The following is a 72,089-nucleotide window of genomic DNA, read 5'->3' on the forward strand; positions in this document are numbered from 1 at the left end:
AGTCAGTGAAAACTGGAGGAACAGACATAAGGCGAAAGCGTAAGAGATCACCGTGTGATGCCAGATTGCAGAATGCTACAGATGCCCAGCAAAGGCTTTTAAATTCCAAAATCTTATGAGTTGCATTTAATCAATCTTTCTTACTCATTATGGTCTATTTTATGACTGGACATGTTAATGAAGTTCTTCATAAACTCAGAATTCCTCTTATTTTTAGATATAGTAGCCATTTCTTCATTATTATCAAAGGACACTGAAGGAAATATATCTCTGTAATCATTTTTGTATTCCTTCCCTACTTCTACAGAGCTGCAATTTTCCCAATAGCCTTCCTTCCTTTCTGAATATTCCCTGGTTATTTCCCTTGCTGGCTCCTGTGCTGTTTCTTTAACTGTGGATATACTGTTTATCTGGGAGTCATTAGATTTTAAAGCCTGAGGTTGCTCTAGTGGTGCTCTACTCCAGGATGAATGCTGTCAAAAGTTACACCATTTAAGTATTCACAGAACACTTGGGCAGTGCTACAAGAGTCCTTGGAAACTACGATTTAACAGACTTTTCCAAAAGTTTTCAGAAGTCTGATTCTCTCTCACTTCTCTTCATCTACATTTAAGCCTTTCCTACCTTTGTCATCACAGTGTAAATCTTCATTCATATGCATAAATGCAAACACCTGGCAAATGTTACGCTTTTCACCTTTATTCTCTTTGTATAAAGAATAAAGTATGTTGAATCAGTAAATGTCTTAATTTCATTGGAACCTAAAATATACATCTCATTGTGGTGACAATTTTGTTTTCACATAAGGTAGATTCAACTCCTTACAAAGACACGCTGACATGCAGTGATCCTCTTCTATTGGGTTTGAGAGGAAGAGCAACAGAGAGCTTGGTTCTGCTCAACACATTTACTGAGCATCCACTGAGTTATAGGAACTGAGCTACGGCTTTGGTACAAAGACAATATCTGTCCTTGAGGAGCTCACAGTCTATTAGAAAAGGAAGAACCATAAATGGAGATTGTAAAGATAAAGTAGAGTTCACGATTGAATTTATGAGAAAGTGCTACATGCTGAGCATTTTATCCTGGGAAATGGGGATACCATGGTGAAAAACATATGTTCTTTATGTCACAGAGCTTCAGATTAGCATAAAAGACAGACATTGAACAAGTAATTACAAGTATGAAAGGTTATGAAAGAACAGATAGGTTCTATATGTACTATTGCCAGAATTAGTAAATAAAAATACTCAGAAAGTAGAGCTGTGTTCCAGTAGCCATGTTTCTTGAGGATGATTGAATAATGATACAGCTGTAACAATGTGACTGTGTGATTGTGAAAACCTTGTGTCTGATGCTCCTTCTATCTACCTTGTCAACAGACGAGTAGAATATATGGAATAAAAATAAATAATAGGGGGAACAAATGTTAAAATAAATTTAGTTTGAAATGCTAGTGATCAATGAAGGCAAGGGGTAAAGGGTATGATAGGTATAATCCTTTTGTTTGTTTGTTTGTTTTTTTCTTTCCTGTGTTTGTTTTATTTCTTTTTCTATTGTCTTTCTGTTTCTTTTTCTGAATTAAGGCAAATGTTCTAAGAAATGATGAATATGCAACTAGGTGATGATATTGTGAATTACTGATTATGTATGTTGTTTTATTTTGTTTCTTATTTTTTAATTAATAAATAAATTTTAAAAAATACTCAGAAAACTAGGAGTAGACTGGAATGTTGTCAACATAATAAAGGGCATAAAAAATATATAAGGTATCCAGTTAAATTTGAATTGGGGGCAAAGTGTGTGTGTATATATTTTAAAATGTTTGTCCCATGCAGTACTATACGATTGATGACATAAGCATAGGTGTGGCTAATTATGTGATCTGTTGCTTTTTTCATTCATAAATGAAGGTAATCCTAAATTTTAGTTAGAATGGACAGTGACAATAAAACTTTAATCTTTTTTCATACACGATCATACTCGATCATGACATTCTGAATTCTATTTACGGACTGTTTGGACATTCATGGTTCAAGTCGGATCCCTGCTTTTGTTGTTTCCATTATGCCAAAGTAGAGTCTCTAACTTTCTATCATGTCAAGTGAGGGCTACGTTTTTACTTGGTGTGGCGATACACTTCATTTAGAACCTATAATTTGAAATCCATGACTTTAAAATGACCATTAAAGATCAGATGACAGAAATTTTTTGTTTGCGTGTGCATTTTTTTTGTGATATTTGACTTTTAAACATGTCTGCTACTTCTTGTAATTCAGAGACAGAAAGTTAGGTTATTTCCCTCTTAACTACAATGCTATTGACAAACCACTGCATTTGTAGCATTGAGTAAAAAACTTCTGATCCTTTGAGGCTAAAGGTGTATGCCTAGTCAATTCTATCATCTGGCTCATTCCTGGACACATACTTTCAATTACTGGGCTCTTTGATATTTGGCCCACAGTGATCTCTTCCACCCCAAGCACTGTCATCATATTCAAAGACCTCAAAATTCCCATGGATCAACTCCTTGACTTCACATCCAGTGGACTTCACCTCCACTCACCATCTTCCTGCTACTCCTCAAGACTATATCTTGTCTTCATTAAGAAATTCTCTGCCTATGAAATTTTGAATATAAAGCATTTCATCCTCTGGTCATCAACCCATCCCTCAATGTCTCTTCCTCTATTACTCTTCTTTTTCCAGTTATCAAATTTATTAGGTCTATTTACTCCTGTTCTCATTATTTGCCCACTTTTTTCTCTATTTCCTCTCTAACCATCTTAGATTCTACCGATCTCATGCAAATAGCATCAACTTTCTTTTCTCATGTTCTTCTATCTCATTCATTAGGCAATGTCAGCTATCTGCCTTTTCCAAAAATAACATCATGGTTACTAAGTGCTTCTGGGGGAAAAACATAACTGTGAGAATTGGTGTCTCCTACCTGCGCTCATTCAACTTGGAGTGGTGTTTGGCTATTCTGCTCTGCTTTCCTCATCAGATTTCTTTTCTGCTCTCCAGAGGGTTCACTTAATATCCTATTCATTGTGAACTCTCTGTCTCCAATCCTCCTGTGACTTTCAACAGATGACCTTGCTTTTATGGAGAAGATGGAAGCAATTAAGTAATTTCCTCACACTGAACTGAAGTCTAATCTTCCCTGCCTTTGTTACCATTCATTTTACTTCCCCCATGTTACAAGGAAAGAGGTGGCCCCTTCATAAGGATGAATTCCTTCATGTATGATCAAGATCAATCTCCTCCAACATTCTTAGGGATCCTACTTTGATGATTCTCCCTTTCTATCATGGGCCTTCAACAACAAAAAAAGGGTAATTTTATTTGTGTCTTCAGATTACAAAGAAATCTCACCTTTACTGCTACCATAATCGTTTGCATTTACCACCCCCTTCTCCTTCACCACAATAACAGACTTTGTGAATGAGTAAAGTCATCTTTTCTACCTCATCCCCTCCCACTCACTTTTATTTTATTTTAAAAACAATCTTGAACTATCAAAACATTGGAAGAAAAACTAATTTTCCACATAAGCTATATTGTTGCTCTGCTATTGATTTTAAGCCTGTTTCTGATGCTCAGACTAATGTACATGAGTCAATTTATTTCCCAAGATAGGTAGAACAACTCTTTTATAGCCTTGATCCCATTTATGAAGAGACAATGCAATTTACTAAATGGTGGCCCAGTGACCTGAGAGGTTAATTTAGTTCAAACTTGAAAATATTTTTAATCTTTCTTGAGAAGTTGATTCACTATCTAATACAGCTCTCGGGTGATCTGAATCAGACCCATGTCTACCTGCTCATGTAGGAAGAGTGGATTTATTCACATTCCCATTCAGCTAGCTTCTCAAGCTATATTTGAGTCCAGATTCAGGGTTAAACCTTTGGCATCCAAGAGTAACTTCACTGACAACCTTATGCAAGAAGGGGCTGGAGCCAAGGTATAAAACCCCTGCAGAGAATAGAAAGTGATCACAAAATTGCTACTGAAGAAAATGAAGAGTGGGCCTGTAAGAAGGTTAGGTTCTGCAATATACATTGCTTTCATTTCTGTTCTATTGTTAAGTTTATATCAGCTTATCATGTCAACAGGTATTTAACTGGATTAAACTGAACTTTTAGGGGAGTTAATATGTTCATGTCAGGAAGCAGGATATAGATGCAGGAATATAATGAGCTAGTAGAAGAATGCAAAAAGAGACCTCAGAGGATCACAGCAATTATATGTAGAGCCAATGTTAATATTGGGGATTAAATATAATTCTTAAGGCAAAGCCATGGGAAAAATTTCCCCTTAAGGCTATTTATTAATACCTGTCCTAATCTTTCATTGATTTTTTTTGTCCTGAGAATAATGGGAATGGACAAATTACTAAGCTTAAAGCATATTTTGAAGAACATACCAAATTTTATTTTTTCTATTGACTACTTGATGAACTCTTACCTCTCCCAGATCCTGTTACCTCATCCCCATTTTAGGAATATCACTTTCTGTAGGATTATCAGTTGTGAGTATTAAAACTATCAATGAAGCTTTGAATGATAGAGATGGTGGCACTACCCAAAATCTACCCCACCACACTTCTGATTCAGCACATTGTGGGCAGTGCAAGGTGATTCTAAGATATGTTTAGCATTGGAAATTACGTCTTCTTTAAGATAAAAGTTTTCCAGATCATACTAATATAGGGTTATGATGTGATCATCCTAATTTCAGTTTTCATGAATGACATACAAAATCATTACATCAGCATTTTAAATGATTCCCTTTCCCCATATCCACTAGTCTCCTCCTGACTCACATTCCACGCGCTCTTAGGGTAAAGAAAGAACAATCAAAAGCCACCTATCACTGGAAATAAACTTTGAAATCTGACAAAAAAATTAATTGATGAAATGGGCATTTTGAACCTTCTTCTAGCTCTTACTCTCAGAGATTCCAGTTGAATGAGCACAAAAGTTACCACAAAATAGAGACTGCTGTCTATCTAAAGATTGCTGGCTGCTGGATTCACGGTGAAAGTGTAAAATTTTCACTTATTTTTACAACCAAGGTGTGCTGGTTTGAAATGTTGTATGTACCCTAGAAAAGCCATGTTTTAATCCTAATCCCATTTTGTAAAGGCAGCCATTTCTTCTAATCCCTATTCAATGCTGTATGTTTGAGACTGTAAGTAGACCATCTCCCTGGAGATGTGATTTAATCAAGAGTGGTTGTTAAACTGGATTGGGTGATGACATGTCTCTACCCATTTAGGTGGGTCTTGATTGGTTTCTGAAGTCCTATAAAGAGGAAACATTTTGGAGAATGAAGGAGATTCAGAGAGAGCAGAGAAGACTGACTCATGGCTTCTCACAGCCGTGAGAAGCAGAATCCACCAGACAGTGACCTTTGGAGATGAGGAAGGAAAATGTCTCCCGGGGAGTTTCATGAAACAGGAAGCCAGGAGAAGCTAGCAGATGACACCATGTTTGCCACATGCTCTTCCAGATGAGAGAGAAACTCTGACTGTGTTTATCATGTGACTTCTCACTTGAGAGAGAAACCCTAAACTTCATCAGCCTTCTTGAACCAAGGTATCTTTCCCTGGATGCCTTTGATTAGACATTTCTATAGACTTACTTTAATTGGGACATTTTCACAGCCTTAAAACTGTAAACTAGCAAGTTATTAAATTCATTTTCTGGTATATTGCACTCTAGCAGCTAGCAAACTAGAACAGATTTTGGTACCAGGAGTGTGGTGCTACTGCAGTTTGCAATACCAAATATGTTGAAACAGCTTTTTAAATGGATAAGGAGAAGATTTTTGAGGAGTTGTGAGAAGCTTGATAGAGAAGGCCTAGAATGCTTTGAAGAGACTGTTGGTAGAAATGTGGACTCTAAAGACACTTCTGATAAAGGCTTAGACAGAAATGATGCTTGTGTTATTATAGACTTGAAGGAAGATGAGCCTTGTTTAAAATGGCAGAAAATCTGGCAAAGTTGACTAGTGGCTTTGGCTGGAAGGCAGATTTTAAAAGCCATGGACTTGGATATTTAGCAGAAGCGATGTCCAAATTAAATGTGGAAAGTGCAGCCTGGTTTCTCCTCACAGCTTATAGTGAAATGTGACAGGAAAGAGATTCAGAGAGAGCAGAGCAGAACAACATAGCCATGAGAAACAGAGTCCACCAGCCAGCAATCTTTGGAGATGAAGAAGGAAAATGCCTCCTGGGGAACTTCATGGAACAGGAAGCCAAGAGAAGAAGCTAGCAGATGACACTGTGTTTGCCATGTGCCCTTCCAGATGAGAGAGAAACCCTGACCATGTTCACCATGTGCTTTTCCAGGTGACAGAGAAAGCCTGACTGTGTTCATCATGTGCCTTCTCACTTGAGAGAGAGAGACCCTGAACCATTGGCCTTCTTGAATCCAGGTAATTTTCCTTGGATGCCTTTGATTGGATATTTCTATAGACTTGTTTTAACTGGGACATTTTCTTGGCCTTAGAACTGTGAACTAGCAACTCATTAAATTTCCCTTTTTAAAAGCCATTCTGTTTTTGGTATATTGCATTCTGGCAGCTAGAAAACTAGAACACAAGGTATAAATAAACCCCCAAATATGGAAAGGGTTAAAAAATGGACACTGTATTTTTTGTTACAATATTTTATTAAATTTGATATTTAGCCCCTTAGTTAGAAGAGATTCAACAATTTAATTGATCTTTTACACTTAGTTTTCCTGGGACACTATTTGTGCCTCAAATAATCTCATTGCTTTCCTGCTAAGAGCTATTAAATATCAGCATGGAGTTCTTGATCACCCCCAGTTCTTGATAATTTGTGTTATGCACAAATTATTTCTTGCCAGTTTCTTATTCTTTATAAGAACGGGAAAACTTTTTCCCATTAATGATGGCTTTATCTATTTAAGCATATGGGATAGAACAACGGTTTTCTGAGAAGAGATAAAATAATTTGTATTCATTATTTTTTTAGAAGAAAATGGCCTCTATCCATTAGAATTGATAAGATTCTGTTTTGGAAAATATGAAGTTCCACTACAGAAAAAATGTTTAACATGAAAGTAGTTAGAATTTTTTAAATAAAAATGCTATTGTTTGAAATATATACTTCATGCCTGAATAAAATACTGGGAAGATCAATAAATTAAAAAATGTCATGTAGTGATAGAAAAAGGCTCTAGATGAAATTAAGAGTGTGCCTCTATCTAGCTACATACCTGTACATCTATCTGTTTATGAGCATAGCCATCTTTGGTTATTAAGACTAATTCTTCTGTCTTAAATGTGTGCTTAAACAATCTCTTTAATAAAAAACATCACCTTTAATTTAATTTTTATTTAAAATTTTAAGACTAACATCATACAGAACCATATGAATATTGTCATGATTTAAACACATCAGCTCAGTGGATGTCAACTCTCTGTAGTTAAGCCTTTTCTAACCAGCACAAATGAAATGGATGAAAAATTACATTTTTAATAAAACAATGATAATATTCAAAGGATGGCTCAAAAAGACCTAATAAGAAATAAATGCTATGACACAGAGTCAGCTATGGTCATTTCTCCCAAAGTAAAATAATGAAAGCTTCAGAGAAGCAATATTTTAAATATTTCTTTTGTTACCTGTAATATGGTGAATCTATTAATAATATACTAAACCAGAGACTGTACCTGAGTTCAGAGAATTATAGGTAAGTCTTATAAAGAGGATGTTAACCACCGAATTGGCATTTTCCTGAATCCAAATGCAAAAGGTCGTTCCACCTCCTGACATATCACTATTACTAAAACAAAATCCTATTAGAATTAGTAGCTCCACAATGAATATCAAATGAACATCCCATTATGGATATAATCATACAGCATTTTAGAAGTAGCTATTCAGTACAATTTCCCAGGATTTAGCTACATGATTCTCATTACCATTAATAAAATATGAAGCTAAATCTCCTTGATGCATTTGACCCTAAGAATATCATGTTTCCTACTTTAAGGGGAAAAAACGATTGTACAAGTTTTTCCTTAGCAGATATTAAAAATAAATCCTTATCACTGTAACACAGTGTGATCTAGTTTTTAAGGTTTCCTTTATGGAGCAAAAAAGTGATAAACATGTCATTCATTTAGGTCTTGATTGCCCTGATTAAAAAAGTAGTTTAGGTAATAAAGCAAGCCACCTTCACCTGCTTTCACTGCAGGTCAGGTTAAATTAGAAAAAAGGAAAAAAAAAATCTGTTGGCAACCCAATTCATTGTATTTGTATTAATTTGAACGAAGATAATTTAACTTAAATATATAAAATTATGCAAAAACATGTAACTGCTCATAAACAGTTACATTTTGTCATTTATACTCATGCACAGAGAGTCAAGCCACATTATTCCTTTGGTTCTGCTCATCTTTTATGTCTTCTGGCTTCCAGTTTCTTTCCAGAACATAGGTTTGGTGGGAGTATTTCTCAGAGCTGGGAATTTAATTCAGAAGAATACAAATATCTGACAGTGTGGCATTTGGTGACAAGAATATTTCTCATCATGTATATTGCCATTTTATGGTGATTTTTCTGCATTTAGTCCGTAATCTTCTGTTTATTATTCCTATCAAACCTGTTGCCAGTAAAGTCTAGAAAACAAAATGCATGGGGGAGGGGGATTAAGAAAAGAAGAAAAATGATACCACAGCTTTTCTTTTACAGGCATACTTTGCTTTTTTTGTACTTTGCTTAATTATGCTTTGCCAAAATTGCATCTTTTATAAATTGAAGGTTTGTGGCCACGCTGTGTCCAGCACCATTTTTCCAAAATGTGCTATCTTTGGGTCTCTGTGTCACATTTGATAATTCTTGCAATACTTCAAACTTTTTATTATTATTATAACTGCTATGGTGAGTTATTATCAGTGACCTTTGATGTTACTAATTGTTTTGAGGCTCATGAATCACACCATTACACAACAGTGAACTTAAAAGGTAAAAGTAACTGTGTTCTGACTGCTTCATCCACCAGCAGTTCCCCATTGTTCTTCCACTCCTCAGACTTTTCATTCCCTGAGACACAATAATGTAAAAATTAGGCCAATTAACAACTCTACAATAGCCTCTAAGTGTTTCAAGTGTAGAAGAAGCTAGTAGAGGTTGGTACATGAGGTTTAAGAAAAGAAGCCATCCCCGAAACATAAAAGTTTAAGGTGAAGCACGTGCTGATGTAGAAGCTTCAATAAGTTACCAAGAACTAGCTAAGATGACTGATGATGGTGGCAACGTTAAACAACAGATCTTCATTGTAGACAAAATAGCTTTTTATTGGCAGAAGATACCATGTAGGAGTTTTTCATAGCTAGAGAAAAGTCAATACCTGGTTTCAAAACTTAAAGGACAGGCTGACTTTCATGTTAGAGACAAATGCTGCTGGCATCTTGAAATTGAAGTTAATGTCAATGAACATTCTGAAAGTCCTAAGGCCCTTAGGAATTATGCTAAATCTCCTCTGCCTATGCTCTATAAATGGAACACAAAGCCTAAAAGACAGTGCGTCTGTTTACAACATGCTTTACTGAATACTTTAGGCCCACTGTTGAGACTTACTGCTCAGATAAAAAAAGATTCCTTTAAAATTCTAACTACTTATTGACAGTGTACCTGGTCACCCAAGACCTCTCATGGAGATGTACAATGCAATGAATGCTATTTTCATGCCTGCGAACACAATATCTATGCCAGATATTGTATATATATATATATATCTGTATATATATATATCTGTATATATATATACAATATATATGTGGTGGACCCCAGAAATGCCACGTCCTTCGATCCTCATTCAATGTCGTTGGCTGGGAGCATTTTGATTGTTCCCATGGGAGATGTGACCCACCCAATTATGGGTGGTGACATTTGATTGGATGGCTTCAATGGAGTTGTGACTCCATCCATTAATTCTTTAAAAGAGGAAGCATTTTGGAGAGAGTCCCTTTTTAGAGCCACAAGAAAGTCACAGCAGAATGCTGTGGAACCACAAAGCAGAGAGTCCACCAGCTAGCAACTTTTGGAGGTGAAAAATACCTCCTGGGGAACTTTATAAAGCAAGAAGCCTGGAGAGAAAGCCAGTGGACACCACCATGTTCGCCATGTGCCCTTCCAGCTGAGAGAGAAATGCTGAACATCATCGACCTTCTTGAACCAAGATATCTTTCCCTGGATGCCTTAGATGGGATGTTTCTATAGATTTGTGTTAATTGCAACATTTTCTTGGCCTTAGAACTGTAAACTAGCAACTCATTATATTCCCCTTTTTAAAAGCCATTCAGTTTCTGGTATATTGCATTCTGGCAGCTAGCAAACTAGAACAACATCTATTCTGCATTCCAATGACTGAGAGTCATTTTGACTTTCAAGTATTATTTAAGAAATACATTTTGTAGGGCTTTAGATTCCATAGATAGTGAGTCTTCTGATGGGTCAGGGAAAAGTAAATTGAAAACCTTGTGGAAAGGTTTCACCACTCTAGATGTCATTAAGAATATTTCTGATTCAAGGGAGGAGATCAAAATGTCAAATTCACAGGAGTTTGGAAGAAATTGACTTCAACCCTAATGGATAACTTTGAGGGGCTCAAGACTTCAGTGGAGGAAGTAATTGTACATGTGATAGAACTAGAAGAGAACTAGAATTAATAGTGCAGTCCAAGGATAGACTGAATTCTGCAATTTCATGATAAAACTTGAACAGATCAGTACTTATGCATGAACAAAGAAAATGTTTTCTTGAGTTGGAATCTACTCCTGGTGAAGATGCTGTGATCATTGTTGAGATAACAACATGAAATTAAATGATAAAGCAGTGGCAGGGTTTGGGAGGGTTGACTAAAAGTTTAAAGCAGTTATACCATGGGTAAAATGCTATCAAACAGCATCAAATTATATAGAGAAATCTTTTGTGAAAGGGCCAATTGATGCAGCAAGCTTCATTGTTGTCTTATTTTTAGAAATTACCACAGTGTATTAGTCAGGGTTTTCTAGAGAAATAGAACCAATGGGAGATATCTGTAAATATGAGATTTGTAAGTGTCTCATGCAACCATGAGAATGCAAGAGTCCAAAATCCATAGGTTAGGCTGTGGAGCTGGCAATTTTGATGAAGGGTCTCAAAGAACTCCAGAGAAGAGGTTCCCTGGCTGAAGATGCAGTGAAAATTCTCTCTTCTCCCTTAAATGTCTTCAACTGATTGAATCAACACAAATGATTGGATTATCTCATCTGCAGGAGACAGCAGATGTAATCAGCCACAGCTGATCAGTACACTAAAATGCTGATATAGAGGAAAGATGCTGGGTTGTCAGGCCTGCTTTTTTTCCTTCTGAGTTCAAAATTTCCGTGTGTGTCTGTTTGAAGCTATTATGTACCCCAGGAAAGCCATGTCCTTTAATCCTCATTCAATATTTCTGGGTGGAATTTTTTTTTAATTGTTTCTATGGAGATGTGACTCACCCAGTTGTGGGTGGTAACTTTTGATTAGATGGTTTCCATGGAGATATGTCTCCACCCATTCAAGGTGGGGTAGCTTACCGGACTCCTTTAAGTGGAAACTGTTTTGGAAAAAGCTTTAGCACCACGAGAGCCACCAGACTCATCAGAGCCAACAGAGCCCGTGCAGCCAGAGACCTTTGGAGCAGAAGGAAAACATCCTAGGGGAAGTCTTATGAAATGAGGAGAGAAAGGTAGCAGACATAGCCATTTGTCCTCCCAACTGAGACAGAAACTACGAACTTCATCAGTCATTTCTTTGGAGTTAGGGTATCATTCCCTTGAAGCCTTAATTTGGACATTTTCATGACCTTAGAACTGTAAACTTGCAATTTAATAAATTCACCTTTTTAAAAGCTGTTCCATTTCTGGTATATCTCATTCCAGCAGCTTACAGACTAAAAACACTATGCTTCTCTGACTAGGGCAGACACCTGAAATATTGGTGCAAGCGAGCATTTCAGAATTGTCTTCCAGAAAAAACCCCACTAATCTGGCTTCTTAACTCCCTAAACTTTTAAAAATAGTATTTAATTACAAAGTATATATTGTAAGATACATAAAAGACACAGTGTTTTATTTTTAATGCCTTCTAATATAAATATTCATTTCCCACAGAAAAACATGGAATATAGATTCAACGTCTAAATAAAAGCACAGAAACATACAGTCCTTTCAAAGATTCTTAAAACTAAAAGCTACAATTTCCCTTTTAAAAAGATCAAGGAGCTGAAGTTATTGTGGAAATATAACTCAAAAGACATAAAACTAATATCTATCTGAGAAGAAAAATTTGCTAATTAATTTACACATTTTCCTGATACATACATTCATGGCTGAGATTTTTATTTTTAAAAGATAATAACAAAATAATATAATAATTATATACACATATATATTTTTTACCACAGTGCACGTCCCCATTTAGTTTTATAGAGAGCAAGTGTTTTCAGAATAGAAAAAATTTAACATACTGCCTTATTGTGATCGAAAAATATGCCATTTATTATCTCTTTTAAAGGGAAATTTCACAGATCAGTTCCTGCATGCTGTTTGTGCGTGAGTTTCCTACCCTTTGCATTGCTAAATAATTGAGACCATTAGCTCCCGAACCATGAAAAATTCATTTTAACATGATGTATTATTAATCAATTTAATTTAAAATGATCTAGAAATTTCCAATTTCAGTTTTGATGCTTGAAGATAAAGTCAGGCAATGGTTGGTACTTATTAAAATTCTGTAATTCTTTACTGTCAGATTTTCATTTGTTCAAAAATGAATCAAACTCTAACGAAAGTGGGATAAAATGGTAGGTTAACCATCTTACTCTACATATATTTATAAGGGGAAAAAACATTAGCAAATTTACTCAGTCAATTTTTCATCAACTAGCAATGTCGTGCTGCCATATTCATAGTCTACATCGCTATGCACACATGTAAGGAGAGTGCGTCATTTGAAAACCTTGGGCAATCCTTCCTCCTTCTTTCCTCAAATCTGATCTGGTTTTGATCACGTTCACATTCTGACTCCCTGATTTGATGAAGATTACACAGTAACAGTTAAAAGTATTGAGTACTTATGAGACAAGATTATAAGAACAATGTTTTTGCTGTTCCTATGTCACCTGGCAATACCTGCCTGAGATTAAAAGTAGAGTCCCATTAACACATACATTCCCCAAATCATTGTGATCTCTAGCTTTGTCAAAGCCCCCACACTTATTTCCAAGGGCTGCACATGTCTCAAAAAATTCCTCTCAGCTTTCATTCACTCTCAAGTCTCTGGAAGCATTGGAAGTATTGGAAGCCAGGGGAGGCTTCTCTGGCCAAGGTTCCATCAGTTCAGCCCTTGAAGTAACATGGAGCCTTAATGTGTTGCAGAGGCCATGCTGAATTCCACATAAGAGGAAGGTGGGATCTGGTAAGGTTCTTTCTTGTGTACACCAAAGCCATACCACCTCATTCTCTAATGAATTACAGAGTTTAGAGAAGAAAAAAAGAGTCTTTTCAGGTTTCACTATCAGGGACCACCCCACTTCAGCATGCCCTCAAACCCACAATACCTTGAAGCCTTGGGTCAGAAAGAAATTCAAGTGACAGGAAGAATTTTCAACCTTCTCTCACATGTGAAATGGTGATACTGTGCTAAACTTATATGTTTTAACTTCTTCTCTGACGGTGAGTTTTCCCTGTTATAGTCCATTCTTGGTATGTTGCATTCTAGCAGCTTTAGCAAAGCAAAACACTGATAATTTAGCAGATATTTCATTGTTGGAGGAAGGTTTGGGGTTGTAAGGAACAATGTGGTAGAAGAAAAGTGTTTCCCCTATAGAAAAGAACTTTACCTGAGATTTTATGGTAGAAAAATGCAGGAGTTGGAATTCAAAGAGATTTATTTGTGATGAATTTTGGGAAGATTAAAAAGTCAGTTAAGGAGGCAATAAAAGGATACTATGAACAACTTTACACTAATAAATACAACAATTTAGAGGAAATGGACGGGTTCCTGGAAAGACATGAACAACCAACTTTGACTCAAGAAGACATAGATGACCTCAACAAACCAATCACAAGTAAAGAAACTGAATTAGTCAATCAAAAGCTTCCTAAAAAGAAAAGTCCAGGACCAGACGGCTTCACATCTGAATTCTATCAAACATTCCAGAAAGAATTAGTACCAACTCTCCTCAAACTCTTCAAAAAAATTGACGCGGAGGGAAAACTACCTAATTCATTCTATGAAGCCAACATCACCCTCATACCAAAACCAGGCAAAGATATTACAAAAAAAGAAAACTACAGATCAATCTCTCTAATGAATATAGATGCAAAAATCCTCAATAAAATTCTAGCAAATCGTATCCAACAACACATTAAAAGAATTATACATCATGACCAAGTAGGATTCATCCCAGGTATGCAAGGATGGTTCAACATAAGAAAATCAATTAATGTAATACACCATATCAACAAATCAAAGCAGAAAAATCACATGATCATCTCAATTGATGCAGAGAAGGCATTTGACAAGATTCAACATCCTTTCCTGTTGAAAACACTTCAAAGGATAGGAATATAAGGGAACTTCCTTAAAATGATAGAGGGAATATATGAAAAACCCACAGCTAATATCATCCTCAATGGGGAAAAATTGAAAACTTTCTCCCTAAGATCAGGAATAAGACAAGGATGTCCACTATCACCACTATTATTCAACATTGTGTTGGAGGTTCTAGCCAGAGCAATTAGACAAGAAAAAGAAATACAAGGCATCAAAATTGGAAAGGAAGAAGTAAAACTATCACTGTTTGCAGACGATATGATACTATATGTCGAAAACCCGGAAAAATCCACAACAAAACTACTAGAGCTAATAAATGAGTACAGCAAAGTAGCAGGTTACAAGATCAACATTAAAAAATCTGTAGCATTTCTATACACTAGCAATGAACAAGCGGAGGGGGAAATCAAGAAACGAATCCCATTTACAATTGCAACTAAAAGAATAAAATACCTAGGAATAAATTTAACTAAAGAGACAAAAAACCTATGTAAAGAAAACTACAAAAAAACTGCTAAAAAAAAAACTACTAAAAGAAATCACAGAAGACCTAAATAGATGGAAGGGCATACCGTGTTCATGGATTGGAAGACTAAATATAGTTAAGATGTCAATCCTACGTAAATTGATTTACAGATTCAATGCAATACAAATCAAAATCCCAACAACTTATTTTTCAGAAATAGAAAAACCAATAAGCAAATTTATCTGGAAGGGCAGGGTGCCCCGAATTGCTAAAAACATCTTGAGGAAAAAAAACGAAGCTGGAGGTCTTGCACTGCCTGACTTTAAGGCATATTATGAAGCCACAGTGGTCAAAACAGCATGGTATTGGCATAAAGATAGATATATCGACCAATGGAATCGAATAGAGTGCTCAGATATAGACCCTCTCATCTATGGACATTTGATCTTTGATAAGGCAGTCAAGCCAACTCACCTGGGACAGAACAGTCTCTTCAATAAATGGCGCCTGGAGAACTGGATATCCATATGCAAAAGAATGAAAGAAGACCCATATCTCACACCCTACACAAAAGTTAACTCAAAATGGATCAAAGATCTAAACATTAGGTCTAAGACCATAAAACAGTTAGAGGAAAATGTAGGGAGATATCTTATGAATCTTACAATTGGAGGCAGTTTTATGGACCTTAAACCTAAAGCAAAAGCACTGAAGAAGGAAATAAATAAATGGGAACTCCTCAAAATTAAACACTTTTGTGCATCAAAGAACTTCATCAAGAAAGTAGAAAGACAGCCTACACAATGGGAAACAATATTTGGAAACGACATATCAGATAAAGGTCTAGTATCCAGAATTTATAAAGAGATTGTTCAACTCAACAACAAAAAGACAGCCAACCCAATTACAAAATGGGAAAAAGACTTGAATAGACACCTCTCAGAGGAGGAAATACAAATGGCCAAAAGGCACATGAAGAGATGCTCAATGTCCCTGGCCATTAGAGAAATGCAAATCAAAACCACAATGAGATATCATCTCACACCCACCAGAATGGCCATTATCAACAAAACAGAAAATGACAAGTGGTGGAGAGGATGCGGTGAAAGAGGCACACTTATCCACTGTTGGTGGGAATGTCAAATGGTGCAACCACTGTGGAAGGCAGTTTGGTGGTTCCTCAAAAAGCTGAATATAGAATTGCCATACGACCCAGCAATACCATTGCTGGGAATCTACTCAAAGGAATTAAGGGCAAAAACTCAAACGGACATTTGCACACAATGTTTATAGCAGCGTTATTTAGAATTGCAAAGAGATGGAAACAGCCAAAATGTCCATCAACAGACGAGTGGCTAAACAAACTGTGGTATATACATACGATGGAATATTATGCAGCTTTAAGACAGGATAAAATTATGAAGCATGTAATAACATGGATGGACCTAGAGAACATTATGCTGAGTGAGTCTAGCCAAAAACTAAAAGACAAATACTATATGGTCCCAATGATGTGACTCGACATTCGAGAATAAACTTGGAATATGTCATTGGTAACAGAGTTCAGCAGGAGTAAGAAACAGGGTAAGATAATGGGTAATTGGAGCTGATGGGATACAGACTGTGCAACAGGACTAGATACAAAAACTCAAAAATGGATAGCGCAATAATACCTAATTGTAAAGTAATCATGTTAAAACACTGAATGAAGCTGTATCCGAGCTATAGGTCTTTGTTTTGTTTTGTTTTGTTTTGTTCTTACTATTATTACTTTTATTTTTTTTCTCTATATTAACATTCTATATCTTTTTCGGTTGTGTTGCTAGTTCTTCTAAACCGATGCAAATGTACTAAGAAACGATGATCATGCATCTATGTGATGATGTTAAGAATTACTGATTGCATATGTAGAATGGTATGATTTCTAAATGTTGGGTTAATTTCTTTTTTCCGTTAATTAATAAAAAAAAAGTAACAAAGAAAAAAGGACAGGACAAGGTATTGTGATATGCTAGAAACCAAAGTACAATAAAAACAGACTCAGAGGTTCCCAGATAAAGTAGCCATCACAGGAAGTTTAAGTGTGTCTCTATGTTTTAGAAATTAGAAGTCAAGATTATGAAATTCATTGAAGAACTAATAGCTATAATATTGAAAAATAAAGTAACAATTTAGAAATGCCAAAAAAAATTATTTTAAATAATAGGGGGAAGAAACGTTGAAATAAATTGAACAGATGGAAATACTAGTGAACAATGAAAGGGAATGGTAAGGGGTATAGAAAAAAATAGGGGGAACAAAGGTTAAAATCTATTGAGTAGCTGGATATATTACTGGTCAATAAGAGGGAGGGGTAAGGGGTATGGTATGTGTGAGGTTTTTTTTTTTCTTTTTATTTCTTTTCTGGAGTGATGCAAATGTTCTAAAAAATTATCATGGTGATGAATATACTACATTGTGACAATATCAAGAGCCATTGATTGTACACCATGCACAGAATGTTTGCATGTTAAGAATGTTCATGTTAGTATGTTGTTTTGTTTTGCTAATAGAAAAGAAATTAAATATAAAAATTATTTTATAAAAAAAAAAGTCAGTTAAGATTATTAATATGGAAAAGAAAAGTGAGACAATCTCCTTTCTGATAACCCACAGGACGGAAAAAAAACTCTTTTGTTGCTATGTTTTCTATGCTATTTCTATTTATTTTACATACTTCTGTACTGCAAATAATACCTGTCTTTTTTGTTTAGATGTGTTTCCCTATAGCTAGATTGTGTGCTCACAGAGAGCGAAAACCATGTTTATTTATCTTGGTATACTGCCTATCTATGGCAGAAACTTTGATATATGTTTGTTGAATTAAACTGAATTTCAAGGTTTTATCTTTTCATTTGGACTCCTATAATGCAGCCTATTAGCTATTTATAATTTTGGCTCTTCTTGGGACTAAAACCTGCCAAATTCTATTCATGATCATTGGAATTTGCCATCCAAAAGAATGACTCAACAAAATGGAATGGCATGCCTCCAAGTACTGTTCATTCATGATAAATTTATCATCATTTGTGAAACTCCCAAATCCCCAGACTGGAAAGTAGATACTAATTTGCAATTTGATTTATTTTAAATAGAGGATTCACTGTACTCACTCTGAGTTGTTGAACCATGAACATAAATAAGGCATTAAGGCTAAAATTTTATACCCATTATTAATTTAGTTTCTAATATAATTATGCTGAAACAGAATTTCAACTTATCACCAAATAGCAATAACTATATGTGGTTAAAAAGTGAAGGTGGCTTCTGACAATAATATGTGCATATCATTGAAGACACAGATATTATCAAATTCCCCAGAGTTACCATTCTTTCAGGGAATAAATCTGGAGTGTCATTCACTAAAATGAATTCAGAGCACCTCTCAAGCAATAATATAGCAGCTTGATTTTATAGAACTTAACATTTGTCTAAGGAAGAAAATAATGCAAATCTTTCCATGCGTTCTGGCCTTGTCATGTATAACAATAATTTGTTTTAATGATATAATAATTATTTAGTCCAGTGAAATCACAGAAATGGGTACATGAAAGTGGTTTCAATTATGAAGAAAGCATATATATTGTCAAGGGAGAGTACAAGCATATATTTCAAAAATTGAAAGAATGAACAGAATTGTACCATGGTATAATGTACCTATAAATAAGGCCAAGAAGTTTAGATTCAATTTTAAATGGAAGACATAAATCAAAGAGGAGGTTCTCAGGGAAAGTCAATGTTAGCGATGACTGAGGATAATTTGTTTTGAGCTATTTTAGCAAATGATGTGATGAAAATGTTTCCTTTAATCCCGTGAAGATTCAAAAAATAATGAGAGAAAAGTAAATGCCCAAACTTTTGGGTGAGCTGCTAAGATGTTATTGGACTTAACATGGGTCTTATCATAGCAGTGAGTATAGGGATTTCTATGATTAAAATATGTTGTTAGCTTAATATGTACATAAAATAGGTTTTTTTTTTTTTTTAACATGGGCAGGCACTGGGAATCGAACCCGGGTCCTCGGGCATGGCAGGCAAGCACGCTTACCTGCTGAGCCACCATGGCCCACCCCATAAAATAGATTTTAATTGACACAGTATGCAACCTGCATTAAACTTCATTTGTTTTTTTTCACCAAATCCCTAGACTTTGACTTAAAAATATATTTTTCTATGCAGTTGCATCTGTCATTTCATTCAATTTGTACAATATTTCTATATTTCAATGACCTAAAGAGGTACTGGATTTATTCAAGACAATTATATTCCTAGATGAAAGCACACAAAGCTAAATGAATTAACAGAAAAAAAAGTAAAATATATTATTTAGAAAAATTATTTAGAAGAATTAAAATGAAATACTATATCTAAACATTATACAACAAAGTCAGATATTATATGATCAGTAGTTAATTGATGAAATCAGTAAAATGCGGGTAGTTAAAATAGTTTTGCTTTACTCTTTCATTCTATATTAAGGTACTGAATTGGGAAAGAATCTATAGGTCTTATCAGATCTAAGTGAAACACTTGTATTATTCAGGCTTTCATGGTGGCTCTAAATGAACTTAGAAGTAAATAATAATTCTTTCCAATAATCAGCATCTGATTTCCCTTCTTTTTATATAATTTGGTGTTCACACTTATGTCATACAAAGAATAGAAGAGGAAATATATGGTGGAGAAATAAGAGATAGAACAACTAAATAAAGGAAAAGTAGTATCAGCGGCCTCAGAGAACACAATTCAGAAACTGAACTTACAATGTCTTGTTGACCAGCATGTGCAACTATCATCCATGCAGAAATAAGTACTTGCACACACAATTTCTTCAACCAGGAAAACAATTTCAATATTGTATATATTTGTTTTATATATCATCCATGAGGTCATAAAAGTTTGCACTTATTAGACATAATCTTCATTGTTTAATTTTGATCCTTGAGCACAGATAAAATATAAACTCTCCACTGTGTATCATGCTCCATGTGTTGTACAGAATCATTCAAAGATCTGATTAATGATTCAAATAACCATAATAAACCGCACCAGTGTGCATAAGATCTCAACCCTCAGGGATTCATTGAGTTTCAGGCAGAAGAGGGAAGTTGGTAATAGCTGGAGCATTTTGTTTTCGCCAGTAAATTTCTAGTAGGAACAGAGCAGACCAAGAAAAAGCACAGTGAGATAATGATTTTGTCTAAACAATGACAAAACATGCATGTGAAAACAAAAATTTTTGTTTTGTCTAGTTTTCATGTTGAAAAACAAAGCAAAAAAATTCATCTCTGAAATTGATATAAAATGAGTAAATTTTAAATAGATTGCAGTGAACACATGTTTGGGGGAATAGCACATTTGCTAGAAATAAATTTGTACTCTATCACATGTCTCCACTGAAATTCCAGAATTTGGAAAAAATCCATTTATTTCACTTATTTCAGGTGTACTATCCAAGCACTGTGTTGTTTTTATTTTGTTTTGCTTTTTTACTATTGACACATTAACGCTTACACTGACCCTATGTTGTAATCTGACTAATATCCACTTTTTCACCAGTGAGAAAATAGGCCATCGAGACTTTTGTAACTTGTCTGAGGTCATAAACTACTAAGTGATGGAGAGTCGTTTCAAATTTGAGGCTGTCTGTCCCAGAGACCATATTCTATGCTATTTTTACATGAGCCATATATCAGGTGAGAACGTACATTGTAAGAGAGTTTTGTTTTGATAGCTAGATAAAGAACAGCTATTGTTCTTTGAACAGCTATAAAATATAATGAATAGTTTGCTACTTTAAGGAAAAGGCTGATCATGAGTAGACCATGTTTAGGAAAAACATTATCTCTCTGGGACCTCCTTTCAGGATGCCATCTCTAAACTAGACATTCTGTTAGGAGATGTAGATGCTAAGGGAGAGAGATGTTTCTGGAATTGCTCAACTGCCAGCATTTGACATAATCTTTCAGTTGGTTGTGGTCATTAGTTTTTTTGGTACCTATAATTTTAAATTACAAATGGATTTGAAGTTTTATGAGTCTTTAAAAGTTCCCACATTTTTCAGTGTATGTTTAATTTTAGGTATAGCAAAAGATTCTGAAAACTTCTAAAATACAAATTAAAACAAAACAAAAACTGTTTATGTTTCAAACCTAGTGTCCTAAACTTATTCGACTACAGAAGTCCTTTTTTTATTCAACACATATTAACTCCTCAGGGTTTGAATTAGAATTTTCTGCATTCCATTGGCTAGAATTCCTATTGAATACCTGAAGCCTCATAAATATTATTCAAAACTGATAGAGTACTTGAATGGCTAGTAATTGAAGGAAATAAAGCCTTAGTAAAATTTTGCTTCAAACAATCAATATGTATATATATTTAAATACCTCTAAAGCTAAAAATACTCTACATCCTAATTTTCATAACTATGAAGAAAGAGAGAATGGTTTTTAGTAATCATTTATCTCTTTGAACTTCATTTTTTTCTAAATTTCTGAACTATTCCTCACTTCATTGTGTTTTTTTATCTTTTAATTTTTTGAAAAATTCCTGATATTACAGAGCTAAACTGAAATGTATTAATATTCCACTCTTACATTTCCATGACAAACAGAAAAAAAAATTCATGAGCCAAAACAAAATAAACAGGGAGAAGCTTATAAAACTAAATATGGATCTCAGCATTAACAGCTGAACAGAGAAAAGAATTAAAGCATTTTAATTAAAAAATCACGAGTGTCTGATAAAGTGTGTAGAAACTGAAAAATTACAACTATTTAAAACCTGGAATCATGTGACTATTCAGAAACTACACAGATGGATCACGGGTGGGAGTGAACAGCAGAAAGGGATTATGGATGAATCTGCATTGTACTAGCTGCCCTCCAATCCACCTGTCTCTGAGGAAAGGTTAACATTGATTAGATATTGAGCCAGCCTAATGCTGACAGCAGATCCAGTGATGGTAACTTGCCTATCAGTAGATCCTTCCACTGGTTTTGCAATTTTGATCTGTGCCCCAGACATCTGAAGTTTCTCATTGATTTTGGTGCTTTGATACCCGATTATGCAGCCAATGAAATCATTTGGAATGGTGAGCTCATGAGAAGTAGTCTGAGCAGATGCATCCAAATCTGCACTTTATCCCGCATGCCTTGCATCATACGAAAATGAGACTGCTGCATTGCCACCTGGTGCAGCCTGGCCAAATCGAGCTGTGGAATGTCATACTGTCCTTGAATGATACAGACCTTTAGAGGTGGCCCCTGCAGGTCAGGGTTGAGGTACATGGACGGGGTAGGGAAAGCTCTTACTGTCACTGCCTGTGCTGTACCTGTCCTGACCACCTGCAAAGATGACCAGAGAACTGGACAGCTTGGGAGGGTACAGGATGGTCATGTCCTTTTCAGGGGGAGAGGGAATACTCCAACATGACTACCCAGATCTGTTTGACACACTCAATAGATGGCGGAATACCAGCAATAGTGATGGCCTGCTCAGTTGAGTTGGGGGAGCATATCCCCTGCCACCTGGACCTGAGCCCCTGTACTTTCTCATATTTCCTTGATCTTGCAACCACCTTTTCCATTGAGAGAGCCACATTGACTAGCAGGGACCACCAGTCTCAGGGTGACTGGGGGTCTACTAGCAGCTGTTCTACTGGTCCTAGAACAGCTGATGTCCTCTTCCAGTTTGTCAACGATCATAGCAAAGGCTTTAAAGATGGCATTAGTAGGTCCAGCCAAAGTGAAAATTCTCTCAGGACAATTCCCTTCTGAGATGTTATGTGCACTGCTCTCTTTGTGCATCTTCTTAACTGATTCTCCTTTCTTTTTGATGATGCTGCCAACTTCTTTTCCATGCATAAGTAGCCAGATGGTAGAGTGACATTTAATCCACCTTCAGTCACATCGGTGTCTACCTTGAACAGTGTGCTCAGGAGCTGGTCAAGTCTTTGGTCGTTGGTAGGGGTGAAAGCCAAAAACTGCAGGTGTGAGGTGACTGTGGGGAGAAGGGGAGCAAATGGGAAGGGGGATGATGGAAGGCGGGGGTGAGGTGGGGGGAGTGGTAGGTGTTGAGGGGGCCAGTGGGAGAGGGCACAGGCTGGAGATTGCTCTGGCTGCTGCCTCTGCTGTTGTGGGTACTTCATTGTGTTTTATCATTGCCTTTCCTCAATTAATCAATGATAAACTTAAATCTGAAAATATATTTACCAAGTATATTTGCATATTCGTGTATGCAGGAACATCTTTTTCCTTTTACATTCTGATTTTCTCCTCTTACTGAAATGAATAGATTTGCTTAAATTTCTTTTGTTGAAAGCTTTGTTAAATGAGCTACCTCTTGCAAGATTAATACTAAACTAAATTAAAGTGATTAAGAATCTATTCACCACTCGAACAAAAACCACAGGGTGTTTTATAGATCTGAAATGAGCTGACTCTTTTGAAGGTATCTGTACTTGGAGCAAAAATAGGCCGCTGGTAAAGACAGGTAAAATAACTTCTGTCCCTAAGTTTAATGGCAATAAAACAAAAATTCCCCTGGGTGGTTAGCCATGACAGAGGAGCCCATATTATTCAATTCCTTCCAAATATTACTCATGAAAAACTTATCAAGGGAGATTGCTATCTACGTCTGAATTAAGCAAAATATTGATTCTATAAGGGATGGTGTTCCCAATAAAACATGGATCATACTCCTTTTTTATATGCCTTTAAAACTCATAATGAATGCATTTCCTATCATTCCATCATTTTATTTATTCTATAGCATGGATTCTTTCTAAAAAATTGTCTCTGTCAGTTATAAAATGTGGTATATGCTTCTTTACAAAGTATTAGAAAATGTATGTGTGCATATGTACAAAGAAGAAAAAATAATGAGAGACCCCGAGGACAAAGATTAAGACTAATGGTTCATACTTTGGTATATTATTTTCCACCTATTTCCCAATGATGTCATCAGCACCTAATTTTCCTTATTTTGACACTTTTCCAATTGCCCTCCATGTCTTTGATCAGAAGGACTTGCAATAATATTGAAAAGCATCCCTCAACTGTATTTACTTGTGCACTTCTACTTTTATCCCATCTTCACTATTCAGTTTGATTCAACATACTTTATTGGGCCTTCATTATGTGTCCAGCATTTTTCTGGGCATTGGGAATATACCATGATAGCAAGAGTTCCCCTTTCCATTCTCATTGGGAGAAATTGTATTAAACCAAATCAAAACAAGCCAAAGCAAAACCTCACCAATGTGCAAATTAACAGAAAAGATTCAGATAGTTGTAGGGTGTTGTCAAATGGTGACTACAAGGCTATATCAGATCAGATGAAGAAGAATATTTTCTAGATGACATTTCAACTGAGACTTGAATATCAAGAATGATTTGACCAGGTAAATGAAGATCAGAGGAGGAAAAATAAGCCTGGAAGAATGACTGAATAATACAAAATCCCCACTGCAAACAGTACAATGATAGATCCACAGAACAGGAAGAAACACAACATGGTTGGGGCATGGGGAACAGGAGGGAAAAATGGTTAAAAAAAATGGAAATAGCTGGAGAGGGGCTTAGCACAAGTCATTTACAGCTTTGGAGATGAGGGTAAAATATGAATTTTATTATAAATGTGATGAAAAACCATTGGAAGTTTTAGCATGTGAGATACATGATGAATGGTTTTTTTGAGGAAATAATTCTTGACTATAAAAATGCAATGTAATTACAGAATGGAATATTTGCAAAAAAAGAAAAAAGTCTAATTAAATTGGCATGGTCCCAGAAAAAAAGGAATGCATTTAAATTCGTATATTCACACAAATCACTTTTGGACCATGCAGTGAATTTTCTTAATCTATGATTATTGGTGGTGGTGGTGGTAATCGTAGTAATATAAGAAGAACTGAGAAAGTAGCTTTGGATTCAGAATCTGAATTTGGATTTTGGGATTTCCTACTTATTTGTGTGACCTTCAGCAAGTCACTTTTCTCTGAGACTAGGCATCCTCATGGGAAAAAGAGGGAGTCACCATGGCTCATTCTGAAGAATTCTACAAAAGTATTTCTTTCATTTCCCCCTTCAAGTTACTTCCTTGTGGACCATTTTCTTTAAGAAAAAACAAAAGAAGTGTGAAGCAATGAGACTCAGGGCTGTCCATCCTTGTTACTACAATAATGTACAAAGTTTTCATTCTCAGGTATGTTTGCACCTACAGGCATGAATTGAGTGTGGAAAAAAATCTAATCCAATAATAGTTATTAAAGATATGGCTCCTGCAGTACGTAAATTTTCCATAAGATGATAATTGTGGATGTCTAGCAAATCTTATTTGCTTATTAAAAAAAGCTAACTCCATCAACTGACAATTTTTACTGATGGTAAATTTATATTGTGTTAATTGAAATAAGAAGGAAAATTAATGTGATCTAGCGATATTCTGAATAAGCATTCTAATTTAAAAGACTAAAAGATATATGCATAAAATCAATGATAAAATATTTAAAAATTATGATAAAATATCCCTTTACTATTTGGTATATGCAATTTTTGAAGTGTCAGAATGTTTAATATACATTAGATACTGGGATCTAATTAGTCACACCCACATTTAAAAGGCATAAAATATGACGAAACACATATAATAAGGAGAAAAGACAAGATAATTGTACAAATAATGAACTTACAATATATTATAGAAGTATACTAGCAAATCATTTTCAAAAGACACGATTAGTTTCCAGGTATAATTTATCCTTAAGCACTTAAGCACTGCAAAGTGATTTCCTCAACCCCCTAACTTCCTTTCCTTTAGGCTACTTCTTCAAATTCCTTTCTTCTTCAAGGTTGCTTTTTATATTAAGAAATTGTGGCGAGAAGGATAGCAAAATAGAAAAAGGGGAATGCCAGAATTAGAGTAAAATAATCCGGGTTTTCCAAGCCTTCACAATTGCAGTTCTTAATGACCAATTTGAATACCTAGACATAGCGATGACTAACTTGCTGTTGGTGAGCAAAGAAGTAAAGCATGCTGGAACGACTTTGTTAAGTAATAGAAAAGCGGACTGATTATCAACTCTTCCGAATTCAGTCACTACTGTGTTTATTCTCGCATGACGCTCAGATATCGGTGCATCCATATTTTCACCTGCAAAAAGGGGATTTAACTAAAACTAAATTTCATTTCTTTATAAATTCTAAAATTGTATGTATCTAGAACCAGCCAAACAAATACTAAGTCAAACACTAGGTCTTACAATAAAAGCTTCTTGGCCCCAGGCTTTTTCTCTGACTTCATCTACAACCACTTACTCTCTAACCTTCAGCCATACTGACTTTGATATTCCTGGAACAAGCAATGAGTATTCTTATATAAGGGCCTTGAAGCATTAAGTAACTTCTGCCTGGAATATTTCCAAGTCTCACTCCTTTAACATTATTCAAATCTGTGTTCATTTGTTACCTCCTCAAAGAGGCCTTTCTCAACTACTCTCCTAAAAGTACCTTACCCCTACCATTCTCTATCTTTTTATCCCTTGTCTTCCTCTTAGTATTTGTCATTATCCTTAGTTGAAATCCCATCAAGTGAAAGGTCTGGGAAGAGTGCCAAATGTTACTAGTTTTAATTCTATGCCAATGAATATTGCACCTTATCACATAGGTGATTGCTCCATTATTCTTCAATGAAGACAGAATATTTCTGCTTTTATATCCCATTGTCTTTTCAAACTTGGCAAGTTCAAAACAAAACCTTTCAAGTTCTGGATTGTCTTTTAATGTTTCCAATTATCTCAGTTTTCTACATTAGAAGTCTTAGTGTCTATCTTCAATTCTGTCCCTAACTTTATCTCCACTATTTATTCTATCATTGTTTTGTGACAGTCATTTTTCCAACTCTCTTGTCTGCATTTCTGTACCTATCTGTAAGCTAATTTCCTGAGATTCTGACTTTTTATTCTACCCTGAACTGTAAAGGTATGCCTAAGATTCTGTGTTGCTCTTTGCAACTATAATGGAACTCTAGTTTTCTCCCACTTGATTCAACCTAAGCACCTTAGTTTGCAATGTCTTGCAATAACTGGCCCACCTAAGTAATTCAGACTTCCTAAATTGACCATAATTTCAGGTTAGGGCAGTGGCATTACTGTTTCCAGAATATATGATGATAATTTTTCCTCTCCATATGGTTTTACTTATACTTTTTTCTACATGTAATTCTTCTATATCATGTGCTTTACTCTCAATTATCCAAACTCTCCATACCTTCCAAAACCATGCTCAAGACTTCCCTCTACGTAACAAAATCCACTAAATTATAAATGATCTCTCCTTTTTCTAAACTCCAAACTGATAGACAAAACAATGTGAATTATTTGATTGCACACTGTCACATTTTTTTGCAACCAATTGTTTTGTGTCGGGGTAATTTTCCCAACCAGTTGATAGTCTTGAACGATGCTGCATACTATGCCACCTGAGTAGTACAGAGAAGGCATTCAATAAATGCATATTTAATCTTGAGATGCAGAGCATGTCATCTAAAACTCAGTTGCTTGAAGCCAGGAAAGGTAAAATAGACTGTCCGATGTTATAATCTAGCAAGTAGCAGAGTCAGGACTTAAACCCAGATCTCAACTCCTACTCCAGCAATCTCATCTCAAATCTTCTGAGTCATTCAGATCATCTGCTACAATCATTCATTTGAAGTGCTCACCTCTTTCATAAGAATAATCTTTAAAGGATCATGAAATGTATAACAAGAAATAGCATACACAGTCCTACAAAGCAAAATTTTGATATATTTGCTATTCAAAATAGACATTTTTGGTGAAAGGGAAAGTCACAACTCTCAAACATTATTAGAAATTGCACTCATCTGATGTCTGGAATCTCTCTCTTCTGCAATACAACTATCGCACAACAAAGAACCTGGCTCAGCAGGTATGCCTATTTTACAGACTCTTCAGGTATTTCTGATGATTATGGTCTTTGAACTAAATTGATGGCCTGGAGCTAAAGCACCTAAAGCAAAGGAATGAAACTGAGAGATATATTAGAGAGACCTTTGGGCATATTATTTGGGGATAGCTTTTCAGAGAACTCAGTCTGGGGTAGTCCTATAGTTCTGAAGGCTCTCCAGAGTTAGCAACTGTTCTGAGAAATATCTCTATAATTCAGAATCTAGGAGTAAAGAAAGTTGAGTGCCTTTTCCTGTCAATGGTTGTTAAAATAGATCACCTAATACAGAGAAAGAGTTTTAGATTTCAGGTATTACAATATCTATATTTTACTGATTTTGCTGATATTAACAATTAAAGAAACTCCCTGTTGTCATCTCATTTCCTCCAGTACCGAAAAGAATATAAGGGAATGCTTTTGTTGGCAGCACAATAAAGAACAATAAAGGCACAGTCTAAAATTTTTGCTGAATGATCTCTCCATTTGAGATACTCCTGTCTGATGCAACCTTCCAAGTTTAAACACTTCTAAGAAACAAAACTCCCACTGGCTGTGCTAAGCAGAATAATGGCACCCCAAAGATGTCTGCCTCGTAGGCTCTGGGACCTATGAATACATTATCTTACGTGCCAAAAGGGATTTTGCAGATGTCATCAAAGATGTGCTTAAGTTTAAGGACTTTGAGATGGCAGAGTATCCTGAATTATCCAAGCGGGCCCAATATCATCAGACAAGTAGTGGAAGAGGGTGGAAGAAGGGTGGGGCATAGAGATGAAAGGTGATAAGAACTTCATCTGCTGTAGCTGGGTTTACAGAGTGGGAATGGGGCCAAGAGGTAAATAAGGCGGTGATCTCTAGAAGCCAGGAATGGCTCTTGGTTTACAGCTTAAGAAGAAAACAGGAAACTTGTCCCTCCAACCTCAAGGAACTGAGTTTTGTCAGCCACCCAAAGGAGCAGGAAATGGATTCTCCCCTATAGCTCTGGAAAGGAATGCATGCTGTGTTCACTTTGATTTTATTCCAGGGAGAGTACCAGACTTCTTACCTAAAGAACGATAATATAATAAATTTATGTTATTTAAGCCCTTAAGTTTATTACACAGCAATGGAAATCTAAGGCACTGATCTAATAAGGATGTAAGTAAAAGGGATCTGTGATTTTAACAGGGAGGCAAGAACTACCACACCTGAATGCAGTTACAGAAACGTCTTCAGGCATCACCTCCTACTCAACTGCCAAGTTAAGAGTGTAGCTCAACATATGGGAGCCCAGCATTTGCCACTCCTGACATGAGACTGAAAACTGTGGTTGAACACCTCTGAAAACAAAATTAAATTCAAGACCAAGCAAGAATTTAAATAAATATGCATTTGACAATTCTAGGCAAACATGGAAAAATAAGAAAAAAATCCTAAGTAGAAAGAAATAAAGTTGTTCTCAGTACATGCTAGGACAGAGACTAGGGACACTCAAATCAGTATTTTCTGTATGCCAAGGGGCACAAAGGTTTTATTTGCTCAAGCAAATCTCTCCTTATCATTAACCTCAAAAACTCAGAATTTCCCCCTACATAGTGATCAAATTATGGGACTATCTGTCAGGAATTCATCTAACATATTTCTGAAAAATTTCCCTTGTATTCTAATGTATAACAAATTCAGCTATTTTATCCCCATTGCGTAAACTAGTACTGTTAAAAGATTCCACCAGCTAGTTCTAATTCTAATACCCTTGAATCTGGTGAATTATTTTTTCATTCTATTAAGATTCTTAGTAATTTTGAACAGTTTAATGATAGGAATTTCTTTTGTTTTTATTTTCCCAGTGTAAAAATGTGATTTTTTCTTCATCTGTAAAACATGAATAGCATTATTATCTACTTCATTAATCTGTTGGAAGGATTCAATATATCAAGCCATCTAGAATAATACCTGAGACTTGCAAGCAAACCCTACACACATTCACTTTTTGGTCTTGTTGCTATTGCTTATCTTACTTAACTTTTTATCACTTTCATCGATTTTTTCAAAAGCCCCTTTCAAGAGGCTGCCCATCTACAGTACATATAACAACTGATCGTTCATTCAATTTTTCCATTAACTAACAACACTCTACAGTCAAGGAATATGCCAGATAATGAGGGTAGAAACATAATTCAAACAAAGACCTTCCTTGTCTTCAGAATGCTCAGAGTCTAACATGTTCAAATTAGAATGGTCACTGAAGGTCATGTCATGCATTATTCTGACTAATGTAAGTTAACTACAATAACAAACATCCTTCACTTCTCAGTGTTTTAAAACACAATGGTTTATTTCTTGTTCGTGCAAAATCTGCTGTGTGTCCTGGAGACCACAGTGTCATCCGCGATGGCTGAACTTTGCACCTTATAGGACCATATGCTCACAGGTTCACTGCAGCAGCGGAGCAGAGCACAGACAATTAAATCTTTCAGCTCACACTCTCTAAAGCAAATCTCATGTGGGTCCCTAATCTTAAGAATGAGGGGAAGGATAATTTCTCATGTATCCAGGAGAAGGAGAACCAAAACGGTTGGTATGTAGCACTAGTGTTGCCATGTGATCTTTTAACTTCACAATGAAAAAAAAATTCTTGAAAAGAAGTAGCAGACTGGCAGACAAGTCTGCCTTGCAGTACCATTTTCTGTGACTTTTCTCTGACTCCTTTTTGAGGATCACAAAGAGAACTCTGAATTCTCTAGCTATTTTAGAAACTGATAGCACTTCAGTTAAAATGGTGTAAATGCAAATAAGTCTATTAAACTTGGTTTCACAAGTAGCAAAAATTTAATGTCAGTGTTTCATAAATAAGTTATATTCTCACAGCACACCAAGATTTGCAGTATCTTAAAAATGATCAAATCTGTAATGATAAACCCTACCAATATTTTGCTATATTACTAAAAGTTCGTTTCTTAGACAGTATTGTCTAAGAAGTATTTAAAGTAAAAAAGAAATCCACTTTAAAGCAATTGTCCGTACAATACCTCATTTTAAATTAGGAGTTTCATTTAGTGCTCGTACGAATAACAGAATTTTTGCCAAATTCATAAATGTTAATGCTCTACAATTATGTAAGTGGATAACTGTAGTTAAAACTTTTATATTTTATCAAACTGAAATATAATTTGGCTATCTAGATTTTTCCCTTTTAGATGGTACACTTTCATATGTCTCACTGAGAGGAAGAAAATCTACAAGTATTAATTTTACTATCTCAGTGGCAGAAATGAAAGTAGTTATTGAGACTTAGCCTGATTTCTGTAGCTCACTGCTTCAATGCAATTTTTGTTTTGTTCTGTTTCGTTCGGAAGTGCAATTTATATTCAATTTTAAGTATTACAGTATATGTTTCAAGTACAAACTCCTTGTTAACTCATAAGGTGCCATGTCACTGGGTAGATAGCAGCATGTTAATGAAAGTTTGTTTCCAAGTTTCTTGGGCTCTTAGAACTGCTATAATGCTTCAGAAATCACGCGTATCTTTTATAAAGAAAGAGTAGCTTCTCTAGGCCTATTAACATTCATTAACTTTCCACACCTGGAACTTACGGAATAATGCCACTTTCAAAATGGATTCATTCTTGCTCAATGTTTACTAACATTGATTGTGATATGGTGACACTATGGACCAATTGTTTCAAAATGTTCATTTAAAATTTTATTATCAATAGACCTAATTTGAGTCTCCTCTGCTATTAACTAAGTAGTTAGGGAAAAGAAAGAATACTACAAAAAATATGCCCATTGACAGAAAGAGGAGGGTTAAAAGGTTTTCCATCAAGGCCAAACCAGGACTGTTAAATGATATTTTCATAGGATGAGCTTGTTTTTTTTCTAAATTGCTTCTGCTGTTATTTCTCCAATGTATGCTCTATAGACAATTGTTCCACAAGGAAACTTTCAAAAAGAAGAGATTTGCAAAGTTAGGGATTATGGCCTGGTTAGCTTGACAGTCTCTATTTCTATGAACTTTATCTTACATACTCCATCTTATTACTAGAGGATGGGATTTTATCATTTCATGCGTGCTTTTCACTAGAACTTTCAGACTGATCTCATTTTTTAAAATTGTTTTCATTAAGTTATTAATTGGTTCAGAACTCTCCAGGGTCTTCTAGTAAAATATCTTATCCTGTTGAATACTTCTTGGTATGAGGGAAGGAATGTGGTATCCCACCAGAACATGGTGTTTGAACTCCTAGAGACCTTCCTTAGTCTCAACCCCAGCTTTACAATTAGGCAAGCCACTTAATTTTTGTATTCTTATATGTAAATAGAGATGATGATTTTTCCATGAGGGTTTTTCTTTCGAGGAGCTGCTATAAGAAAAAGACATGATACATAGTAGAAAAAGAGAAACTTAGCAGTCATCCAGCATGTTGTAGGCACTTGTCATGTTAATTTCCTTTCTTTATTTATGATCATATTCACTATTGAATAAAAATTCAACTAAAAGCAGTTCTGTCTTATTTTTTTATTTTAATTTAAATGTCATAATATTCTGGAGAATGGTATGTTAAAAATCAAGCAAGGTGTCTTTGTGGGTAATTTAATGGATTTTAAGGGTAATTTTGATGATGAGATACTTGCGTTGCATGATAATTTTAGCACATAATTTGAATGGCTTCACTTTACCAACCAATATGTATTCACTTCTACTTATATATATACACACAATCACCTCTCTAACGCACAGCCTCTCTAGTCCACAACTTACTTGGACTATTCTCATCTTCCATCTCTTTTTGCATACTGTTCTTTTCATCTGGATAATTTCTTTCTTGCCCTCTGCTTATTCACATTTTACTTATTTAAACATCAATGAGACTCTTGTAATATTCCCATTTTTATTGATTTATCTTGCCTTTGGAGACTTCATTTTCATAATCATGTGATTAAATATGGCTTTGTATAATTTACTACCGTTTTATGTATCAGTTTTGCCTCCTCAACTAAATTATGTTCTTCCTGATATTAGAGACATATTTTGAAATTCTTCTGTACCCAACAATCTTATACTTTATTTACTGAAACTTCTAAATAAAAATAGGTACAGAGCTTTGATTTCTTGTTTTCCTACCCTTACGCATTTCTCACCTATCCATATTCCTATGAACAAAACCGGGTATATCTCACAATTTCACATTTAACTGTTGTATAATAAAAATATGTGAAACATGGCACCATTTACTAGGGTAAAACAACAACAACAAAAATAGGATTGGTAAGAAACGCATGAGGCTTAAAGTTCCTCATTCAGAGCAGACTCAACAAGACTCACTACATTTCTGTCTGCAGGCAACACAGTTTCAGAGAAAATTTTCCCTTGTGTTACTTTCTTCCCAGGTCAACTGCATTACCCCCTCTGTCCCAAACCTTCCATAGTGTTACCCAAGACAGGACATATATCTTTTACTTTAAAGGGCCTTGTTTCCAATAAACACTGGGAATCAAATATGAACAAGCCAAGCCTTATAAATAAAGCTACAGAAGTTTCAAAAATGTTACAAAGTCTGTCAAAATGATTATCCCATTTCCCATAAACAGGCCCAACTATCTTTTGGTACCATAGATCCCATATTTTCGAATTTTCTATAATGGAATTCATTTATAAAATACAAAAAAAATGTTTCCAAATTCGTTCCAAGCATGATTCTTTATTTATAACATGAAAATTCACTTCTTTAATGAGGAACTGATTATTTCAGTAATTCCAAAACAACTTCAAAACCACTTGGGCCACTTAAAAAGTAAAGGTCCTTGGGTTCTGAATGGAGAGATTCTTATTCTAGGGCTATGATGGAGCCAGGGTGCCTACACTTTATTTTTTTTAATTTTTTTTTATTAATTAAAAAAAATAACTAACACAACATTAGAAATCAATCCATTCTACATATGCAATCAGTAATTCTTAATATCATCACATAGGTGTATGGTCATCATTTCTCAGTACATATGCATCGATTTAGAGAAAGAAATAGCACGACAACAGAAAAAGAAATAAAGTGATAACACAGAGAAAACACAAATAAAAATAAAAAGTACAAAAATATATAAGAGAAAGAAAAAAAACAAAAAAAAACTATAGATCAGATGCAGCTTCATTCAGCGCTCCAACATAATTACATTACAATTAGGCAGTATTGTGCTGACCATTTTTTTTTAGACATCATACCATTCTACATATGCAATCAGTAATTCTTAACATCATCACATAGATGCATGATCATCGTTTCTTAGTACATTTGCATCGGTTTAGAAGAACTAGCAGTATAACAGAGAAAAATATAGAATGTTAATATAGAGAAAAAAAAATAAAAGTAATAATAAGAAGAACAAAACAAACAAAACAAAACAAAACAAGAACCTATAGCTCGGATGCAGCTTCGTTCAGTATTTTAACATGATTACTTTACAATTAGGTATTATTGTGCTGTCCATTTTTGAGTTTTTGTATCTAGTCCTATTGCACAGTCTGTATTCCATCAGCTCCAATTACCCATTATCTTACCCTGTTTCTAGCTCCTGCTGAACTCTGTTACCAATGACATATTCCAAGTTTATTCTCGAGTGTCGATTCACATCATTGGGACCATATAGTATTTGTCTTTTAGTTTTTGGCTAGACTCACTCAGCATAATGTTCTCTAGGTCCATCCATGTTATTACATGCTTCATAAGTTTATCCTGCCTTAAAGCTGCATAATATTTCATCGTATGTATATACCACAGTTTGTTTAGCCACTCATCTGTTGATGGACATTTTGGCTGTTTCCATCTCTTTGCAATTGTAAATAATGCTGCAATAAACATTGGTGTGCAAATGTCTGTTTGAGTTTTTGCCCTTAATTCCTTTGAGTAGATTCCCAGCAATGGTATTGCTGGGTCGTATGGCAATTCTATATTCAGCTTTTTGAGGAACCGCCAAACTGCTTTCCACAGTGGTTGCACCATTTGACATTCCCACCAACAGTGGATAAGTGTGCCTCTTTCACCGCATCCTCTCCAGCACTTGTCATTTTCTGTTTTGTTGATAATGGCCATTCTGGTGGGTGTGAGATGATATCTCATTGTGGTTTTGATTTGCATTTCTCTAATGGCCAGGGACATTGAGCATCTCTTCATGTGTCTTTTGGCCATTTGTATTTCCTCCTCTGAGAGGTGTCTATTCAAGTCTTTTTCCCATTTTGTAATTGGGTTGGCTATCTTTTTGTTGTTGAGTTGAACAATCTCATTATAAATTCTGGATACTAGACCTTTATCTGATATGTCGTTTCCAAATATTGATTCCCATTGTGTAGGCCGTCTTTCTACTTTCTTGATGAAGTTCTTTGATGCACAAAAGTGTTTAATTTTGAGGAGTTCCCATTTATTTATTTCCTTCTTCAGTGCTCTTGCTTTAGGTTTAAGGTCCATAAAACTGCCTCCAATTGTAAGATTCATAAGATATCTCCCTACATTTTCCTCTAACTGTTCTATGGTCTTAGACCTAATGTTTAGATCTTTGATCCATTTTGAGTTAACTTTTGTGTAGGGTGTGAGATATGGGTCTTCTTTCATTCTTTTGCATATGGATATCCAGTTCTCTAGGCACCATTTATTGAAGAGACTGTTCTGTCCCAGGTGAGTTGGCTTGACTGCCTTATCAAAGATCAAATGTCCATAGATGAGAGGGTCTATATCTGAGCACTCTATTCGATTCCATTGGTCGATATATCTATCTTTATGCCAATACCATGCTGTTTTGACCACTGTGGCTTCATAATATGCCTTAAAGTCAGGCAGTGCAAGACCTCCAGCTTCGTTTTTTTTCCTCAAGATGTTTTTAGCAATTCGGGGCACCCTGCCCTTTCAGATAAATTTGCTTATTGGTTTTTCTATTTCTGAAAAATAAGTTGTTGGGATTTTGATTGGTATTGCATTGAATCTGTAAATCAATTTAGGTAGGATTGACATCTTAACTATATTTAGTCTTCCAATCCATGAACATGGTATGCCCTTCCATCTGTTTAGGTCTTCTGTGATTTCTTTTAGCAGTTTTTTGTAGTTTTCTTTATGTAGTTTTTTTGTCTCTTTAGTTAAATTTATTCCTAGGTATTTTATTCTTTTAGTTGCAATTGTAAATGGGATTCATTTCTTGATTTCCCCCTCAGCTTGTTCATTGCTAGTGTATAGAAATGCTACAGATTTTTGAATGTTGATCTTGTAACCTGCTACTTTGCTGTACTCATTTATTAGCTCTAGTAGTTTTGTTGTGGAATTTTCCGGGTTTTCGATGTATATTATCATATCGTCTGCAAACAGTGATAGTTTTACTTCTTCCTTTCCAATTTTGATGCCTTGTATTTCTTTTTCTTGTCTAATTGCTCTGGCTAGAACCTCCAACACAATGTTGAATAATAGTGGTGATAGTGGACATCCTTGTCTTGTTCCTGATCTTAGGGGGAACGTTTTCAATTTTTCCCCATTAAGGATGATATTAGCTGTGGGTTTTTCATATATTCCCTCTATCATTTTAAGGAAGTTCCCTTGTATTCCTATCTTTTGAAGTGTTTTCAGCAGGAAAGGATGTTGAATCTTGTCAAATGCCTTCTCTGCATCAATTGAGATGATCATGTGATTTTTCTGCTTTGATTTGTTGATATGGTGTATTACATTAATTGATTTTCTTATGTTGAACCATCCTTGCATACCTGGGATGAATCCTACTTGGTCATGATGAATAATTCTTTTAATGTGTTGTTGGATACTATTTGCTAGAATTTTATTGAGGATTTTTGCATCTATATTCATTAGAGAGATCGGCCTGTAGTTTTCTTTTCTTGTAATATCTTTGCCTGGTTTTGGTATGAGGGTGATGTTGGCTTCATAGAATGAATTAGGTAGTTTTCCCTCCACTTCGATTTTTTTGAAGAGTTTGAGGAGAGTTGGTACTAATTCTTTCTGGAATGTTTGATAGAATTCACATGTGAAGCCGTCTGGTCCTGGACTTTTCTTTTTAGGAAGCTTTTGAATGACTGCTTCAATTTCTTTACTTGTGATTGGTTTGTTGAGGTCATCTATCTCTTCTTGAGTCAAAGTTGGTTGTTCATGTCTTTCCAGGAACCCGTCCATTTCATCTAAATTGTTGTATTTATTAGCGTAAAGTTGTTCATAGTATCCTGTTATTACCTCCTTTATTTCTGTGAGGTCAGTAGTTATGTCTCCTCTTCCATTTCTGATCTTATTTATTTGCATCCTCTCTCTTCTTCTTTTTGTCAATCTTGCTAAGGGCCCATCAATCTTATTGATTTTCTCATAGAACCAACTTCTGGCCTTATTGATTTTCTCTATTGTTTTCATGTTTTCAATTTCATTTATTTGTGCTCTAATCTTTGTTATTTCTTTCCTTTTGCTTGCTTTGGGGTTAGCTTGCTGTTCTTTCTCCAGTTCTTCCAAATGGATAGTTAATTCCTGAATTTTTGCCTTTTCTTCTTTTCTGATATAGGCATTTAGAGCAATAAATTTCCCTCTTAGCACTGCCTTTGCTGCGTCCCATAAGTTTTGATATGTTGTGTTTTCATTTTCATTCACCTCGAGGTATTTGCTAATTTCTCTAGCAATTTCTTCTTTGACCCACTCGTTGTTTAGGAGTGTGTTGTTGAGCCTCCACGTATTTGTGAATTTTCTGGCACTCTGCCTATTATTGATTTCCAACATCATTCCTTTATGGTCCGAGAAAGTGTTGTGTAAGATTTCAATCTTTTTAAATTTGTTGAGACTTGCTTTGTGACCCAGCATATGGTCTATCTTTGAGAATGATCCATGAGCACTTGAGAAAAAGGTGTATCCTGCTGTTGTGGGATGTAATGTCCTATAAATGCCTATTAAGTCTAGTTCATTTATAGTAATATTCAGATTCTCTATTTCTTTGTTGATCCTCTGTCTAGATGTTCTGTCCCTTGATGAGAGTGGTGAGTTGAAGTCTCCAACTATTATGGTATATGAGTCCATTTCCCTTTTCAGTGTTTGCAGTATATTCCTCACATATTTTGGGGCATTCTGATTCGGTGCGTAAATATTTATGATTGTTATGTCTTCTTGTTTAATTGTTCCTTTTATTAGTATATAGTGTCCTTCTTTGTCTCTTTTAACTGTTTTACATTTGAAGTCTAATTTGTTGGATATTAGTATAGCCACTCCTGCTCTTTTCTGGTTGTTATTTGCATGAAATATCTTTTCCCAACCTTTCACTTTCAACCTATGTTTATCTTTGGGTCTAAGATGTGTTTCCTGTAGACAGCATATAGAAGGATCCTGTTTTTTAATCCATTCTGCCAATCTATGTCTTTTGATTGGGGAATTCAGTCCATTGACATTTAGTGTTATTACTGTTTGGATAATATTTTCCTCTACCATTTTGCCTTTTGTATTATATATATCATATCTGATTTTCCTTCTTTCTACACTCTTTTCCATATCTCTCTCTTCTGTCTTTTTGTATCTGACTCTAGTGCTCCCTTTAGTATTTCTTGCAGAGCTGGTCTCTTGGTCACAAATTCTTTCAGTGACTTTTTGTCTGAGAATGTTTTAATTTCTCCCTCATTTTTGAAGGATAATTTTGCTGGATATAGGAGTCTTGGTTGGCAGTTTTTCTCTTTTAGTATTTTAAATATATCATCCCACTGTCTTCTAGCTTCCATGGTTTCTGCTGAGAAATCTACATAGTCTTATTGGGTTTCCCTTGTATGTGATGGATTGTTTTTCTCTTGCTGCTTTCAAGATCCTCTCTTTCTTTTGACCTCTGACATTCTAACTAGTAAGTGTCTTGGAGAACGCCTATTTGGGTCTAATCTCTTTGGGGTGCGCTGCACTTCTTGGATCTGTAATTTTAGGTCTTTCATAAGAGTTGGGAAATTTTCAGTGATAATTTCTTCCATTAGTTTTTCTCCTCCTTTTCCCTTCTCTTCTCCTTCTGGGACACCCACAACACGTATATTTGTGCGGTTCATATTGTCCTTGAGTTCCCTGATACTCTGTTCAAATTTTTCCATTCTTTTCCCTATAGTTTCTGTTTGTTTTTGGAATTCAGATGTTCCATCCTCCAAATCACTAATTCTATCTTCTGTCTCTTTAAATCTATCATTGTAGCTATCCATTATTTTTTCTATGTTTGCTACTTTATCCTTCACTTCCATAAGTTCTGCGATTTGATTTTTCAGTTTTTCTATTTCTTCTTTATGTTCAGCCCATGTCCTCTTCATGTCCTCCCTCAATTTATCGATTTCATTTTTGAAGAGGTTTTCCATTTCTGTTCGTATATTCAGCATTAGTTGTCTCAGCTCTTCTGTCTCATTTGAGCTATTGGTTTGTTCCTTTGACTGAGCCATATTCCCAATCTTTTGAGCGTGGACAGTTATCTTCTGCTGCTGGCATCTGGACATTTATTCAGATTTCTCTGGGTGTTGGACCCAGCAAGGTTGTAAGATTTTTCTGTGAAATCTCTGGGATCTGTTTTTCTTATCTTGCCCAGTACGTGGCGCACGTGGCACACGTTTGTCTCAAGTGTTTGGAATGGGTCTCCCCCAGTCACCAATCTCCGTGGCCTGGGGATTTCGGATCCAATTCTCTCCGTTGGTTCAGGGGCCGCGCGTGGTGGGGGCGTCAGCTGCCGCGGCTTGAGGGGACCCTGTGGCTGGTTGCGGGCCGCAGCGGGCCTGGGGGATTCCCCACCGGACCAGGAAGCCTCCCATGGGGGGTGGGCTACCGCGGCTTGGATAGCCCTCCTATCCGAGACTCGTATCCACGGACTCGAAGCAGAGACTCGAAGCCGCCCGCAAAAGAGGGGTGCCGCCTGCCTCAGCTTGGGAAACTTGCTTCTCCAATACTCTCAGCCGGCCCGGAAAGGGGGGAGGGAGTAGCTTGGACCACCGCAGCTGCCGCTGATTGGGAAATCGCGCGCCGCTCGGGGGTCTTACCGCAGCCGAGTCGCAGTCAGTCTAGCCAGCTCAGACTTTGGATAGCCCTCTGATCTGAGATTCGTAGCCGCGGACTCAAAGCCGAGACTCAAAGCCGCCCGCAAAAGAAGGGCGCCGCCTGCCTCGGCTTGGGAAACTTGCTTCTCCGATACTCTCAGCCGGCCCGGGAAGGAGGGAGGGATTAGCTCGGACCGCCGCAGCTGCGGCTGCTCAGCATATTGCGCGCTGCTCGGGGGTCTCGCCGCAGCCAAGAGTCGCAGTCAGACTTGCCAGCCCAGACTTTGGATAGCCCTCTGATCCGAGACTCGTAGCTGCGGACTCGAAGCCGAGACCCGAAGCCGCCCGCAAAAGTGTGGCGCCGGCCGCCTTGGCTGGGAAGCTTGTCTCTCCGAGTCTCTCAGCCAGCCCGGGAAGAAGGGAGGGATTAACTCGGACCGCCGCAGCTGCGGCCGCTCGGGGGTCTCGCCGCAGCCAAGTCTCGCAGTCAGACTTGCCAGCCCAGACTTTGGATAGCCCTCTGATCCGAGACTTGTAGTCGCGGACTCGAAGCCGAGACTCGAAGCCGCCCGCAAAAGTGTGGCGCCGGCCACCTTGGCTGGGAAGCTTGTCTCTCCGCATTTCTCAGCCAGCCCGGGAAGGAGGGAGGGATTAGCTCGGACCGCCGCAGCTGCGGCTGCTCGGGAAATCGCCCGCCGCTCAGGGATCTCACTCACCGCAGCCGAGTTTCGCAGTCAGACTAACCAGCCCAGACTGGGTTACGCTGTGTGTCCATTCCCTGCTGTAGCCCCAGGAGCTGTTCTGTACTGTTTCTGTTCACCTATTAGTTGATTTGGAGTCGGAGGAACTAAGACGCATGTACCTTACTAAGACGCCATCTTGGATCTCTGGTCCAGGGTGCCTACACTTTTAACAAGCTCCCCTGGTGATTCCAATACATGGTAAGACACAAGATATGGGAAACACTGCATTTCACTGTAAGTAGACAATAATAGCTGTCACTTTTTTGATACCTGATATGTCCCCATTTAAGCTCTCAGCTCAGGGGAGCTTCATAATAGCCCCTACGTGTGCAAATCCAAGTTTATTTACTAAAAAAGCCAATCCCACTTTCTCTCTTAAATTTATTTAGACCAAAAAAAAATGTAATTTTTTTTTTTTTTTTTTTTTTGGTAATTTAGCAAGTTGGGTAGCAAAGCTACTGCCTTCTTCAAATAAGACAAATTTACATGAAGGTCATCAAAATTCAATTCGTTTGAAGTTATTACTATCCCAATGTATATAAAAAACACAACGTTGTAGATATACCTTGGAACTGGTTATCATACATTTTAATGAAATGTTCTGGTACAAGAGACACGACTATCATTTATAAAATGTAAAATGAATATTGCTCCTCTTTGTTTCATGATGAGAGAAAACTGGCAATTGTTGTTGCATTTAATAGCTTTCTAGAAACTACTCAGTCCCTGGCATAGTAAGCAATCTTTTTGTAGTAAAATGTACAAAGAAAGCTAATGTTTTATCAGTTGTCTTAAAATCAATACAGTGTACACTCAGGCAGGATTCCCATTTCTTTTAAATAAAGTGAAGAAGCAATATGAATATCAAATTAGGCTTACAGAAATTTATTTATGGAGTTATTAATGCTGACCCTATCTCTTCTAAACCAAAACAACTTTTGCAGGTATTTCAACTGATCAATTAATGAGATTTTCAAGTTCATTATTCACTGCTCATGAACACAAGCTAAGTTCTGGACCATAATACAGACATACAGAAAAACTGAAAACAATTAAAGCAAAGCACAGGATACCTAAGAGATTGCTGTCCAAATAATTTTACTTTAAAGGAAGTCATTGCAATAATGTAGCCAAAAGGGTACATCAATTTTCTAATTTGTAATTAAGATTTGCATTATTAATGCCAAGAATATCTTGACAATTAGGGCTAAATATATGCAGAAAGAAAAATCTTATTCAATAAGCCTGCTGTCATTTAGGGAAAAAAAAGTTTTAATAATATTGCTAATAAAACATTTAATAAAATTAGTCCCAAATAAGAGTGCCTGGATATACATTTTCACCTACCGAATTACAGTGCTTAAAGATTATTTAATCATGGGAAGGTAAGCTTGGAGTCTACTGATTTTATTTTTTTAACACAGCCCTTGCAGTATTTTTTATTTAGTATTCATGGAGTACTTATCTTCAATATATTTATTATTATCTTGTTTTCAATAAATGTTCTATCTGCCTGTTAAAATAGAAAATAGTCTATCCTAATCAGGATGACGGAGTAAGATCCTTCAATGCTTTGTCCCTTCACAAAAGCTTTAAACAACCAGAAAGAATTGAAAGAAACAACCTTCTCAAAGCTTCAGAACACAGTTAAAGGACTGCAGTAACAAGCAAGCACCAGTTCAAGATAAAGGCGACTTAAAAGCAATATGATTTCATGCTACGATCCTTTTGTTCCTCACTCCACCTCAGAGGCTTGGGATGGAGTTGGCCACAGTCCCAGCGTGGACCCTGATCCTCATTCCAGGGGGAGCAGAGTCACCCTTGTGCACCTCCCAGGAACACATGTAAGTCCCCTGTGAAATGCTGTGGGCAAAGAGTCAAATGGCTGCTTGGGACAAGGGAGTATGGGCTGTAGGAAGTACAGTGCAGAGCCCTAGACCATGAGGAAGCTGCTTCCTAAGAAGGGGGGGGGGAGATTCATTTCCAAGTAAATGGGAAATTTATGGGGCCAATCTTTCATGCCCAAGATAAGATACATATATAAAAAGGACCTGGCAGGTTCCTAAACTTTGGCCTGGGGCCATTATCTAAACTGTTTATATGGATGAGATCTGAAGGAGGACCACTCACTCTGGTCAATTTGCAAAGACTGAGAAAGATATTTTCCTTTTTTTAAATTTTGTTTTATTTGTTAGCTCCTAGCAAGCAAGGAAGGCTCTATCATAACACTAATTGGATATAAGCTCAAGGAACTGATACCTCAGAGTCTAAATTCCAATGATACCACATTAAAATACCAAAATGTCCAGGTTTGAACAAAAGATTGTAAAACATACAAGGATTGTAAAACATACAAGGAAACAGAAAGCAATGGCCAGCAAAGGATAAGACTGAGCAAAAGAAACCATAAATGAGGAAGATCAGACCGGGGGTATGTCAGAAGAAGTTTTTTTGTTTGTAAAATGGCCCTAAATTATGCTCAAAGAGCTAAAGTAAAACAGGAGCAACGAACTAAAGGAAATAAAGAAAACTACAGATGAACTCAGAGACTATCAATAGGGAGATAGAAATTATGGATAGGAACCAGTGAGAGCTGAATACAATAGTAAAAGAAAGTAAAAATCCCCCAGAGAGCTCCACTGGCAGACTGGTGCTGGCAGAAGAAAGGATGAAGAAAAGTGAACAGAGTCTGGAAAGCATGAGGGATACCATCAGGTGTGCCGATGTATGCATAGTGAGAATCCCAGAAAGAGACAAAGGACCGGAAATAATATTCAAAGAAATAAGGTTGAGAACTTCCCAAAGCTAATAAAAGGCATGATTATGCACACTCATGATGCTCAAAAAAAAATCCAAAGAGGATATGCTCAAATAGACTTTCATGGTACTACGTTACAAGCAAACTGTTGAGGGCAAATGATAAAGAGAGAATTTTGGAAACTACAAAAGAGAAACAGCATGGCTCATGCCATGCAGTTTCCATAAGATGAAGTGCCAATTTCTCATCAGAAACCATGGAGACAGGAAGGCAGTGGGAAGATATAGCTGAAGTGCTGAAAGAAAAAAAAAATGCTGACCAAGAATTCTATTCTGGGAAATAGTCTTTAAATAATTAGGGAGGGGTTAAGACATTCCCAGGTTAAAAAAAATTGAGGGACTTTGTCACCACTAGACTCGCTCTATGATAAATGCTAAAGGGAGTTCTACAGGTTGAAAGGAAAAGACACTAGACAATGGACTGAAGCTACATGAAGAAATAAAGATCTCCAGGAAAAATAATGACATGGGTAAATATAAATACTACTACTGTTCTATTTTTTGTTTTGTAACTCCACTTTTTACTTCCTTTAGGATCTAAAAGGTAAACGCACAAAATGCAGTGATATCTCAGAGGTTTTAGACTCATAATGTATAGACATGTACTCTGTGAGAAGAACTACATAAAGGCTGGGGGATGGAGGGATATAGGATTGTAGAGAATGTTATTGAAGTTAAGTTGGTGTCAAACCAAGCATGATTGTTATAGATTTGAGACTTTAAACTTACATCCCATGATGACTACACATCAAAAATCAGAGAAAATGCAAATTCTATAGTGACAGAAAGTAGAGGACAAGCTACCAGAAGTGGGGTGGAGGGCAGGGGCAATGGGGAGTTAATACAAAATGTAGGGCTTCAATTTGCAGAGAAGGGAAAGTTCTAGTAATGGATGGTGGTGAGGATACTGCAACATTTTGAATGTGATTAATTTCACTGAATGATACTTGGGTGGGGTTAGGATAAAAAGATTTATATTTTATCTATTTTTGTACAATATACAAAATATATATTGACAATTAAATGTGATACATGATACTGGATGGGATCTAAGAATAGAGGAGAAAAGGCTCAAGAGGACATTAATGGGACATAAGAAAAAATTGGAATATTGAATATAATCTTTATATCAATGTTAAATTTCTTGAACTTAGGATAATTACATACGTGAAAACCTATGCACTAGAAGTATTATATGTTCAAGGAGTATGATATCTGAGCCTTCTTTCAAATGTGCAGAGGAAAGACAGATGAAAGAGAAATGAGAAAGAGCAAGAGAGGACAAGAGACAGGGAGTGAGTGACAGAGACAGAGAGTAATATGGCACAGACGACAAAATGTTAAAATTGGTGGATCTGGATATTTGGGGGCCAGTTGTACTTTGGCTTTTACTGTATAAGGGTCACATTATTTTTGCAAATCTCCTGTAAGTATGAAATTATTTCCAAATAAAAAGAATAAAAGTAGAAAGAAAAGCATGAAATAAATTATTATGAAATTTCTAATTGAAAGAAAAATGGAAAAATCAATGTTTGGGAGTATATACACATGGTATATAATTTATTATTTTCTTCTCTTTAATGCAAACTTACTTAGCAGACATTACTAGACTACTCTACTCCATCACATTCTTACCAGACTTAATCTCAGAACCATTTTAAATAAAACCAGAAAAGATAATGTTTAGTAGACAACTGGAGTTGGCAGGTGCTGTGAATTGTAATCTATGGCAGGTATTCTAGTTTATAATTCAGAAATGACTGCTGTTTCAATAATAATTAGAATCTAAAACTAAATCAGTACACATAAATTTTTAGAATAATAATTTTATATTTATAAGGGGTATAATATACTGTTAACCAAATATTTCCTTTTACTAGGCACTTTGCTAAAAACTTCACATAGGTTAACTAACTGAATTTAAGTAATAGTCTATATCCATATATTTTTGTCTCTATGGTCCATGTTACCAAGATAACTAAAATTACCTTGCCTTATGTGCTGGTTTGAAAGGATGTATGTCCCCTAGAAAAGTCATGTTTTAATCAAAATCCCATGTCGTAAAGGCAGAATAATCCCTATTCGATACTGTATGTTTGAAACTGTAATTATATCATCTCCCTGGAGATGTGATTTGATCAAGAGTGGTTGTTAAACTGGATCAGGTAGGGGCGTGTCTCCACCCATTTGGGTGGGTCTTGATAAGTTTCTGGAGTCCCATAAAAGAGCAAACATTTTGGAGAATGAGAAATTCAGAGAGAGCAGAGAATGCTGCAGCACCAGGAAGCAGAGAGCCCAAGAGCCAGTGACCTTTAGAGATGAAGAAGGAAAATGCCTCCCGGGTAGCTTCATGAAACAGGAAGCCAGGAGAGGAAGCTAGCAGATGATGCCATGTGCCCTTCCAGCTGAGAGAGAAGCCCTGACTGTGTTCACCATGTGCCTTCTCCCTTGAGAAAAACCATGAACATCATTGGCCTTCTTGAGCCAAGGCATCTTTTCCTGGATGCCTTTCATTGGACATTTCTATAGACTCGCTTTAATTGGGACATTTTCTCAGCCTTAGAACTGTAGGCTAGCAACTTAATAAATTCCTTTTTTTAAAAACCATTACATTTCTGGTATATTGCATTATGGCAGCTAGCAAACTAGAACACCTTATTTACTAGGTAGATATCACTGCTTGAATTATTTGGAAGGCTTTAGAGTATAGATTTTCTATATCACGCAGAATGCATACTGCCCTTAGAAATTTTCATTCTGTCATGATACATTGTTAATCCATTAATTTAGTAGCATCATGTGGAAAAGTTTGGAAGAAAAAGAGGCTCAACACAAGAATTCCCTCAAAAGGACGTGATAATTATTTAGAAAGGAGAAAAGACTGACCTATTAACTTTCAAAGGAGTAGAAAGCCAAAGAGAAAGAATAGAAAGAGAGACAACAGAAAGAGAGAGAGAGAGAGAGAGAGAGAGAGAGAAGGCTGGCAACATGACTTTAAAATTCACTTGGTTTTCAATTTACATTGAAATTCAATTTACAATTACCATGGCCGAGACTAAAGGAAATTTAATGAGCTTCAACTTAGATGAATAGTCTAGTTACACTGGTTTGAAGCTGTTACATTTTCCAGAAAAGTCCATTTAAAAAAATTCATTCCTGTGGTGACAAACCTATTGTGGGTGGGACCTTTTGATTAGGCTGTTTCCATTGAGATGTGACCTGCCCCATTCAAGGTGGGTCTTAATTCTTTTCTGGAGTCTTTTATGAGAGGATAAAAGATAGAAAAGCTGAGAGAACTTATAAAGAGAAAAACATCCAGACAAGCAAGAAAGACCCACAGGAGCTGAGAGAAAGCGCCACCGAAGCCAGAACCTAAAGGCAACAAAATCTGGGAGTGAAGGACAGCAGAGGCTGGCCATGTGCCTTCCCATGTGACAGTGGAATCCTGGACACCAGCAGCCTTTCTTCAGAGAAAGTATCTTCCTCTTCATGCCTTAATTTGGACATTTTCATGCACTTAGAACTGTAAATTTGTAAACTAGCAAATCCCCGTTGTAAAAGCCAACTCATTCCTGGTATATTGCATTCCAGTAGCTTTAGCAAATTGAAACCCTAGTAGAATAGTAGAAATTACAGTTGGGATAATCTTGTTTTAAGAAATGGGAATTTTATATTTAATATAAATCTTATCTTTTTCCCTTAAGTTAAAATCATAAGATACCAAATCAGTAATAAATCAGTTTCAAAATCTATATACAAACATATGCATGCATAATAATCAAATATGTAGACAGATATAGATAGATGATAGAAAGATAGCATATTAACAAAATGTCTAACTCTAATTTTGAAGAATTAAAATAGCAAATGGCATCAGTATTGTGAAAAAAAGGGAGCTATTATGATGATAGATTTCTGGGCTTGAACAAAATCAACAATATGGGGTGGAGGTGCACATTTGAATATTTTCAGCCGAGGTGAGTTGTTATAATTGTTAAGTTACTAGGGTAGTGTCTAAATAAATATAATTAATATCACCTTTAAAATTAAATAGTCCTATTTCAAATGAATTATTGTTTTGAGCTCACATCTAATGGAGATTTGTTAACTTTACAAGAGACATTTGAGCCATAGTGAAAAATGACTATAATTTGCCTTAGAAATAGAACACTGAAAACAGCTGGTGAATAAATGTAACTATCATTTTCCAAGATAAGGTGCAATCTGAAACATAGAAATAATTTTCCTAATTCTAGTATGGATGTTCAAGTAACATAAATCGAGAGGCTAGAACCCATTGCCTAGATACAATACATTGCCTAGATATAATAGAAGAAACTGGCATATATACATATATAAACAAAGGAAAACGGTAACATGAATTGCCAAGTTACTTTATAAGAAGCTCTATCATAACTTGTAGCTGTGTTTGTCAGGCAAACCACAAAATCTAAAAGCAGCCTTGTCTTATGGGGATAATGCATGCCTTTTATTAAAAAGATAGAGGTGAAGCTTTTTATGGATTCTTTTTTATCTGCAACACCATGAACTTAAGATTTATAAGCACAGAGCACATAGGCTGAAGAGTCATAGGCAGTCATATATTTGGAGAAAATGAATCTCAACAAGAAATCATAGTACAAGATGCTATCTTCCTATTGTTTTCAAATATCCTGTTCATAGCCAACACATTATTTCCATTTTAATACTTGCAGTGGTGACTCTAATCCCAAGTTCCATCTTGACACTAACCTAGAGTTCAGTTATTTTCTTAAAGCCTTCTTTATCTTGTTGATATGTAAATTTTTTTCCTTTAAAGCAGGTGTTATTGCATTTTAGCAGATCATTTCTCTATTACAGTCCTTGAAAAGCCCCTAATGTATAACTTGTGGAAATTCTTCATTTGAAATATCTGCTAATACCATGGTCCATAAGTTTGCATTGCTCACATTTTAGTGCTGATTATTGTGCACGCCATGCACAGACCAGCACACCCTAGTTACACGTGACATTGGTCACTGTAGGTTCAACACTGAGCAAATTTACCATGGGTTGAAGGAGATATAATGACATACAATCTTAAAAGGACGTACATCTGTTTTAAAATGGATATTTTTTGAAGGAAAACAACTATCTGAAAAGGGATGCAACCTCGAGGAAGGCGCAATCCTTTGTTTATCTTGCTCATTGCTATCATATCCCCAAAATAATACCTAACACATGGGAGGTATTCAATAAATATTTTCTGAAGGAAGGAAGGAGCATATAAAGAAAGTTCTGGTTTGTATTATTAGATAAGCTGTGCTCTTCTGAGGATAGGTAAGTCGAATCTATGTACCCATGCATTTATCCAGCATACCAATATTTGCTCCTATTATGTTCTATAAATATAAAAATATTTATATATTATAATATACATACCACAATAATATAACATATTTTATAATATATAAAGAATTTATGTATTTATTTTATTATGCCTTTTATTTAGAAAAAAATGGTATTTCATCTGAAATATAAAGATGTGCTCACTTAGGATCTGAAAGCAAAGGTGAAAAAAAGTTTGCTTAATTAAGTCATCAAAGTAGTCTGAATCAAATTGTTCAGCCTCTAGTCAACCTTCCAAATATTTAGCTGATAATAGCTTGTGTTCTGTCAGCTGTGAAAGCTGACATCTCTTTTTGTTGAATCACTACAAATCCAGAGATACAAGAAAATGAGCAGTGACATCGCAGAAGTGACATACTTAAAAATGTTATGCCTCTTCACGTGCAGTAGTTTTCCTTTGTTACATTTTTTACACAGAGAAACTTACTCAAATATTTAGATCAAAATCTCACGTGGGTAAGAATAAACAGCCTGACAACATTTTGAGAGTGAAGAGAAGATAAAGATATTGTAGCAAGTGGACTCTGAGTAATTCCAAGAGCCTTGGAAGCGAACCTGAGCTTAATAATAATGTTCATGCAAATTCTATTTCTGTGTATTACCACATACCCCCCTTGCCAATGGGCTGTCCATAGCAGTCAGACAATGCCTGGAAGTGGACAAGCTGAGCCAGCCCTCTCTGCCTTAGATGTTTACAGGGATCAGCTAGATGACATAACTTACCAAATAGAGTTGACTGTCATGCTTCAGCTAATTGTCACCAGCCAAAATATGATTCCATGTTGCCAAGTGTACAGCATTTTCAAATAGAATTGAGGAAACTTTGCTTTTATATGGTATCTTCAAATTTTTAAATATTGGCAACTCATTGAAATTGAAAACCAAAAAGACACTCTGTAGACCAACATAACTGGATTGTGGTTGCTGGCTTGGACTATAAGGGGACTATAAGGGACTGGATGTATATGCCCACACACATGCACCCCAAATTCTGGGTTTTGATCTCCTGCTTTGAAGTACAGATCTTATGGCATAAACATATTTATTTTCTGTTTTTCTCCTTTGAAAGCTTCTTGTGACTCTAGCAGGATCTTAAAGAATTGGCTCAGATGGTCTAGATGGCTGAACACGATATATACCAGGTGAGGGAATGGTCTTGTTCTTGTCTGTAAAGCAGGGACTACAGCCTTTTTGAAAATAAACAGCATATTAGAAAGCCTAATCAAGTAATACATTAACATTTATCTATGTATAATGTACACTTAAGGACAGTGTTAATAACAATTACAAGAAAATAATTGGAAAAAATATCGCTCAGGGCAACTCATCCACCTAAATTGAAATGACTATGCAGTTGGCGGAGGAAGTATTCATGCACCCTTGATTAACATGGCAGATTTATGTATAATCTGCCCACTGTAAACAAATAATCTAGTCTCTCCTTGTGCCTCATCAAGGATGCTCTTTTTCACTGCTACCTGGCCTAGCTTGTCACATGCTCTGACATCTGCCAGTTCTGCAGCAGACACTGCCATGGTGAAGTCTAAGTTTAAACCACTCCATCCTCTGGGCATATTCCAAAGAGAAATATCTCTGGCACTCAAAATTCAGAGTATCTAGTGAGATCTTACATGGAGTACACAAAGTAAAGTAGACTGCTTTCCAGGTCATTTATTCTCATACACTGCATACTGTTAGAGGTTTACTATAACAGAATTGAGGGTGTAGTTTTTTTCTTCCCACATTTGAATGACCTAAGACCATCACAAAGCTATCTTAGCTTGGCAATTTGCTGTACATCATATGTGCCAGATGATTTGTGTTTTACCCACTCTAACCACACATTAAAAGAAAAAAATCCAACTTTTGTGTATCCTTTGAAATAGTTACTGATAAGTAATTGAACCACCATTCTCTGAGGACAACATAAAATGTTATTCAATTCCAAATTAAATTGCTAAAAATTAAAATGACTGTAAATTCAAACTTCTTATCAGTGTTAAAGCAGGAGTATCTACTGATTTACCAAATGGAGATTAACCTGATTTGATTTATATATGTTATTTGGACTTCGGATTTGTTTGTTCAGGCTTCCGCCATTGAATATATTCTCTACCTGTCTATTGCAGCTTTATAAATGAAAAGTAGGTTTTAATAGGTAGCACTGTGTATTCCCACTTTTATGACAGAATATTGAAAACCTAGGAGGGAAAAGAACAATGTATGCTCTGTATTAAGTAAGTTTTAAACATTTGCCTATTCTCTCTTCTGCTTTTCTATTTGCAGAACAAGAAGGCTGCTTCCTTTTGTATAATAACTTTTTCCTAGCTCATTTCACCCCATCATGTCTCACATCTTTCATAAAATTGCACAGTTTTCTTCATTTGCTTTCAAATTCAAATTCCTCTTTATTTAATCTTTAGCTTAAAATTATTCTAAAGTCTGCTAATCCTAAAAACAAAATTCCTATCACTCTTTTATGGTATATCTTTTCTCTCTCCTTTCCTCTGGTCTGAATCTTATTGAAAAAGCCACCAGTACTCCTTCACTCCCTCCATAATCTTTAAGTCCCTAGGATGAGCTAGAACTACACTTGAAGGCCACAAGAAAGTTTCATATTGTATAAATTGAGCTTCTCTTAGTCATCAGCACAACCATCAGAGCATTTCTAGAAAGTGCTTTCTCCCTTGCCACCCATGGTACTACTCTCCTTCTTTTCTTCCTACCTCTTCAACTGCCCCTTTCCTGGTTATCTTTCCTCTCCCATCCAAGGTACATGTTCCTCAAAGGTATCCCCTTTATCCACCATTCTTAATGGATTCAACAAACACAAAATATTATTAAGGATAAAAGCTCTAACTATTCTAGATATGTTGATATTAGAAGCATAATATTGTGCTTCAGTGGGCTCTCCAGCTTGATTTTAAACTTGGTATTAAATTTCAACTTTGCCATTTACTAGCTGTGAGCCCTAGGGCAAATTGCTTAACTTCAGTTTTCTTACCTGAAAAATGCAGAATAAAAAACAGCACTGTAAACTTCCTCAATATGATAAAGGGTATATATGAAAAACCCAAAGCTAAGATCATGCTTAATGGTGAGAGATTGAAAGCTTTCCCTCTAAGATTGGGAACAAGACAAAGATGCCTACTGTCACCACTGTTATCCAACATTGCACCAGAAGTCCTAGCTAGAACAATTCGGCAAGAAAATAAATAAATAAATAAATAAATAAATAAATAAATAAATAAATAAATAAAAGAATCAAACTGGAAAGGAAGAAATCAAACTTTCACTATTTACAGACGACATGACCCTATATGCAGAAAATCCTGAAAAACCCACAACAAAGCTACTTGAGCTAATAAGCAAGTTCAGCAGAATGGTAGTATACAAAATCAACACACAAAAGTCAGTGGTGTTCCAATACATTAGTAATGTGCTACCAAAAAATCCATTTATATTGGAATTATAAACAAGAATCAAATATGTAGAAATAAACTTAACCAAGAATGCAAAGGGTTAGTACACAAAAAACTACAAAACATTGCTAAAAGAAATCAAAGAAGACTGACGAAATGGAAGGACATTCTGTGTTCATGGATTGGAAGGCTAAAAGTCATTGAGATGTCAATTCTACCCAAATTGATCTGCAGATTCAAGACAGTATCAATCAAAAGTCCAACGGTCTACTCTGCAGAAATGGAAAAGCTAATTAGCCAACTTATTTGGAAGGATAACAGGCCTTAAGTAGGCAAAAACACCTTGAAAATGAAGAATGAAGTGGGAGGACTCACACTTCCTGACTTCAATGAGTATTATAAAGCCACAGTGGTCAACACAGAATGGCACTGGCATAAAGATGGACATACTGATCAATGAAATTGAATTGAGAGTTCAGAAATATACCAACAGATCTATGTCAATTGTTCTTTTTTTTTTTTTTTTTTTTTTTTTTTTTTTTTTTTTTTTTTAATATGAGCAGGCACTGGGAATTGAACCTGGGTCTCCAGCATAGCAGGCAAGAATTCTGCTACTGAGCCACCATCATACGGCCCTGGTCAATTGATTTTTGACAAGGCTCTCAAGAACATTCAACAGGAACAAAACAGTCTCTTAAATAAATGGTGTGGGAGAACTGTATATCCATACACCAAAAGAATGAAAGAGGACCCCTGTATAATACCCTAAAAAAAGATTAACTCAAAGTGAATCAAAGGCCTAAATATAAGAACCAATTACCACAAAGCTCCTAGAAGAAAATGTAGGGAAGTATCTTCAAGATCTAGTGATAGGTGGTATTTTCTTAGATCTTACACACAAAGCCCAAACAATGGGAAAAAAAAAAAAAGATAAAAGAGGACTTCTCAAACTTAATATTTCTGCCCTTCAAAGGACTTTGTCAAAAGTCTGAAAGGTAGCTGACTCAGTAGGAGAATATATTTAGAAACCATATATCTGATAGATTTGATTTCCAGAATATATAAAGGAATCCTACAACTCATCATTAAAAAGATAAACAATCCAATTTTAAAAATGGGCAAAAGATATTAATAGACAAATGTTTTTCCAAAGAGGAAATACAAATGGCTAGAAAACACATGAAAAGATGCTCAGCCCTACTCACTATTTGGGAAATGTAAATCAAAACCACAATGAAATATCATTTCACAACTATTAGAATGGCTGCTATTAAACAAAGAGGGAATTACAAGGGTTGGCGAGGATGTGGAGAAATAGGGATACTTGTTTATGGTGGTGAGAATGTAAAATGGTACGGCCATTGTAGAGTAAAAAACTAAATATCGAGTTGCCTTACTACTGGGCAATCCCGCTACTTGATATACACCCAGAAGAGGTGAAAGCAGGGACATGAACAGACATTTGCACACCAATGCTCATGATGGCATTATTCACAATTGCCAAAACATGGAAACAGCCCAATTGTCCATTAATAGATGAATAAATAGAATGTGGATTAAATATATGTATGTACATACATATACATGATAGAATATTACTCAGCAATAAGAAGGAATGAAGTCTTGAAGCTCGCAATAACATGGATGAAGCTTGAGGATATTATATTAAGTGATATGTCAGATACAAAAGAAAAAATATTTTATGATCTCACTAATATGAACTAATTATAATATGCAAACTCATAGACAGAATATAGGTTACCAGTGTGTAGAATGAGGCTAAAGAATGGAAGTAGGCTGCTTAATATGAGCAGAATTTTTAACTAGGTCAAACTTTAAACATTTGGAAATAGATAGAGGTGATGGTAACACATTTGTGAGTGTAATTAACATTGCTGAACTGTTGGCAAACATGGTAAAAAAGGGGAAGTTTAGAGTCATACACGCCACCAGAAGGAAAACTAGAGGTTAAAACATGAGAATGTGTAATGCAGTGAATATTGTGGTGGGCGATGACTGTGATTAACTTTACAATTACAAAAAGTTCTTTCATGAAGTACAACACTATTACAAGGAGTTAATAATAGAAGGGTATATGGAAAAAATGTACCGTTGTAAGCTGTGGACTATAATTAACAGTAATATCTTAATATTCCTTCATTAACAGTAACAAATGTATCACATCAATATGAGGGGTCAATATTGGGGGAAAGGGGTTTCAGGGTAATGGATGGTTTTGAATTTTCTTTTTTCTTTTTATTTCTTTTTCTAGCATAATGAAAATGTTCTAAAATTGATCATGGTTTTGAATACACAACTATGTGATGATACTGTGAGTCATTGATTGTATGCTTCAGATGGATTGTAGGGTGCATGAATATATCTCAATAAAATTGCATTTAAAAAACTGAGGTGGAATGCAGAGGGCTTCTGACATAAGGCTGCAACATTTAATTTTACATAGATATGTAAATCAAACCTAGCCACACCGTTCTATTGCCACCATTTCATGAACACAACATCACAAAAACAAAAGGACATTATTTCAGACTGAAGGTTGGTCCTCTAAAAAAGAAAACAAGTTTCACTTACATTATTGTGGTGAACATGAAGTGAGTTAATATATGCAAAGTGATTAGAACAGTAGAAAAGATATTGTAAACATTCAATAAATAGACTAGTTTCTGTTATGTATGTCTTTATCCAAAAGTTGGCCTTTCCCACAACTCCTTATTTCCTGGGATTAATCCACCCTCCCCAGCCTCATGAATATTATTTCACTCTCTTGCTTAACAACTTCCATTGGGTACTTGTTGCAATTAAAATAAAACCCCAACTCCTGGGCCTGATCTAAAATTCTGGTGCTTTCCTCCTTTTCCAGACTCAAGTTATCATCCTCCCATATATTCAATGGCCATTTTTCCTGGCTTTGGAACTGACCTAGGTTATTCTCACTGGGCAGTGTTTCTGCTGAGAGCACTTTCAACCCAAATACCCACTGGATGTCTCTTCTTTATCTTCCACCTCTTAATTCAAGGGACACCTTTTCAAAAAGGCCTTTTTTATACATCAAACCTAGAGCAACCCTCTCTATCACCTACCCACCAGTAATACTCTTTCAGTGTTAATTTTGTTCCTATCACTTCAAACATTGGACAATTGTACTATCTGTTTGCTTGTTTGTTTTAATCCTTCCATGTAGACTATAAATTCCAGGACAGTTAAAACTCTATCTTCTTTTTACTTCATGGTAATTCTTACACTAGAATGCTTCCTGACACATGGAAGGATATCAAAAACATTGCTTGACTAAGTTAAAAAATATTTATTGTTATTATATTATTATTAGGAAATTATTTATTTATTCAAGCAGTGTTTTTGATTTCCTGAAATACTTTCCTTATCCCAAAAAAGGGATACTTTACCTGTACATCTTTGACAATAATACATACTTTCAAGCTTGCATTGAGGTACATTGTGAAAGTCTTACTTTCCTCATTAGACTCTTAACCTCCTTAGATCAGGAATCAATCTTTATTCATCCCTCTATATCTTTTTTTCAGCACCTTAAAAATACATTAATACTGCATTAGATGCTCAGTATTCTAGTGTGTAAGCTTCTGGGATGTGATATAACAGAAATGGAATGGCTTTTAAAAATGATAATGTATTAAGTTGCAAGTCTACAGTTCTAAGGCTGTGAAAATGTTCAAATTAAGGCAAGACTATGAAAACATCTAATCTATGGCTTCCAGGGAAAGATACTTTCTTCAAGAAGGCCGAGGATGTTCAGGGTTTTTCTCTCAGCTAGAAGATCACATGGCCACATCTGCTAGCTTTCTCTCCAAGCTTCTTCAACAGCTCCCCTAGGGATCTGTTCTTTCTGTTGACTCTGTGGGTTCTAGTGGCTCTCGTGGCTCTAAAGCTTTTTCCAAAATGGTTCCCTCTTAAAGGGTTCCAGTAAGCAACTCCACTTGAATGGGTAGAGACACATCTCCATGGAAACCTTCTAATCAAAAGGTCCCACCCACAACTGGGTAGGTCACATCTCCATGGAAACAATAAAAAAGATTCCACCCAGAAATATTGAATGAGTATTAATGGACATGACTTTTCTGGAATACATAATAGTTTCAAACCAGTACACTCAGTAAATATTTATAGACTAGATGAATGAAAGAATTTGTACCATATCTCTCTCACTGTAGCCAAGTGAAACTCTAATTGGCATTAAAAGACATTAGAGCTTTAGAGTTACAGTGAAGTAACTTCAAAGCACCCCGATGTATGTGGACTTGAAATAAACCAGTGAATTCAATAAAATTCACTAAAAAATTTTGTTGTCCACCAAGACAAGGGGCACGCATTAAATCTGTCAACTCATTTTCCCCCACTAGTACCAGTAATAACAGAAGAAACATGGTAGAAATACCTACAGTGCACAGAAACAAAAATCCAAAATATCACACAAATAAACGGAAGTAACAGGCCAAATAACATAAATACATGGGACAAAAATGTAAGAGCAATTACTGTCTTTAAACCAAGTATAATTACAAAACAGAAATACTTGAAGTAATACTGTCCAGGGTAACTGAACACATTTTTATTTTTAAAATAAAAATAATTAACAGTTGAATGAAAAAGAAATTTAAACTTCAATACAAAAAGTCAAAAGAAGAACTTATTGTCAGAAATGAAGTACTGAAAACATGTGAAGTGATATTGTGTAGATAAACTTTGTATTACCTCGAACCAAACAGAGCTAAAATGTGAGCGAAAATCGGTCAATGGTTAATTAATATCATCACTAGAAGTATTGTATAATATTGTTATTCCTCTTTCTTGGAAAGTAAATGACAATATAAGCTTTAGAAAATGATTTGGTAACATATATTTTTAAAAGTTTTCCGCACAGGGCGGCAATGGTGGCTCAGTGGCAGAGTTCTTTCCTGCAGTGCAGGAGACCTAAGTTCAATGTTTGATTCCCAGTGCCTGCCCATGCCAAAAAACAGAGCTTTACCAGACAGTTCATGTTCAGAGGAAATTACTTCCAGACAATTGTATATGTTTTAATGTTTTATTCTTGCATTAAAATAGAATATAGAATTTTCAAATTACCACAATTAAAATGTATCTCTCATATGTTATTTTGTAAGACATTATTATTGCAAACCAGCTAATTTGACTTACATTTCATGGTATCATTTTGATGTTAGAAATGCTATAAGAAAACCCAAGAACTCTTCAAAAAAAAAAAAAAAACAGAACTAGATACAATGATTATGGACCAATTTCAAAGCTCAGGATCATTTTGTTCTTCTAAGTAGCAATTTTTTTGTTTTTTTACTGTAACATGAAATTCTTTCTTTTTTATGAAAAAATATTTTAAGTATTCCCTTGTGTAGTTAAAATCAAAATGATATATTTTAAGTATATGTCAAATTCTCATTTAAATAAATATCTTTCAGCTTAAAAACTTTTAGCAAGGCATCACAGACATTTCTCTCTTGCAAATTCAAATCTGTTTAGTATGTGTACCTCATAATTCATAATTCCTATTTAATTCCTCTTTATAATTATAAAGAATAATATCCCAAATTATTCTGCCATCAGTCACGCTACAGCACCTCTTTTATGTACTATTTAAACAGTATTATCATTCATTCATGCCCACTCCTGTTCTTCCTTCCTCTTTCTGTCCCTACTACCCTTCAGCATTAATCCCAATCTCCTTATTTTGTATATTATGATCTTTTATAACTCTTTCCTACAAAGGCTCATCAATGCCCATAGGATATAATGAATTTTTTTAAGCCTTGCATTTAAAGACCAACAGGATCTCGTTTCGCACATTAGATGTATTTGCTACAAACTCTTTTGTATTTCCTTGCTCCCAAGGTGGCAGACGTTTCCTACACGTCAAACAATTTCCTTCTTCTGCATTTCCATGTTCTGTTCCTACTCTTTTGAAAAAAGACCTCCCACCAATTATTGGTTTGACAAAATACTACTCATTCTTTGAACTCAGCTGAACATTAACTTTATCTGTAGGGATTTCCTGGGTGTATGTAGGCAGAATTGATTATTCCATTTGTTGTGATTTTTGAATATTTTGTATGAACATGTCTTACTGCACACAATACTCTGCATTGTAGTTATTTGCATTTGAATACAATATCTGAACTCCTGTAGGCTGATACCATCCTACTCCTGTATGAATGCTATCTTATAAAAGGATAAATGGATGTTTTTTGATCTTTTAACGATGACATTATATACTTCTAATAAGTTAGCACATTTTAAATAAGTCAATACATCAATAAATCTTATACTGTTAGTACACAATTGTATATCAACAAATATTACAGGACTTGAAATAAATGACACTCAGCAACTACTTAACTTTCCTTATCTGTCATCACTGTCAAGATTAATTTAATGATCTCCTTTTGAAACATGGATTTAGAAAGACTCATAGAAGGAATGAGTGTACACATTTTCTTTAATTTCTTTTCAAGGTTTGTTTTTCACTTGATATTCCATCGAATCAAAAAATGGAAGTTAAAAATTCTCTAACTGCATTGCTAGTATTTTTATTTCATGCCTAGAAGACATCTCACTTTATGTTATAAGCTGCCACAGTCTGTGACTTTTCTCTATGTATATTTCCAAAAAAGAGTCACTGACAAAGATGGAGTGACAGAGGGTGACTTTAATGTCAACCTTTCAGTCACACATGTGCTCCTAGAAATGCATTAGTGTCCAGAGACCAAATTACATGCCACTGAGTTAAATCCTAGCAAACTGATATGGGTAATAACGTAATCAAATAAAAAGGTGCTGCCAATGTTGGGTTACCAATGATTCTCAAAGTCATAATAGCAGCCTGTTTCCATTGGGAAAAATACATATAAAAGACAGTACCCTTTCCCCGATGGGGTGGGGAAATGCATGCAGTTTGTTAGATATTTTTAGTATAACACTCTGTCATGCATGTGTCAGACAAGAGGAAAGCAAACAGCTATGAACTTTGATCCTCAGTTTTTCTCACACAGGGAGCGCCTTCGCTGAAGTATAAAAAGGACAAAATAAAAATAACTTCAAAGAAAGCTGGAAGCAAAGAGACCAGGTGATTAGCAAGGTTTAAAAAGAACAATTAGGGAATGCCTACAATATAACAACTCTTTCAGATCATATCAGTTTCCCCCAGGTAATATTCAGTAGCAATTTCAGTTTTGGAACCCCAGTACTTTTTTTCTGTATATAGTATCCTTGCTCAGAAAGCAATAACTTTGAAAAACAACCATCACACAGCATCTATTATCAATAAAAAGCAACAACGCCTGAAGCATGATATCTAAATATGTCTTAAATCACTCATGTGGCTATTCCATTAAATAGTAAAATGGGGCCGTAGAGCTGTGTTCTGTGTTAACGGTATGGATTCTGTTCTTTAATTTAAAACAGATATTGGGAAGATCTCTCATTAGTTATTTTATGAACTACTCCTTTCACTTGAAGTTTTAATGTAATTCCATAGAGATTACATTTCTGAATCTGGACATAGGAAATCCTGGATACCCAGACTTTTGTCGAATAGAATTTTTTGAACACTTCAGCAGATTTGATGCACCATGTGGCGGTTTGAAGTTGTATGTACCCTAGAAAAACATGTTCTTAAATGTAATCCATTCTTGTGGGTGTGAACCAACTGTTAAGTAAGACCTTTTGATGAAGTTACTTCAGTAAAAGTGTAACCCACCTCTATTAGGATGAGTGCTAATCCTATTAGTAGAGTTTTATAAGGAAAGTGAAATTCAGACAGACAGAAAGAAAGCCACAGGGGATGCAGCCAGAAACTAAACATCCATAGAACCTGAGGACACCACCATGTGCATTGCCATGTGAAAAACTGCCAGCCCCAGAATGCCAGTTTTTTAGAAGAAAACATTGATCTGGAATTTTTCTAGCCTCAAATCATAAGCAAATAAACTCCCATTGTTTAACCCGGCCCATTTCATGGTACTTCCTTGAGCAGCATAGGAAACTAATACTACTCTGTTAGCAAGATAATGTGACACCACTGATTCTTAGATTTTTCCCATTCTCTAAAAGTTGGGCACCTGGAGTCAGAAACTATTTGCAACTCTATGTCAATCTTGTTAAAAGGATATGTGCAGATAATAAAGGGACTGTGGGGCACAAACAAGCTTGTTCAAATATGTAACTTGCTTAAAACCTATGATATTCTCACATAAGTGGCTTTTCATATTTGGACAATTCCTGGTACAAATTACAATGTTTTAGAATCTTGGCGCACTTCTGTATATTTATATGTATTTTTGTCATGTCCACTGGGGCTGAAAACCAACTGAGAACAAAATGAATGTGTCATTCTAGCTCAAAGTTATTGGATACATTTATTAGTAGCTTGGAAAGATAAACTAGGCTGAAAAAGAAGATGGGCAACTAGTTTAAGACTAAGATTAAAAAGAACTAAGGTAAGTTAGGAAGATAGAAAAGCATTCAACCAGCTTTACAATAACTTATTATATATGGGACGCTCTTCCATATACAGATATAGATATGACACAGTCTTATTTTCAAATTATATTCAGGTAAAAATACAGATATTAAGAAATGAATATAACACAATATGAAAAATACTAAAACCTAGCCACATATGAAGGGCATAGGAGAAGAGTCATCCATGTGTGATTCAGGAGGAAGGGAGCGTGTGATATACTTGGTGGCAATGTGTGCACACGAATTAATAATGTGAACACTATTAATTCTAACTCCATAATATTTTGTCTAAAAAATAGTGTCAACTTCTCCACTACAACTTATGTTTTAGGGAACAGATTGTATTTATTTCCTGACAGAGGCAGAGTTACTTTTCACTTCCGTTCTTCGGTTTGTACTATCCATACAGCCAGGAATCTACTTTACATTAGAATGAATACTCAATAGACATCCTTTTTCATCTGTGTAATCTCCTCTGCTAGCTTATGACAAGCTCTCCCAATAATATTTAGTTTCTTTCCCTTTATGCTATGGGAATCTCCACTTAAAAATATGTCAGCTCACCTTTAGTCCTTCTTTTCCAAGTAGTATAATTATTGAGGATAAAGATGTATTTTCTTCAGTGCATGATATATAGAGGGTACTCCAGTATGTTTGCTAGATGAATATATGACTGCAAGCATGAAAGTACCTGAGATTATTTAAAAGCAGTTGGTGATGCCTACAATATAATGTGAAAGTTGCCACTCTTGCCGTTGATTAAATCCATTCTCCCTGGTCTTGAGGAATTTCCACCTTTGAACTTTATCTATAAAAACTAACCAAACATATCTCTGTTGGAAAGAGACAATTTTCTCAGACATAGCAGGATGCAACTTTTAAGGCAAAGCATGGGTTGCCCAGAAGAAATTTCACAATCTCTCTGTTACTAAGACTTAAACCCTGAAAACCACCTAAAGTAAATTTCATGTTCTTGTTTATAATTTTAGCATTTCTTCTTGCTTATTTTAATCTTATATTCTGTTTAATTTAGTCTTTTAATTATATCACCATTATCACTCAATAGGCATTACCTCGTACCATCATTTCTTTATAGATATTACCTAACTCAGTGATTCCATCTAGTATTGCCTGTGAACTCCTGAGGGGCTCTTACAGTACATGATGTTTCAGACCACCTGCTTTAAAAAAAGAGGAAGAGAAAGCTTATGAAACTGACACTAATAAAAGAAGTGCAAAAGAATGGTCAAAGCTTTCCTTTGTTGAATTCACTTCAGAAATAAGCTATTATTATCTGAGCTATAGTCTTCTTAAGGCTGAGTGGAATCACAACATAAAGTAGAACTAAAATAAGCTATAAATTCAGTCTTGCTCCTGGACACTGAAATTTCTAGTGTTTCTCAAAAAGCCTTCCATAAGCAGGTTAGTTTTTTTTTTTTTTTTTTTTTTGGCTTATACTTTACTTCTGTCAACCCTTCCTAGGTAGACAGAAACTAAAAGTATGATTTTGTTCTTATAAAACAAAGGAAAACATTTTACAGGGAAGAAAGCTGATAACTAGCATTTGTAGCAGCCTCAGATCCTAGGCAGAAAAATTATGTAGATATTAATGATGTCGCTAATATTACAGGGAGGAGAAGTCAGATTTTATGACCTCATGGTGGCTAGCTCTCTGATGACACCCTGGATGCTTTATCACTTGTGGTGAATTACAAAAATGATCACAATATTTTGCAGCTGCTTCTATCAAAATGTGGAACTCATTACACACCTAGAATATTGCCCTATGACTTGCTATCACCAAAAAAAAAAAAAAAAAAGATATTTCTCCTTCTACCTTAGGACTCAAGAGAATTTGCAATTTCTATTAAGCCCTGGGAACCCCTACTGTCTGCTGCCATCTGAAAAAATTCTGCCCAGCCTGTTAGATGGTGAGAGGCATTGGATACACCAGACATTCATTACCCATACACCAGACATGTACATGAGACCATTGCAGAAATCCCAGCTTGTGTCCAAGGCCATCTGCTGACCACAAAAGCAAGATCAGCCTGGTCTGATCAGACAAGCAGAAGTGCCTAGGTGACCAATAGACAGACTCATGAATAATAATAGTTGTTGTCACTTTAAACACTAAGTTTTAGACTGGTCTCACATATCAAAGACTCAGTGATGGATTCTTTACTGACACATTCAACAAATATTTTTGAGCATCTACCTCATGCTAGTCATTGTGCAAAGAACTAGAGAGATAGCAGTGAACAAGTCAAAGTCCCTGACTTCAGTGTTTATCATCTTTTGAGGGATTCATTGAAATAAGCAAGCATTTTATTACATTATAAATAAGAACTATGATGGGGCAAGCACAGGGCACTAAGGACCACCCAAGTGTTCAATTTAAGAAATGCCCGTCTAAGCAAATTGTGAACATAAAGAATGTATTCTTGTTTAATTACTAGTATTAAGTCAAAAGAGTTGAACTGATATTCTGTTTAAATGTCATGTGCTGAACTGGTATCCTTACTTTTTCAATTATTAAAAGGCTCCAGATAAAAAGAAATTTAACCACATCATGTTCTACCCTTTTTGGATAGCAAAAAGGGAGCCCTTGTTATTCAGCCATGAATAACATGTGATATACCAGAACTGGAACAGCTGTTAAAAAGGAAAATTTAATAAGTTACGACTTTACAGTTCTAAGCCTATAAAAATGTCCAAACTAAAGCATTAAGGGAAAGATACCTTAATTCAAGAAAGGAACACCTCTGTCAGCTGGGAAGTCATATGACTGGCATCTGCTGTTTCCTTACTCCTGGGCTCCCTTGCTTTGCCTCTCTTCCTATGGGAGTTTCTCACTTCGCTTCTGAAGGACTCGTTTTCATCTTTTGGCTTCCCTTGGCTCTCTCCAGATTCTGGCTTGCTTACTATCTCATGGTGACTTCTGCTGGGCTCCAAGCATCTCCAAACATCCATGTCTAAGTTCTCTGAAGTAACTGTTCTCCAACCATGGAACAACAAGCTCTCTCTGTTGGCTTTCCTCTGTCAGCTCTGCTCTGAAGTTTCTGTTGGCCCTGTAATTTCTGGCTTTCTTCCAGATATGCCCTTTTTTAAAGGATTCCAGTAAACTAATCAAGACCCACCCAATCTAACTTGATTAGATTATCTTCACAGAGATGTGACACCCAAATGTGGGTATTAACCTTTGACTAGACAGAGATGTGATTCCACCCATTCCAGGTGGGTCATCATTAGTTTACTAGAAACTTTAAAAGAGGAAACATTTGGAAAAAGCCTTAGAGATGGGAGAACCAAAAAAAGTGAGAAAGAGTTTATTGCTAGGCAGGAAGCATATCAGATGGACAATTGGTCCAAGATCTGTCTTCCCAAACTGTGGCAATTCTGATAGTTTCATAGTACCAAAAGATGGCAGGTTTTAGGATAATGGACACCATGGCTCCAGATGATGTGATTAGATATGATCTAATTACTGAGCATTCACAAATTGATTAGATGCTTAGTCATAGAACATATGTAAGAAAATAGCAGCCTCAATATGATGATGGGTGTGATTTTTTAATTATAACAAGGTATGGGTGAATTATGGGTTAAAGTTTAAGCTATTGCACATGTCAGGAGGGCCCATTTTAGTTAGATCCAGCTTTGGTTATCAAGATAATTTTGGACCCCAGGTGTGTTCATTCTGGGCTGGCTCTTCATTAATAAATATTAGGGGCTGTCTTCAGTGATCAAAAGACTCCTGTGCCACTTTGAAGCTGTTGTATACCCCAGAAAAGCCATGTACTTTAACTCTGATTCAATATTATTTAGGGTGATAACATTGATTGGATTGTTTCCATGGAGATTTGACACACTCAGTGGTAGGCATGGCCTTTAGGTTATTTCATTGAGATGTGGCACATTCAAGGGTGAGTGTGGCCTTTTGATTAGATGGAGCTGTGACTCTACCCATTCAAAGTGGGCCTTGTTTCATTTACTGAAGTCCTTTAAAAGGGGAAACATTTTGGAGAAAGCTCAGAGCAAACATGAGGCCCAGACATTTGGAGATGCAGAAAGAAAATGCTCCCAGGGAAGCTATTGAAACCAGAATCCAAAAGGCAAGCAGATGCCAGCCACATGCCTTCCCAGCTGACAGAGGTGTTCTGTACACAACAGCCTTTCTTGAGTCAAGGTATTTTTCCCTGGATACCTTAGTTTGGACAGTTTATGGCCTTAGAACTATATACTTGTAACTCACTAAATTCTGTTTATAAAAGCAGTTCCATTTATGATATGTTGCAATTGCATTCCAGCAGCTTTAGCAAACTAATAGAGCTCCAAAGTTGAAAATCAAGATAAAATTGGTATTAAGTGAGGGTCAGTGACAAGGATTTTACAATCCAAGGGCACAAGATAAAGGCTATACGGCTATTATCAGAGATCAAGGCAGCTGAATTATAGTTAAAAAATTTCAGGTATTTCTCTCTGTCTACTCCAATATACCAGAAAGCAAAAAGAATATCTACATAATGACTCAGTAGCCATAATCACCCCCTAAATTCTAATCTCAGTTACAAAAAGGCTCAGACAGGTCCTAAGTGAATTTGAATCTGGGGTGGGTGGGGAATGAGAAGAAATTTGCTGAAAACTGCAAATTAAGAACAATAATTAATTACATGCGGATTATAAAAACTTTTAATTTATTTTAATTATCTACTTCAACATATTAATTATTGCTTCTAGCAAGTGATACTCATCTTCCTAGGAAATTATATAGGATGAACAAACTTCTTTGAATACCAAACATGATCTATGCTAATCACATTTATGGTACTCATGATTATCTAGAACCATCCTCTCTAGCCCTAAGAACCAGGAGTCATTAAACCATTTTTAGTCTGTTTCATTTAATTCCAAATCTATGAAAATTTGGAAAATGATTTATCGCCATAGAAATCGTACCTGTTCATTATAGCAGATTTCAAGTTATCCACGGATATCCTCTTAAATGTAATTTCTGCTTACAGTGCATATAATTGGAATAAACTTAGTATTATATTATCACTACAAACAGTTAATATCCCCAGACTCTGAAAAAAAAAAAAGAATTCATCCACCCAAATAGTAAATGCGAGCACTTATTTGTTTAGTCCTGAGTGTGGCAACATTATTCTTTCAGTCAACAAAGAGCAAAATAATATCTCTTTTTGCTGGAAAAGAATTGTGTGTCATGTACTTTTTCATACTATAATTAAACATAAAACAACAAAAGAAAATAGCAACATAAAGAAATTAATACTTAAATATATTATCGGTTGACAATAAAGAGATTCCTTTTGATCTAGTAGAGCGACAATGTTTTAGCCAAAATTTCTCCTAAATGATCTAGAAGTACACACCCTAATCAAAAGATTAATTATATTAATATTATTTAATAGCCAGATTATTTTATCTGTAGTAAGAAAAATGATCGGAAATATTAAAAACTTGAGAAAAAAATTATGTAAATTCTGCAGTGATTTTAGTATCATAGTAACTACTGTCATTTTCAGAGGTATACATAAGTTAATATAGTAAAGTAATCACCCAGGACTGTCATGTGAACCTATGTTTTTGAGTGATGTTGATAGTCTACATAAACCTGGAGAAATTACAGTAAAAAAATCAACTTGAAAAATATATCTTATTCACTGTACAAAGACTGTAGCAGATATTTGATATGCAGCTAATTTCTAAGTTTCATATTTGCTTTTTCTCACATCACCAAATGTGCAATCAATACAGTATGTGCAAAGTTTCAATATGATTATGTATAAAGCAGATTGTAAATAGCCTTTCAATATTCTGGGAATTCACATATTTTTATTTGCATAGACTATTCTGGAATAAACACATGATACCTGAAGAAGTAAAAGATAGGAGTAGATCATCTTTGTTTTAATGAAGCAAAATTCTTGAATTTTAATCCTTTTACTCAAATTAATCTAAACCAAAACATTAAGTCTGACATGCTCATATCCACCATTTACTATGCAATACCGCAGTGCCAAGAACTGTCCAAGGTACTCCGTGTATAAAGTCAACCAAGTACCATGGAAATCATGGGGGAGACAGAGTCATTTCTTGTATGGGTAATTTATTATAATAGATGCTCTATGAGAGATGTATACATGTGATATCAGGGAATACTTGCTTAAAAAGTAGTTACAAAGAAACCACTGAATAAAGACATATCTATTAAACAATAAGAGACAGTGGATTGGACACCTCTACTCCTGGCAGAATAGCTTCACAATACAAGGTAAAGATAATAACAAGAGGAAATCTAATTGACCCAGGTAGTTGTGCCATAGAACTCTTTCTAAGTGCAGCAACAAAGACTGGAATGGGGCAACACAAATGCTTTCTCATCCAGGTCTATATTTATTATTTGCTATTGCTTCTATACACCTTTTAGAATAAGTTCAGTCAAGAGACAAAAACTTCTCTAGTATTTATACAGCTAGGCACTAGATGGGATGCTCACTCATATATCACTTCCTTCTCCGTTTATCCCCAGTCTTTTGGATTTAATTTCCTCCCAAGTATTCCCTGATATCACATGTATACCTCTTTCATAGAGCATCTGTTATAATAAATTATCCATACAAGAAACGACTCTGTCTCCCCCATGATTTCCATGGTACTTGGTTTTATACACTGAGTACCTTGGACAGTTCTTGGCACTGTGGTATTGCGTAGTAAGTGGTAGATGTAAGCATGTCAAACTTAATGTTTTGGTTTAGATTAATTTGAGCAAAAGGATTAAAATTCAAGAAGAATTTTGCTTCAGTAAAACAAAGATGATCTATTTATGAAGGCTAGTTTATTTAGAACTCTGACAATAAAATCTATTAATCTACTTAACCAGGTGTTAAACAAGTGAGGGCATCATCTGAAAACCTCCCATGGTGGAATATTTATTCTTCCCTCTGCACACCTCGAATTTAGTAGAGTCATGTAAACTGGACTATCTGAATTACTGACCAAAGGAGGCCACCAATTCCCATCTGTATATTGTGTGTGAGAAAAGTACAATTTCTTCTTACCTTTTCTAGATAAAATGAATAAAAGTTCTAGTTTATCTTTTTCCCCTGCTTTGGATTATCTTGTGCACCACCTGGGGATAACCATGTTCCATTCTTCTAGAATAAAAAGAGCATATTCATTGTGGCCAATATATGTGTACACACACATATAAACGCACAAATACATATACACCTACATGAAACATTTAGGATTTATATACATCCTTACTAAATGAAAAGCCTTCTGTAATCTGTTTTCAAAATTTTATCTCATTAAAATCATAGGTTGTGATCTGTGACCTAATAAATTGATATTACAATTTATTAGTCGGTCACTATTAAGACATGCTGCTCTTGACAATGGGGAAACATTGAAAGTTGTGAAGTATGGTGGTATTGTTGCTAGGTTTAAAGAGTTCATTCTGGTATCAGGAAGGAATCAAGACCAGGCAGGAAATGAAATATGAGGCAGTTACATTACTACTTCCAAAAGATAATGTTACCAAAATAGAATGGCATAAGTAAGAATTGAGAGGAGAGCTAAAACAGAGGAAATAGTTGGTAGACTCAGCAGAACTTGGTTACTTAAGGACTATAAATAGATGAAGGTTTGGATAGGTTCATAAAAGAGAGAGACAAATCCCAGTTTTACAGCTTGATTGACCTGGTAAAAGTTGGTACTACCAAAAAGATACAGCAAATATCAGAGGATGATCAAGGTTACACATGCACTTCTAGAATATCTATCTAGAGATGTCTATCTGGCATTTTGGATATTAGATCTCAAGTTCTGGTGAGCATTTTGAGAAAGAGATATAAATATGTAAGTCATCAGGACATACGGAATGTTTGGAAGTATGAAAAAGATGAGATGACCTAGGAAGGGACTGCAGAATGAAAATAGTAGGACCCAATGAAAGAACTCTTGAGAAAGCTAACATTTACGCTAGGCTAGACAATGCAAAAAGAATCTCAAGAGGAGACAGTGTGGAACCAGGAGGACTAGGAGATTGTGATGACCCAGAAGGCAAGTGAATAATTGCAGGTGGAAGGAGATATAAACGTGTCCAAGGCAGCCAAAGGCTTGAACAATGTTCCTTGTATTTGCAATTAAGACATTAATTAAGACATTAGTGATAAAGTGAGAACCATTTCTGCAAAACACCTGGGAAAGAAGCCAAACTGCCGTGGGTAGAGGAGCAGCCATGGAGACACTGCCTATGCAGTACTCTTGAGAAGTTTGCAGATGAGGGGAGCAGACACAATAATAGCACAATATGGGGCCAAAGGAGGGTTCTTTTAATTTTGGTGGTCTGTTGCTGTATTTTTGGTTCAACTGTGGAGGAAGAATTTTGACAATTCATTTTGACAATTCACTGGGAAAGTGAATAAGAATGATGAAACAAGATCTTAGTATTATTAAGAGGGAATATTTTCACATAATACAATTTATTTCTTCCATATCTCAGAAATGCCATCAAGAAAGTTTTCATGTTCATTAAAATTCCTGCCTTACATTCAGTTACATTATGCAATAAGAGGAAATAAACATATCGTATCATATTAATGATGACCAAAATTTCTTTGATATTCTCCCACTGAGAAGTAGATCCATCAATGAGGTCCCTTGAATCTGGGTGAGCTCTGAGACTTCCTTTCTCCACTAGGTTCTGACAATAGAGAAAGTTTGCTAGTTTCTGGGTTGAGGCACTAAGAAATAGGCAGCTTCCACTTCCTATCTCTTGAAACAATCGATCTGAGGACTTTTACTTTTGTATAAGAAGTCCAAACACTCTGAGACAAGAATACCGGAGAAGCCAGGTATAGATATAAAGAATGCAGTCCCAGCTGAGCCCAGGCCTTCAACCCTTTTAGCCAAGGCATCAGACATATGGGTGAAGCTGTTTTCAACCTTTGAGACCAGCCCATCTGGACCAACAACTATTGATTTTGGTCAATGGCACCTGGAGTAGAAGAATCACGTTGCAGAATTCCAAAACATGAAATGAGGAAATACACTAAAATAGTATAAACTGCTAAGTTTGGGGATAATTTCTTATATAGCAGTAAGTATCTGAAATATATAAGCTTTCTTTTAATGCTAGCTCTTCTATTTTACATTTTTATATAGGACTTAGAATAACTAATTCAGTATAAAAGCTATAAATAACCACAAAATGCAGGTCTCATTCACCACTCAATTATTTCCTTGCCAAGTATTTACCTTAACTGTTTATTTAAATGCAACCTATGGATAAACAATAGATTCTTTCAGAGTTTGATTATGCTTCTTTCAATATGACAGATGGCCATTCTATAAAAGTTTTTAAAATCTTTCCTTGACTATATTTAGATCTGACACTAAAAGAAAAGTAAACATGACTAGGAAAATAATGCTATTTTTAAACCCATTATCTACAATTTCAAATATTTTCCTTTTTAAAAATAATATATATATATTGTTAATATATTCTCCAAGAAAACTGGTGTAAAAAGTTTGGTAATGTAATGTTGAAAAAAATTGTGGCAAGATCTGGTTATAGCTTCCAAATAATGCTGCTTCTTCATGAATTAATCATTACAAAAAAAAAAAAAAAGAATCCAGGTAAAAGATTTGATGTTCAATGTAGGTCATTTAGGTACTTTTTTTCTTTTTCCTCATGGAAATTGGTGCCACTTGAGCAATGTAAATGATATAAAAAGTTCCAGGTAGTCTATTTTCTTTCATTTTGTTTGGTTTCCTGCAGACTATAATAACCAATTGTTTTATGACTTAAATAATGTTGAGTGTGAGCATTTTCACTCTGGTAAATTCAGGCACAAGCCACAGGATGTAGTGATGCAGTAAATGGAATTTTCCCCATTGAGACTGTATTATCTCTAATATCGCATGATGTGTTCAGACTCATACTGCTGCTTGAATGAATTCTTCTGGGGAAAACAGTAAAAAAAACAATAACTCCATTATTTCCTTCTCAGATTGTCTCCATGTTGTACCTCCATTGAAGTTGGAAATCTAGGTATGTGAAGCACAGGTAATAGTTTGCTGATATCTATAGATAGATGATAGATAGGTATACAAATAGATTGATATAACAGTCCGTTTCCAAAACTGCTCAGAATGTTATATGAACTCGGAGATTAGGAATTTTAATGGGTGACAAGTAAATTGATTCGTTCATGTGAAATATAATTGATGTAAAGAAAAGAATATCTATGTAAGTATCTTCTAAGATCAAGCATAATTATTTTGATATTTAACAAGAATCAGTACAGGGAATTAAGTTTAAGGAAATGAGATTTATATAAAATTACTGATGGCACTGATTTCTGCTTCAATTCTATATTAGGTATACAATAATTCAACTAACAAGAGTTTGGGTGATCCTATTATTTTATGTTGTTTTAGTTTAAAAGAAAGTGTGCATTTTATTGTAATTTCCATTGCTTGGAATGCAATAAAAATGCTGAAAATATAATGCTGCATAAAGTAACCTCAGGCTGGATTACTATTCTTATTAATGTTCATTTCTCTGCTTTATCAAAAACTAATTAATGTTAAGTATTATTTGAAGACATATTTTTATATGAGCAACTACATATAGAATATTTTTTAGCATATGGTTAGCTAAAAGCATATATGAAAATACAAATTTTTCACAAAACATGCTCCTCATATTAAAATAAGTCTTGAATTTCAAGGAATGATATGACATAAAAGGAATTTATTTAAAATTTAATATTACACATACTTTTGACAATGGAATTAATATGCGATGAAGGCTAATCTTTAGTAATTCATATAAAAACTTGTTACCCTGTCCTATTCACTAGCAAATCATGATAAACTAATTTAAATAAGTAATGGAGACAAAGGCTCATTCATCTGCTCTTTATTCAGTGGACAGATACTTATAGAGTACTTAATATGTATGAGGAGCCACAGTATGAATAAAAATTATAAAGTATGTGACCCAGGGAAAATTACATTCTAACAGGGAAAATATTGGACAAAAATAAACAAATAGAAACATAGTATGTCCATTT

At 35.5% G+C, this 72,089-nt stretch overlaps 1 pseudogene; it reads right to left on the reverse strand.

The window, feature by feature from the left end:
• Window positions 1–21,915: 21,915 nt before the first annotated feature.
• On the reverse strand, window positions 21,916–23,286 carry LOC143647694 (poly(rC)-binding protein 2 pseudogene; annotated as a pseudogene).
• Window positions 23,287–72,089: the final 48,803 nt, after the last annotated feature.

Source organism: Tamandua tetradactyla, chromosome 10 (genome assembly GCF_023851605.1).
Source record: "Tamandua tetradactyla isolate mTamTet1 chromosome 10, mTamTet1.pri, whole genome shotgun sequence".
NCBI lineage: Eukaryota > Metazoa > Chordata > Mammalia > Pilosa > Myrmecophagidae > Tamandua > Tamandua tetradactyla.